At 39.5% G+C, this 72089-nt stretch overlaps 1 protein-coding gene across 1 annotated transcript; it reads right to left on the reverse strand.

Moving 5' to 3' along the window:
- Nucleotides 1–2849: 2849 nt before the first annotated feature.
- Nucleotides 2850–30091, reverse strand: LAYN (layilin). Its single transcript, XM_036742730.1, has 7 exons — nt 29925–30091; nt 22397–22697; nt 18446–18603; nt 15864–15914; nt 13885–13968; nt 6673–6775; nt 2850–4563 (listed from the first exon to the last, which is right to left on the reverse strand). Exons 1-7 carry the CDS (start codon nt 30019–30021, stop codon nt 4206–4208), a joined length of 1152 nt encoding a protein of 383 aa, XP_036598625.1. The 5' UTR covers nt 30022–30091; the 3' UTR covers nt 2850–4205.
- Between the last annotated feature and the right edge of the window lie 41998 nt (nt 30092–72089).

Here is a 72089-nt window from a genome sequence, read left to right on the forward strand (position 1 = left end):
ACTCCCATAAATAGTCATGCTGTGAAAGACTAACTATATTTCTCTCCCTCCTATCCTGTCCCCCTTTATTCAATTTTCTCCCTTGACCCTGCCCCTTTTCAAAAGTGTTTGCTTTTGATTACTTCTTCCCCCATCTGCCCTCCCTTCTATTGTCCCCCCTTTATACCCTTCCCCCTACTTTCATGTGGAATAAGACAGGCAGTTGAGGGTGTATGGTATTCCTTCCTCAAGTCAATTCCGATGAGAGCAAGATTTACTCATTCCCCCTCACCTGCCCCCTCTTCCCTTCCTACAGAACCACTTTTTCTTGCCACTTTTATGTGAGATAATTTACGCTGTTCTATCTCTCCCTTTCTCCCTCTCTCAATATATTCCTCTCTCATCCCTTAATTTGATTTTATTTTTTTAGATATCATCCCTTCATATTCAACTCACCCTGTGCCCTCTGTATATATATATATATGTATATATACATATACATACATATATATACACACACATATATAGATACATATATATATATACATATATACACACACACACATATATATACATATATTCCCTTCAGCTACCCTAATACTGACGTCTCATGAATTACACACATCATCTTTCCATGTAGGAATGTAAACAAAATAGTTCAACTTTAGTAAGTCCCTTATGATTTCTACTCAGCTCTGGTGTTTTCACTGAGAAAGTTTGAAAGTCCTCTATTTTATTGAAAATCCATATTTTGCCTTGGAGCATTATACTCAGTTTTGCTGGATAGGTGATTCTTTGTTTTAATCCTAGCTCCATCGACCTCCGGAATATCACATTCCAAGCCCTTCGATCCTTTAATGTGGAAGCTGCTAGATCTTGTGTTATCCTGATTGTGTTTTCACAATACTCAAATTATTTCTTTCTGGCTGCTTGCAATATTTTCTCCTTGATCTGGGAGCTCTGGAATTTGGCAACAATATTCCTAGGAGTTTTCTTTGTGGGATCTTTTTTAGGAGGTGATCGATGGATTCTTTCAGTTTCTATTTTACCTTCTGGCTCTAGAATATCAGGGCAATCTCCTTGATAATTTCTTGAAAGATGATATCTAAGCTCTTTTTTTGATCATGGCTTTCAGATAGTCCAATAATTTTTAAATTGTCTCTCCTGGATCTCTTCTCCAGGTCAGTGGTTTTTCAAATGAGATATTTCACATTGTCTTCCATTTTTTCATTCCTTTGGTTCTGTTTTATATCTTGATTTCTCATAAAGTCACTAGCTTCTACTTGCTCCAATCTAATTTTTAAGGTAGTATTTTCTTCAGTGGTCTTTTGGACCTCCTTTTCCATTTGGCTAATTCTGCCTTTCAAGGCATTCTTCTCCTCATTGGTTTTTTGGAGCTCTTTTGCTCTCATTTCTCTTCCCAATTTTTCCTCTACTTCTCTTACTTGCTTTTCCAAATCTTTTTTGAGCTCTTCCATGGCCTGAGACCAATTCATATTTTTCTTGGAGGCTTTTCATATAGGCTGTTTGACTTTGTTGACTTCTTCTGGCTGTATGTTTTGGTCTTCTTTGTCAACAAAAACAGATTCCAAAGTCTGATTGTGAATCTGGGTCCATTTTCCCTGACTGTTCATGTTCCCAGCCAACTACTTGACCCTTGAGCTTTTTGTAGAGGTATGACTGCTTGTAAAGAGTACTTTGTCCCAAGTGTTAGGGGCCTTGTGCTGCTGTTTTCAGAGCTACTTCTACACAACAAACTCTGCCACACCAGCGCTCCTCCTCCCCCAAGAACCGCCAACCCAGAGACTCAGGTCCAAGCAGGCTCTGCACTCCTGCTCTGATCTGCCAGTTAATTCCTCCCACCAGGTGGGCCTGGGGCCAGAAGCAACTGCAGCTGTAGTTCTGTCAGAGCTGCACCACCTCAACTGCCCCCGGGGAGGTGGCTAAACCGGGAACTCCTTTCACTCTGTCCCCTGCAGCTTTTCCCACTACCCTTCTCTGTTGTCTTTGGTGTTTGTGGGTTGAGAAGTCTGGTAACTGCCACAGCTCACTGATTCAGGGCATTAGGGCCTGTTCCGCCTGGCTCCCAGTCTGGTCATTCCTGGTGTGGCCCACGCTGGGCTCTGAGCTGCTCCACTCCCAGCTCCATGAGATAGACTCTTCCTTGTGACCATTCAGGCTTTCCTGGACTGGAGCCCTGCTTCCCTCTGTTATGTCCTGGGTTCTGCAGCTCTAGAATTTGTTCAGAGCCATTTTTATAGGTGTTTGGAGGAACCTGGGGGAGAGCTCACACAAGTCCCTGCTTTCCAGCCACCATCTTGGCTCCGCCCCCTCTCATTTGATTCTTACAATAACTCTGTGAGATGGGTGCTTTTATTATCCCCATTTTATAGGTAAAGAAACTGGTACAAACAGAGGTTAAGTGACTTGTCCAGGATCATGCAGCTACTAAAGGTCTCAAAATGTATTTGACCTCAGATCTTTCTATCTCTGTGTCCAGTGCTCTATCCACTGTACCACCTAGTTGCAACTTAATAATGCCTTTTAAGTTTATCAATTGGAGATGGTTAATAACAGACCAAGGATCTACCCTCTGGGTCTTAGGCCAGACCTATTTAAAACAATCATGATGCCAAAAGTTCTAGGATAAAAGTTCCTAACCTCTACATAAGTTGTAAACACATTGGAAAAGGAAGAACAGGGCTTAGAGGAAAAACCAAAAGGTCTTGAAGTTATCAAATGGATTTCTCTTAGTTTCTAGAATTTTGGAATGTTTTTAATATGGTAAGAGGAAGAAAGAAAGCCTTTGAGGCCAAAGGTTGAGGAAAATCTAGAGAGAGAGAGAATGACCAATTTGCTATCTCTTTCACCTTTTATTTCATTCTTGTTCTGTGGGACATACAGATAAGGGAATATTCTTTCATACAATCAGCTTCTGATACTCCCACATGTGCACTGGGAAAAATAAGAAAGACAGCAAGCTAATGTATTTTCATGATTGTATACGTGCAATTCATTTTTGTGCCATGGTCCAGAGCCACAAAAAATAACCCAGAAGGAAATTTCCCAACCTCTACTATCTATCACCACCATTGCTGCTCTCTGATTAACATGAGGTTAGAACCTACCCTGGTAGGGAACACTGGGATCAGAGGAGCTAACAAAATCTTGACAACCAGGAAGAAATCTGTCCACTGTTTCTGTATCTGAACTGGTTTTTCTCATGCCAGGCACCATGCATTTGTCAAATTCATACAAGACTCCTTGAAATTTGCAATATCAGAAATAACTTTGTTCAATGACTCTCTAATTTATATCAAACAAAGCATGAACCAGGAAGTTTATGCTTGCCAAATGTATTTACCACCAATATGGAGGTATGAATGGGTGCCATTCTGCTGATTTCATCAAGGTCTGGAATGTTAAGTCTTTGACTTAACCACTCATTCAGGAAAAACCTAGCAGATTAAAAAATGCCTTTTGTCTGAATTGTGATAATTTGTTGGATGGACAGTCCACAGACGTCATCCATAAGTAGATGTATCTTAGACAGACACTGCAACTGAAAAATAAGCTGGGCCCAAGAGGGGTGGTGACTGGGCTGGGTTGCCTTTGGAAAATTGCACTATTCTTTTAATGACCCTGAGCTTTTCCCTGAAACAAAGGCCCATTTTTTTTAACATCAATATTCTCTTGGTGGTATTGTACGGCTGTGAGTCGCGGAATACTATTGTTTCCAAAAAATGGAAATTGCAGATCACCCAAAAGGCCAGTGGAGAAGTACATGGTATGGGCATGAGCAGGTTGCAACACAGGATGAGTAAGCAATTGTGCAGAAGAAGCAGTGCAAAAGATGTTATCAGAAAAATGTATGATTGGAAAAAAAATGGGCTGGTCACGTAGAGCTATGTAACTGATGCACAGTTTGCATGCTCTGCTGCTATCCTTACAAAACCAAGAGAACCAGAGAAAGGTCCCTGTCATGTTGGGTGGACCCCCCGATGGCAGATTTAAGTGAGGACATAAGCAATACTTGCACAGGATGGGCAAGCACAGTGAAGTTGAGATTTTCAGGGGTGGAGGGATTCCGCATATCCATGAGACCGCAGGTCCATCCAAGTGTTCAGATGTCAGCCCTATTCCAGTTCTGCCAGTTTTATACAAAGTAGGAACATTTTTTCTCTTTCTTTTCTACTTTGTTGTAAGTTTAGACTTTCCCAGGTTATCTAATAACCATAGATTTCATTTTCCACCCAGCCAGACTCCTTGTTCCTCCCCATCCTCTCAGGGGATAGTTCATAGATGTCGTTGGCCACAAATCCACTTTCCATGCTCGCCAGAGTCACAAAGCCACTCTCAGAGGGATTCACTACTATGTTGTCATAGTCACAAGATAAGTCATTGGGAGTGGCTCCTCCAGACCTGGCCCGGAATGAAATGTTCTTCAGGTCTGGCCGAGGCTCGGTTAAATCTGCTTCGCTTTGCTTTCTTATGACATTATAAACTTCTAGGTCAGGACTATTCCTTCTGTGGGGGGCTGGCCAAATGTTTGGTTCCTTTGTGCTCTCTGTCTGCTCTCGTTTCCTGTAAATAAAATAAACCAGCTTATTATTTCCGGTCCAACAGGAGATGCTGCTATGTTCTTCTACCAAAGGCCACTCAGGCAATGGGTTGGCATGGGGTATATTTGAGGGGAATTGTGATTTTGAGGATTAACTCAAGATTTCAATTACATGAAAAAACTTCGTTGAAGGGGAAAGGTTGGGAATTATGGAGAGACAATTGCTGAAAGAGTCCCTTACCTACTGTGTATCATATTCTCAATCTCAGAGAATAGACAGCTCTTGTATGTGCCAGCCAGGTCAAACCACTATGACCACCTCAAATGCCACTTTCCCTCAGACCCTAGTGGAAAAGCCCAGGGCCTTGTGTCCAGGAGCCTGTACAGAGCACTGGCTCTCCTTATAGCCCAGTCCCTGAAGTAATTCTCCAGGGAGGTAACCTTTGTAAAGTTGTAACCTGGCAACTGTCTCTGTAGGTGCTGATATTCCAACCTATGAGGCAGCCACAGCTACTGAAAACTCAGAAAACAAAATCCTTGACACTAAAATTATTGGCACTATCAAATGGTTCAGCATCAGAAATGGATATGGTTTTATCAATGGAAATAACACTACAGAAGATGTATCCTGTTCTACTTCACCCCCGTACCCTAAGAATGACTGGACCTTTCCATCTGACTTGCAGTTGAAACCTCCCATGTGCATTATCTAACTCTATTAGCATGTGAGCTCCTTGAGAACAGGGACAATCTTGTTCTTCTATTTGTATCTCTAGAACTTAGCACAGTGCTTTGCCCACAATAAATCCTTACTAAATATTTATTTATATTATTAATTCATTCGCAGACAAGATTCGTATGGGATGGACGTATAGGATAGGCATCACGTTCCTTCAAATAAGAAGCACAAAGCCTGAATCCTGATAGAGTGGTGAATAGAGGAAATGATAGGAAATCAGAGTGGAATAATTAATTTGAAAACATTAAGTGCAATTTTTGATGTTGAACTCTATTTTTTGGAAATAAAGGTCTGATTTCAGTTGCTTTATTGACTTTTGAAGTAAAGACTTCCACTAGAACTTTGAAAAATCATTATATGAAGTCAATCTTATTAAGAAGCTAAATTAAAAAAAAACCCATAAAAAAGAAGCTCAAAAGTAAATCCCCTAACCCAAGTTTCCATTTTCTCTCTGCCAAATGGAATAAATAACCTTTTTTTCCCTCACTGAGTAGACTACTACACTAATATAGTCATTAGGGTAATCAAAATGTAATCATTAGAGTATTCTCTACAGATCAAGTTGGCTATTTTGTGACTGTTGCATACCCAATTAAAAAAGAAATCACTCCAAATGGACTTCAGGGATTCTTTCTGAAGTAAGTGTCTTAGCTTCAGAGTTTTGTGATCATGCTTTGGCACAACCAATTCATTCATTCATTTCTTTAGAATTCATCTACTGCCTGCCATGTTCCTAGCACCGGGCCAGGCACTGTGAAGGATAGGGAGAAGTACAAAACATGACTCCTGTAAAGAGCTTACATTTCAGCCAAGGAGACATACACTAGCGTAAGGGACAGCCTTTGTAGGTCTTAGGATCACAGAGATAGAATTGGAAGGAACCTTAAGGATTAAGTAGTCTAGTCCAAGTCTCATGTCAGTAGTAAGTAGTACAACCAGGATTTGAACCCTGGCCCACCAACTCTAAAACTAGTGTGCTGGTTACTATACCAATTCATTCATTATCTATACCAATTCATTCATTATCTATACATTGATTATTATGTATCAAGAATTTTACAAGGCACTGCGAGAATACCAAAGAAATTTATACCACTGTAATTGCTTTTAAGGAATGTATAATCACATTAAAGAGACAAAACTTAACACAAAGGGTCAAAAAGAGAGAACTGTCATGATCCCAGTTAATGAAAACAATTGTTAGCTCATTTGGCTTCTTGGAGTACACTTGGGGATTTGTTTTCAAATTTGGAATGCTGTCTTCTGGAGTGATGCTTCCTCAGCTTTTTCTTAAATAACCAGTGATACTTTTTAACTTCAAAGATAAGTAGGGAAAGGGTGCTTTTATGTAGTTAACACACACATTTCCATGAAGTATGATAATTTTACTTGCCTCCTGCCACAGATCCATAACCAACATATGACTGTGGTGACCACCAGAAGAAGGAAGAGGGGAATGCTGGGAATAAGGATGTAGGCAAGATTCATTTCAGCCCCTGGAGAGATGAATACACATTAACAATATTTGTAAATTTGGTATGTTCTTTAAGAAAAAGAAAGGCCTTTTACAAAATTTCAGAGTTGGAAGGGACCTTAGTAGTTACCTAGTTTAAGCCACATCTGAAAAAGAATCCTCTCTAAGACATACCTGACAAATGGTCATTTGGCCTGAAGACCTGAATAAGGGTGAGGTCCATGACCTCCCGAGGGATTCAATTCCATACACACACACACACACACACACGTGTGTGTAGGCATATATGTATACCACACATATACAATATTTACGTGTATGTATATGTATGGTATACATATACATGTATATATTAATTTCACATATACAAGATATATAGTATATTTGGAATTCCATATATATAAGTTAAACTATATACATATATAAACGTGTTTTTATATGTGTTTTTATTTATATGTGTGTGTGTATCTGTGTGTATGTATATATATGTATGTATGTATATATACATACACATACATAGTAATTAGGAAGTTTTTCTTTCCATCAAGCCTAAATTAGCCTCTTTGCAATTTTCACTTATTCCTCCTTGTTCTGCCCTCTGGGGTCAAACATAACAAACACACTGTTTAACCCTTTAATATGACAGTCATCCAAATACTTGAATCTTCTCTTCTTCAAGTGAAAACCCTTGGCTCCTTCATTCTATTCACATCTAACATGGGCTTCCCTTTAATTCACTAGTCCACTCACCAGGGGCTGTTCCAAACCTTTTCATCCCCTTTCAAAACTCCCATAGCACTCTGTCCCCACCAGACTCTCAATCGAGAACTTTGCCTTATACTTCACAGAGAAAATGAAGGCCATTCAACAAGAGCCCCCTCCTCAAATGGCATAGTATTAGTAAAGCATTTAGCACAGTGCTTGGCACATTGTTCCTTTTTCCTTCCCTCTTCATTTCACCTCCTTCATCCCTGTCTCATATGAGAGGCATCCCTTCTCTTTGCTAAGTTGAAACCCTCTACATGCCCAGGAAATCCCATTCTATCCCATCTGGTTCAGCAGATCTCCCCCTCTGTCATCCCTACTCTTTCACTAATTTTAATCTCTCTCTGCCTACTGGCTATTTCCCTGCTGATTACAAACGAGCTCATGTCTTCCTTATCCTTAAACAACTCTCACTTGATCCAACCATCCCCAGTAGCTACCATCCCATAGGTGTGTCCTCTCTTTTGTACTTAAGACTCCTTAGAAGGTTGTCCATAATTCGTGTCCCTGCTTCCTCTCCTTTTATTCTCTTCTAAGCTCTCTACATTCTGGCTTCCAACCTCATTATTCAGTCAGAACTGCTCTTTCTAAAGTTATCAATGATCTCTTAATTGCCAAGTCAAGCCTTTTCCTGGTGATGCTCATCCTTCTTTACCCTCTCTCTGTAACCTTTGATGCTGTTGATCATTCTCCTTTCCTGGATACTCTTTCCTCTATGGGTTTTAGTGAAACTGCTTTCTCCTAGTTCTCCTCTGACCTGCCTGACCAGTCTAATTTATTTATTTTTGGGAGGCAATCGGGGTTAAGTGACTTGCCCGGGGTCACACGGCTAGTTAGAGTTTGAGGCTGGATTTGAACTCAGGTCCTCCTGACTCCAGGGGCAGTGCTCTATCCACTGTGACACCTGGCTGCCCCCCTCAGTCTAATTTACTGGATTCTCATCCAGGCCACACCTGCTAACCATAAATGTTCTCTAAAGGTCTGACCTTGGCCTTCTTTTCTTCTTCCCCTAGACTAATCTTACTTGATGAACTCATCAGCTTTCATAGAGTCGATTATTATCTCTACACAGATGATTCTTAGGTATGTTTATCTAGCTCTAACCTCTTTCCTGATCCACAGTTTTCATCTCCAACTGTCTACTGGATGTCTTGAATTGGATTTCTGGAAGAAATCTTAAACTCTGGGGGGCAAAAAACTCATCATGTTTCTCCCAAACCTTATTTATTTATTTATTTATTTATTTGTTTGTTTGTTTGTTTACCCCTATCCTCCCAGTTGTCTAGAGTTGTGACCCCGATGTCATTCTCTATTCCTCACTCTCACTCACCCCCCAGATCCAATCTGTTGCCAAGTTCTGTCATTTTTACCTCGGCAACATCTGTCCTAATACATCATACAGACAATATCCTGCATCCCCTCACACCTAGACTACACCATAGCCTTCTGGTTGACCTGTCTCAAGTGTCTCCCTACTCTAGTCCATACTTTATTCACTTGTTAAAGTGATCTTCCTAAAGCATGTCTGATCATATTACTCACCTCTTCAATAAACTCCAGTGGCTCCCTATTGCTTCAAGGAGGAAATAAAGAATCCTTTGTTTGGCTATTAAAGACCTTCACAACTTCACCCCTTCTTATCTTTCCAATCTTCTTACATATCACTCCTCCCGGGGTCCATATACTCTATGATTCAGTGATTCTGGTTGCACTTGCTGCTCCTTACACATCATTCCTTCTCTCAACTCAGTGTTTTTTTGATTTCTGCCCCCCATCCCTAGGATGAATGGTCTCCCTCTTTGTCTCTGCTTCCTGACTTCCCCAGCTTCCTTCAAAACTCAGGTCTTAGGTCTTTACTGTACCCTCCTCTTCCACTCCCCCCCCCCACTTCTAGTACTTTTCCCCTGAGGTTAACTCTGATTTACCTTGCACATGTCCTGTCTATGCATAGCTGTTTACGTATTATCTCCTCTATCAGAACAGGAGTTTCTGGAAGGTAGGAAATATTTTTACTTTTCCCTGTGTCTTTGGTGCTTGGTGTAGTGCCTGGCATACAGTAAGCACTTAATAAAGCTTGTTGACTTGATTACCCTGGTTGTTCTCTGGAAAAACTTTTCCGGCTTATCAATGTCCTTCCTCAACTGGAGCACTGAAGGGTGTACACGAGAGCTGTCTTCAGGTTTTGGGGGTGCTGTTGTGTTTGGAAGAGGGATCAGACTTATTCTGCTTGGCCCCAGGGTACAACCAGAAACAAAGGGATAAATTTAGGCTTGATGGGAGGAAAAACTTACCCAGTGGATGGCAACCAGCATGGTGAATGGTCTAGAGCAGGGGTGGCAAACACAAGGTCCTGAACCAGATTAAAATGTAATTGGAAAATATTTAACAAAATAAGCAAAATACAATAAAACATAGATAACATCACATTTTAAAACTAAATCAATATGTGACCCACAGAGATTCTTATGTATGGATTAGTGGCCCCCATTTCTATTTGAGTTTGATATCTCATGTCACATAAAGACAGTTTAAAGGAATTGGGAACGTTTAACCTTAGAAAAGGGCAGCTAGGTGGCGCTATAGCACATAGAAGGCTGGGCCTGGAGTCAAGAAGACTCATCTTCCTGAGTTTGAATCTGGCCTCAGACACTTACTAGCTGTGTGACCCTGGGCAAGTCACTTAATTCTGTTTGCCTCAGTTTTCTCATCTTTAAGATGAGCTGGAGAAGGAAATGGCAAATCATTGCAGTATCTTTGCTAAGAAAACTCCAAAGGGGGTCCACAAAGAGTCGGAACAACAACAACCTTAGAAAGAGGAAAACTACATTTTTTTTCAGTCGTATCTATGACACCATTGATCTGGCAGGGGAGGGGTGGTCCTGGTGAGGAAACTTGATCTATTCATGCAGACAGACAGTTTTTAGAAAGCTGTCTGGGAAACAGAGGCTAAGTCACTTGCCTAAGGTTTATAGTTAATATGTGCCAGGGGCAGGATGCAAGCTCAGGTCTTCTGACTGTAGGGACATCTATCTGTCTGTTACTCTTTGCTGCCACATTCATCCTTGATAGTTTTCATCTTGTTAAATTCAGCCCAATATTCTATTCCATCAAGACCTGTCTGGATCTGGACTGTATTAATCCAGATTGTTGGCTGTCTTTTCTGACTTTGTGTTGTCTGCATGCCGTCATTGCTATGTGCGCTGTTCAAAATGGCAATGTTTCAATCTTCTTTCTGTTTTGCTAGTTTCATAGTAAACAGGTTTCTGGGAGGAGAGGGCCCATCTTTGAGTCTCCTCACTTTCCCTTCGAAAGCAGGGGACATTTGGTCAGCTGACACTCATAATACAGAGGGGAGCCATCTGCCAGGAAAGTTCAAATTTTAGAAAACTAGAAGTGTTGGTGTCATTACTGTGAAGGAAGAGAACCCATGATACATAAACCAAATTGTTGTACCTTCTAAATATTTCTAAGATAAAGAGCTTGGTGTTAGAGTTAGGGGTGGTGATTATGGAGGTTAATAACATTAAATGGTTCTTTCTGTCCTGGGTCCTCTTCCTTCTTCTGCATGAATTTTCTCCCTTGGTAATCTCATCTGTGTCTATGGCTTCAAGTCTCATTGCTATTCAGATGACTGCTAAATCTATATGTCCAGGCCTAATCTCTCTCCTGTATTCTAGTTCTGGATGGCCAAGTGCCTGCTCAAAAGTTCCACCTGGGTACCCAAATCCCAACATGCCTAAAATGGAATAGATGATTCCCTTAACCAAACATCTGTATTTCTATTAAGGGTACCACCATTATCCTAATCACTCATGTTAGTAACCTTAGAACTTCATTATCTCTTCTCTCCCAGTTCCTTATAGCTGCCAGATCTTTTGTTTGCTTGTTTTGTGGACCAGACCTGTTATTTCACTGGTACAAGGAATTCCCAATGAGAAAAATCTGGTGACCAATGCAAATCAGCACTTGTTATTATATTGTTATTATCATATTCTTTGGAAATATAATTATATATTATAACAGCCCTCCCTCACTCAAATCAAAGTCAACTGCAAGTCATGTCATCATTTTTCCTGATGTCATGATCCTCCTCAAAAATGAAGGACAAATGCAATATATTATAATATAGTATCACTTCTTATATTCTTTGGGAATTTCCAGGGGATCTTGAGAATTTAAGTGACTTACACAGGGTCATATATTCAAGATGAGACAGGGGTGAAATTCGAACAGTTGCTGAGGTCTTATTGAATCTAACCTCACAACGTCTCTCATCTCTAGCCATTTTTTTCCACCTCACCAGACAGCATTATCCCAGGTCAGGAGCTCATCCTCTCTTAGCTGGGCTACTACAATAGGTGCCTAATTGGTCTCCCTGCCTCCAGTCTTTCTCTTTTCACATCTCTCCACTCCACAGCTGCCGAAATCATCTTCCTAAGGCCCAGGTCTGATCATGTCATGGCCCTGGGTTAAAAATCTTCACTTGTTCCTTATTGATTCTAAGGTAAAATACAAATTCCTCAGCCAGACCTTTCAGATGATGTAGAGTCTGTTCCACAGTACTTTCCAGTCTTACTTCATATTACCTTCCTTCATACAATCTTTATGCCAGGCAGCATGGACTCCTTAAGATTTCATCATTTGCCTCGGTGCATGCACAGGCCATCCATGTGCCCAGAATGCATCCCTTCTTTCTTTCTACATCTCAGAATTGTCATCTTCAGCTCAAGGGCCACTTCCTTTGTGAAGCCTTCCCTGCTTTTTTTCCACTTGTTAATATATTCTCTCTCTCTATCTCGGTAACTCTGTCTGTCACTCTGTCTTAGTCTGTGTCTTTCTCTCTGTCTTTCTTTAAATTACAAGGTATATTATCTTTCACCACTTGAATGTTAAATTTCTTGAAGGCAGGCACTTTTTCATTGTTGTATTTATATCATCAGGGTCTACTTGTCATGGTGCCTTACAAATCAGAATACGGGCTCCCTCTTTGCCTTTTTTTTGTATCCCTATGGCTTAGGAAATGCCCTGGCATATAAGAAGCACTTAAGAAATGTTTGTTGATTGATAATAGCTAGTTAATAAACATTTGTGGAATTGAAAGTGTGGTAGAGGGATTGATAGTGGTAGTGGGATAAGATATTTACAGAAATAATCACCATACAATTTAGGGTATGTTAACTATGAAATTAAAGTTAAAGCTTCCAGAAACCAAAGGGGGATAAAAGGTTGGAGAGGGAGGGAATCAGGGAGGGTTTTGTAAAGGAAATGGCAATCAAACAGATTCTAAAAGGAAAAGAAAGACTTTAAGGATGGAAATGTGGAGGCATTTCCTCCTGGAGGCAGAGGAATGTGAGACAATTTGCACAAATGTAAGGAAGCAAGAGACAGAGGCAGATTGCGGAAGAGCTAATTATCTATCTTGGACAGGGAGAGTGAGTGAGCTGTGACCAAGTCCCAGTAACGTCCCAATGATGGGAACAGAAGAAATGAAACTATAGGAGAAGGGGGAGGATGTGAAGCTGTGGTCAGTGGAGGGGGGTTCCAGAATTTAGAATCTTGGAGGTGGAGGAGTTTTAAGTGACAGTGAGGTAGGAGGCATAACTACTCTCATAAGTTGCCAAAGTGAAACGAAGATGAGAGTGGAGGAAGCTGAGGTAGAGAGAAGCCAGAGAGAGAGATTAGAAGCAGGGAGACCAATTATGGGCTTAGTATTCCAGCTAAGAGGTGAAGCATGATCAATGCTAATATGGAGGATACCAAGGGCTACTAGTTGTCCCTTAGCATGTCATTTTCTTTAAAATATATTATTTATATTATATATTATAATTATTCACATATTATTTAGAATTATATTTATATATCATGCATAATAAAATTATATTTATATATTTATAATTATTTATCATAATTATTTATATATTATATTATTGCATATGTTATTTATGTTTTATTGTATTTTTACTTATTTTGTTAAATATTTCTCAGTTACATTTTAATCTGGTTGGGTATCACTTGGGAGTGTTATGGGCCACATACTCTAATCTAGACCAACTGCTTAATTTGACAGATAAAGAAACAGGCCCAGAGAAATCCTCATTCTCGGGCCCTCTAATTCTCATTTCTCTACATCTATATGTTTACCTACATATCCCTAGAAGATGCATTTGCCATCTTGGCTTCCCCTCTTCAGTCCAGCCCTTCTGATTTTTCTTAGGACATCTCTGCTTCAAGAGTTAGAGCTGAGAAAGCTACTGTACTATTTTTAAGCAAGTATGGAAAACGCAAAGTGGTAAATGCAGCTGTGACTGGTCTGTGACCAGAGGGAAGTCTGGTATTAGCTTTTCCCCAGGAAAGTCCTATGTGTACCTTTGGTTTCTTTAACTGTTCCATTGGCATCTTCTTTCAGGGATCTTTCTGGAGGCGTTGGAGTTACTGGTTCTCTTTTATCACCTAGATAAACATTTATAATTAAAAGCATGAAAAATGGCAGAGATCAATCATACTATTGTAAGATTAAAAGCAGACAAAACCTGGAAGCAATTGCCTAGTCCAAAAACTTCATTTAACAAATGAGGGACTTGGAAAGGAGCCCTGGCCTGGAACCTAGAAAAGTGAATTGACTTGTCCAAGATCACACAATATGGGATGCAGCCAGGGTTCAAACCCAGGTCTCTGACTCAAAGTCAACGTCCTTTTCCATCTTTATTGATCACCAGCATGGCAGCATGCTAAGAACTAAATAAAGGCAACACAAAGAAGCGGCAGCAACTTCACCTTTGCATTTCAAGAAAATGTTTTAGGAAAGTAGGAGGTTAAATTTGCCACTGCAGGGGCTCTGTGATGCCTAGGCTTTAATGGGCAGCTCCTGCATTTGTAGGTTTTCAGGGTCAGGTTTGAAACTCCATGAGTCAATAGGTATTTATCAAACACACACTAAGAGCCAGGCAGTGTTCTAAATGCTGGACATGACATATGAGGCAACTAGGTATGGCAAATCGAAAGGCCTATGTATTGGCTAGTGATGATTTCAAGAGTTTGGAGTTGGCATTTTGGGGAGCCATGTACAAAGTTTATGAATAAATTTCTGATAACAACCCTAATTATATTTTGAACAGCTGTTTAGCATTTTTAGATGCATTCAAAGAACACCAGAAGGAGATAATTTAATGTTTGCTTGGCTTTAACCATAGATTAACAGCTAGAAGGGACTTTGGAGATCATCTATACCGGTGGCATCCAATTCAGATAGAAATATGATTAACTATGATAGACTTAGCTTTTGTCAGCAAAGCAAAGATCCAAGACAACTCCTAAAGACTCATGATGGAAAATGCTACCCACATCCAGAGAAAGAACGATGGAGTCTGAATGCAGATTGAAGCATATTATTTTCACTTTTTTGTTGTTTCCTCTTTCTTGTGGTTTGTCCCTTTTGTTCTGATTCTTCTTTCACAACATGACTGATGTGGAAATATGTTTAACATGATTGGACATGTATAACCTATATCAGATTACATGCTGTCTTGGGGAGGGAGGAGGGAAAGGAAGGAGGGAGAAAAATTTGGAACTCAAAATTTTACAAAATGAATGTTGAAAACTATCTTTACATGTAATTAGAAAAATAAAATAAAATACTATTAAGGAAAAAAAAAGAAATAGGGACTTCCAAACCATACATAAGGATCCCTTTGGGCTGCATATTGACTTAGTTTTAAAACATAATACTATTTATGTTTTATTGTATTTTCTACTTATTTTATTAAATATTTCCCAGTTATATTTTAATCTGGTTGGGCCTCATTGGGGACTAATCTAGACCAACTGCTTGATTTGATTAATGGAGAAATAGGCCCAGAGAAATGACTTTCTCAAAGTCACACAACTAGTACGTAGAAGAGCCAGGACTTGAAACTAGGTCCCAGGATTCTAAAGCACCCGAAAAGGTGGCATGATTTCTTTTCAGGATGAAAAGATTAATAGCTGTTGTATTTCCTTCAAGTTGGCCTGGTGCAAGGAAGAGCTGGTTTTGAATCCTTTGAAGGAGGGCTTGTAGTTCCATAGTGAAATGACAGCAGCTAAATGGCACAGTGAATAGTGCTCTAATCCTGGAGTCGGGAGACCTGAGTTCAAATCCTGCCCCAGAAGCTTACTAGCTGTGTGACTCTGGGCAAATCATGTAACCTCATTTGGTGTCAGTTTTTTCATTTGTCAAAGGGGGATAATTATAGCACATCTTCTCATGGGGTTGTGAAAATCCTATAAGGTTTATATTTGTAGAAGTGTTCTGCAAAACCTAAAGGGCTTTATAAATGCTATCAGTCTTAAATATGAAGCAGCTAACTCACCTCCAGGTAGATGACTCCATATCACAGAAGTAGCTGCCAGGATTGGTTTCTCTGAAGAAAATAAAGCAGAACAAGATTGACTTTTCGTGTCATCTGGGTGAAATCAATTAGAACGAAACAAAAGAACTTCCTCCTGCTTATAACTTCTGGGACAGCAGAAAGAGTCCCAGTTCTGCTATCACAGGACCACAGTCTTAGAAGGATGCCGACTGAGTATAACCCTCTCATTTTACAGATGGGGAAGCTGAGATGTTCAAGTCACTTGGCTATGGCCACAGAGCTAGGAAGTCCCTGACTTAAGACTTGAGCTCAGCTCTTTGTGACCTGAAATCCAGTGTCTATCTATTGCACCAGGCTGCTTGTGTGTCCTTGGCCAAGTCGCCTCATCACTGTGAGACTCAGTTTCCCCACCTGTAAAGGGTTTGGACTGATGGTCCTTTTCAGCTCTAAATCCTATGATCTGATATCAGTGTAAATAGTAACAAATACTGAATTTAGGATATACCTTTGGCTAGACCATTAGGTTAGACTAATAATTATGCACAGACTCATGTACCATTGAGAAATGGCAGGAAATCGAGAATGACTTTTATATCTAACTATCTTAACATACACACAGACACACAGAGCTGACATATTTCTTGGGGCAGGGGGGGATAGAACCTATTAAATGCCATACTCTCTGCTACATACCAACTTTTCCTTGAAGATGAGGTGGCCAGGTTAACCAGGACAGTCCCAATAATAATAATAATGATGATGAAAACTCAAAATTATGTAACACTTTAAGGTTGATGGAAAACTTTCTTCAGGATAACCCCCTGAGATAGGTAGTAAACATATTATTAGCTCCAGTTTACAAAGAATGAATCACAGCTACTTCTGTGACATAGAGTCATTTACCTGGAGTTGCTTCATATGATTGACAGCATTTATAAAGCCCTTTAGGTTTTGCAGAGTTAAATGATTGGCCCAGCCTCACATACTGAAGAAGTGTAAGGGACCTAGGCCTCTATGCTTAACTCCAGCCCTGGTTCCACAACATTGCGATGCTTGCAAAGAACAGGAAGGATTTCTAATACTCATCATTTTAAGGCTGAAGGATACCCAGAAAGTTGGGGGTGGGGAGGAAAGGCTTCATTTGGGTGAGCTGGAAATTATGAAGTGGGTAGGAGAGAAGAGGAAAAAAAAAGGGCAGGTAGAGGTTTTGTGGAAAGGAAGTAACATTGAAAAGGCAGAAGTTAAAAAAGTAATCATACTTTTTAGAAAAGCTGGCAATGAAAGCATGCTCAGAGACTAAGGAAAAAGAGAAAATTTAGAAAAAAGGCAAATTCCAAAAAACCCTTATAAAACCCCAAATCTAAACAACGCAACCACCTCTCTCCCCAAAAAAGTTTAAAGCAGATAAAATTTTGAACAAACAAAGTCCATTTGGACTTATGAGCATTATCTAAAGGCACTTCTTTTCTCTGTGGCAGTGAGTGACAGGACAAAACTGGATGTGTAGGATGTGAGGGCAACTAGAGAGTCATCTCAGAAGGTGAATACAACTTGAAAAAAGAAAAACAACTTGAAAGCAAAATTAGAGTCGAAAAGGCAGATAAATTCAAATTCACTTCAAATTATTTTTGTCCCAGATTAGATCCAACCAGTAAAATCTACTCTAGCTTTGTCTGGAAATAACGTGAAATAGAGGCCAAGCAGTCAGCTTTGGAGGTGAGAAAAAGACTGATTGAAAATCATCCCCAGTCTGGAACTAAGCCAGCAATGATGGGAGTATTTGAGAAGTTCAAGCAGCTTAAGCCAATTCAAAAATAAAATTCTAAAAGAAAATCTGGAGCAATACACCCATCTAATTCAAAATACCTGTTAAGGAGTAGAATAGGATGTTTAGGTCCACTTTCCATAATGTCTATTATCTCTGTCCAGCAGAATTGAGATAAACCTATTTATTGTCTCAATTCTTTCCTTCTTGGTTTGCTTTTCCTTCTGAGAGGATCCAGAAACAGACATAGAAAACAATCTGTTCTTATTATATTTGATTTGAAGCTTTGCAGGAGAGAAGAATATACACCTCTTACAATTCTCCTTTTTATAAAACTCACATCTGAAACAAGCCGAGTTTGTGGCCATCTACCTTTCAGCTCAAAGTCTGGCATATAGGCCCTTAATAAATACTTGTTGACTTGCTGTGATGGTTGTTATAGTCCTTAGTATACTGTTCAATATCAGGCCACCGCTATATTTCCTGACCAGTTGGGGCCACTTTGTGCTCTCCCTCTCCCATTCCTTTTTTCCCCTCTCTCCCTTTTTCTTGGTTAACCGCTAGTATTTCTTGAATATACCTTTCAATTGATAAGTATAGCTACTTTCTCTCTCTCTTTCTCTGTCTTTCTGTCTCTCTGTCTCTCTCTCCCTCTGTCTCTTTCTCTCTCATATTCCAAAAAGCTGAAAATTCTAGCTTTTTGGAATAAATATTCTAAGAATCCACTTAACAAATGCAAATTCCCACTAATGCCCATTGCCTCTGAAATAAGAGAAGTTGGAAACTTTGATGCATGGCTTATGTAGTGAATCATTACCTTCAGAATATTTGCAGATGAAATTGTTCTTCATGTTACATCTGTCATCATTCCACTGAGACATGTAGGGGCCTCCAATGCCCACCGGGGCTGATGGCTGATGATACATAACAACACAGACCTCGCTCCCACAGGAAGGCTCATCCACATACCAATTCCTACAGGAAAGGAGATAAACTATAAAGACATACAGGAGATGATGCTGCAAAAGCTCCAGCCTGGGCTTTCTCATCAAGCTCCAGGGAACTGAAATTAAGACAATTCCAGACCATGCCATAGGATGAGGGTTAAGCTGAAATAAATGATATTCACAGACTTTAGACTTGATGTGTCACAATCAATCACTGGACATTTGCCACAACCTCTTTGCAAAGAAGGTTGACATCATCATAGACCATCTGCAAGGCTACTTATTTTGGAAGTAAGTAGGAGATTTTGAAAATTTCCTGTTTTTTTTCTAATTAGTTTTTTTCATTGAAAAGGCCTTTTAAAATTGTAAATTTAATAAATGTCAACAAAAATAAGCAATCAAATAGACAGGCCAAACAAGGGGCAGAATCTTACTCCCAAGCCCCCAGCCTTTACAAAGGGAGAATCAGAAGAATTAATAAACAACAAGAAGCAAGAAAATGCTTTTTTTTTTGTTCCCTTCCAGGCCTTCTCCATATTCTGCATCCCATCGTGGCCTTCTTTTTCTTCATTCTTTTTTTCACTTCATACTAGCCTTTTCAAATTCTTTGTATATTTCATATTTATCATTTTGTTGCATCATGAAAATCTATTAATTACATTAATATACAATACTATATATCCACTATTGTCCAAATGCTGGAACATGAGTTGTTTCCATTTTTTTTGCTATTATAGATGGAGAAGCTATGAATATTTTTTTTACAGATGGGTCCTTTGGTACTTTTATGATGTTCCTGTGATAAAGTCCTAGTAATGGAGCTGATGGGTCTAAACAAATTTGTTCTCCAAACTTTTCAACAGTATTCAGTCGTACCAGTAATATGTAAGTCCCTGTTTCTCCATAACCTGATAAACAATGGGTTTTATCTTCATGGGGGGAGGGTGTATTTTTTGCCATGTCAGAGTGTATAAGGTGACATCTTAAGGTTATTTTGATATGTATGTCTCTGATAATCAGAGAATCTGAGTACATATTCAGAGGATTATTAACAGTTTCTATTTCCTTCTTTCTGAGGTGTCTGGTTATGTCCTTTGATTATTTTCCCAATGGGGAGTATGTATAAAAAATAAGTACCAGTTTCCTATAGATTTTTGATGTCATTGACCATTTTATGTCTCGACCATCTTTTGATATATTTACTACAAATATTTTTCCCTAAACAACTTTTTCTTTTAGTTTGAGATATTATTTTTGTTGTGCAAAATCCATCTGTCTTGAATTTTTGTTTCTAATTCTTTTTCTGTTTGATTGTTGAAAGTATTTCACCACTACAAGTTGAGATAGTTATAATATTCTTTTTTTACTTTTATGTAATTTGTTATTTAATATTTAGATCACTGATCCAGCTTGGGTTCATTCTGGTATATGATGTGAAGTGTGGCTCCAGATCAACTTTTTTTTTATCATATAGTGTACTATTAAGTTTTCCCAGGAGTTTTTTTTAACCGAATAATGATTCTATTAACTCGTGTTTTTAAAGCATGAATCACTGACCTCTCTTTCTGCATCTGTCCTATTTCGTTGATTTTCTTTTTCTATTTTTTCTAGTACCAAATGGTTTTTTACAATTATTGCTGTATAATACATTTTGATATCAAGTAGTGTGCCTGCTAATTGAATTTGACCAGACTTGTAATTTCATTTCCTCAACTAAGGAAGATTGACATTTTCTCTGGAACTAATAGTTGCCTGGGACACTGAGAGATTAATCATCTTGCCCCAGGTCACATGGCCAGCATGTCAGAAGTAAGAGGTGAAACTCAGGTCTTTCTGACTCAGAGAGCAGCTCTTTACCCTCCATTATATGCTTTTGCCTCTTACAAGTCTGCTAAATAAGTTGGCAAAACAAACAAACAAATGGAAAAAATCCCCCAAAGATTATAGCTTTACAGTTGGAAGGGACCTAAAAGGCAAATTGTAGGTCCACATCCCTTTCTCTACAGATTCAGAAACAGAAGTCAGTGGTTAAAGTGACTTGCCTGACATCATTAAGGTAGGAAGTAATAAAACTAAGATTTTAACTCAGGTCCTCAGAGCCATGCTTCCTGATCACATAGGTGGCAAAAACAAATGGCTCATTTCAACAAGAATTTAATGACTTCCTATTTCACTAAGCTGGAAGAACTAGGGTGGTCCTCCCAGAACTGAATGGCCAAGGGAAAATTCTGTTTTCTTGAGGCAAGGCAAATAAGCAAATATAGAGGATGTGGGGGTGGGGAGCGGGGGTTGGGAGAGTCATATACAGAAATGTCTTTTCCAATTTCAGTTATTTCTAACTGAGCAGGTAAGAGCAAGCTGACTTCCTTCTCATTGCTATTTGATATGAGCAAAAAAGGTGGGGAAAGAGAAAAGTCTTGGCAAAGGTGAGAGCTAGGATGTATATCCTCGTAGTTCTGTGGGTCATTTGGATCTGGCAGGATAATACAATATCAAAATTGGAAGGAGTTTTAGAGGTCTTTTAATGTAAATGCTACCTGAAGCTTGAATCACAACTATAGTATCCCTGAAGTATCATCTAGGCTATGCGTGAACATTTCTAGTGACAAGGAATCCCCTACCTTACAAAGCAGCTCATTTAATTTTGGTTGTTGTTCAGACACTTTTCAGTCTTGTCCGGCACTTTGTGACCCCATTTGGAGTTTTCTTGGCAAAGATACTGGAGTGGTTTTGCCATTTCCTTCTCCAGCTCATTTCACAGATGAGGAAACTGAGGCAAACAGGGCTAAGCGACTTGCCCACACACTAGTTTATACACAACTTACACACAACTAGTAAGTGTCTGAGGCTGGATTTGAACTCAGGAAGAGGAGTCATTCTGACTCCAGACCTGCCACTCTATCCACTGTGCCACTTAGGTGCCTCATTACAAGGATTTTGCAAAATTGAGCTACAATGTACTTATCTATGATGACTTCCACTCCATTGGTTCTAGTTCTGCCACTGGGGCCAGAAGCCGACTCCAGACATCTTATGAGATCAGAGCTTACTTTCCCACTGAATTTTGTTGACAAAGTGAGAATGATACCTGACTCCCCATCCTCACAATATCCTAGTAGGTATGGAAGTCTTTTTACATACATATGTATATATATATATACATATATATATGTGTGTGTGTGTGTGTGTGTGTGTGTGTGTGTATAACATACATATATATATATATACACACATGTCTATATATATGTGTGTGTGTATGTGTCTGTATACACACATATGTATATGTTAAATTGAAGATAATCTCAGAGGGAAGACAGTAACATTAAGAGGGACTGGGAAAGGCTTCTTATAGAAGATGGGATTTTAGCTGGGACTTGAAGGAAGCCAGGGGGTGCAGGTAAGGAGGAAGAGATTGCCAGTGAAAATACGTGGAGTGAAAAGACGTAAAGCAATGTAAAAGGAACAGCAACGAGGCTGGAGTCACTGGTTCAGAGAGTAGGTCAGAGGGTATAAAGGGTAAGAAAACTGAGACTTTAAGGAAAGGGCTAGGTGTTATCTTATTTAAAACTCACAACAACCTTGGGAGGTAGGTGGTATTATTATCTATGTGCACACACATATAGATATATATCCACATATACACACGCTATATGCATATATATGTGTGTGTATGTGTGGATATATATCTACATCTATGTCCGTCCGTCTGTCTATCTATCTATCTACACAAGCACATTATTAATCCTAAGACAACCTATCCACTACTTTCAGGCATCATCATGTCTCATTCCTTTTCACTCCCTTGGATTCCATACTCTTACCGAAATGTCGATGTGCTGCCATCTGTCCACATGTACAGATCTGGGCAGGCTGTGCTGTTGTTGCCCTGGTTCTCCTCACGCCTTCGGAGTCCAATCCAGAAGTCTCCATCAGAAGCCAACAGGTTTTCAATGAATTTTTCTATCAACCTCTGTTCATCCTCAGACTCAACACTGACTAGCTGGCCTCCATCCCTGCGGCAGGCCATGCTGGCTTCATCAAAGCTGACCCTTCTGGAAGCATCATGGAAGTAAACAACTTTATAGCATGGCCTCTGAGTCCCTCCCTTGCAGATTGGCTGCCCTAGAGAAAAAGAACTGGTTTCAGAATTTTAAAGTATAAACCTGGGAAGAAAAGTTCAGAAACAACAGACTTCAGTAGCCTCAGGTAGGGGCAGGTGAGATAGTGCTCCGAGGGTTTACAAGGGATGTCCCTAGTTCAAAAGCAGATGGTAACAATGCTAGGTGGCCTTCTCAGAGTTAATGTCTACCCTTTTTCTCCCACTCCCCACCCCTTTACACCATGGATTCCTTTTCTCCCTTCCTGGAGTCCCCACCAAGTTCACTTCTGGGTTGAGTATTGCTCCTTTGATTGCAGGAATCTGTTGCTACTCCTGTCCTTTGCAACATCTCTTGTACAAGCCTTGCTCTCTTTTGACGTGGCTGCTATGCTGATACAGGCCTTTGTTGCCTCATGCCTGGGCTACTGGAATAGTCTTCTGGTTGAGTGCTCATCTTCAAGTCACACTACACTTGGGTCCATCCTCACTCAGGAAGTCATCTTCCTAAAGTGCAGCCACTCCAGTGGCTTTTAAAGCCCTTTGCAACCTGCCCCTTTTGACAATTCCTGTTTTTTTACCCCTTACGACCCTCCCACCTAGTGACTCCGGCTTCATTGTTCCTTTCTTATTACTTTACATCTTCTGACTTCATATATTTTTGCTGGCAATCTCTTGGAATTCTTTTCCTCCTCACCTCCACCCCCTGGCTTCCTTCAAGTCCCAGCTAACATCCTGTCTTCTATAAGAAGCCTTTCCCAATCTCTCTTAATGTTACTGTCTTTCCTCTGAGATTATCTTCAATTTACCATATATGTGCATGAGTGTATGTGTATATCTATATATCCGTGTGTATATATGCATATATGTATATGTGTACATATCTCTATCTATATATGAAGGAAATGGCAAACCACTCCAGTATTTTTGCCAAACAAACGCCAAAAGGGGTCATGAAGAGTTGGACCCAACTGAAACAACTCAACAACAATTGTGCGTGTGTTTATCTTGTTTGTACATAGCTGTCTGCGTGCTGCCTCCCCTCATTAGGTTGTAAGCTCCTTAAGGGCAGAGGCTGTTTTTGCCTTTCTTTGTTTCTCTAGCACATAGCAAAATGCCTCATTCAATTACCTGTATTGCTTAATAAATTCTTATTAATTTACTTGACTTGACTGTAATGGATAATAATAATAAAAGCTACATTTACATAGCACTTACTACTTTCTGGGAGCTTTACAGTTATTATTTCATTTGAAATTCAGAACAACCCTGGGAAGTAGGGGCTATTATCATTCCTATTTTACTGAGAAGGAGCCTGAGGCAGAATGAGATTAAATGACTTGCCCAAGGTCACACACATCTGGTGTCTGAGGCTGAATTTGAACTCAGGTCTTCCTAACTCCCGTCTCAGCACTTACTTCACTGAACCACCTGGCTGCTCCCTAGATAACCCAGCTTCGAATCCTTCCTCTGACACCAGCTGTGAAGCCAAAGGCAAGTCAATTAACCTCTTTGAACCTCAGTTTTCTCATCTGTAAAATGAGGGTATCATCTTGAATGTTTACTTCATAAGGTGGTTTTGAGGTTCAAACGAGATAATGTACATAAACTTTAAAGCCTTCTATAAATGCTGCCATTATTTCGTTTTTCAGTCAGTTAACGAGCATTTATTAAGTACCTACTATGTGTTAGGAATGGACTCATAGTAGAAGATACAAAGAAAGGCAAAAGACAATCCCTTCTCTTAAGGAGCTCTCACAGTTTAATGGGGGAGATAACACACAAACAAGTACATACGAGCAAGATGTGTGCAGGCCAAACTGTAGCTAATCGACAGAGGGAAGGCACTGATATTTCCAACCTGTGCTTAAAGACCTTAACAGACGGGAAACTCAGGACTACTTGAAACAGCCTATTCCATTGGCTGTGCTATAATTGGATGGCTATAATTGTTCAACAATTCTTTCTCATGTTGAGCTGAAATCTTCCTCCTTGTGAAGTTTACCTGTTGGTCCTAGGTCTGCCTTTTGGAGCTGGGCAGAAATAAAAGTCTGTTCTGTACGAGCACCCTTCAAATAAACATAGTTATTGTGTCTCCCCTAAGTCTTCTTTTCTTCAGGCTAAACATACTTAGTTCCTTTGGTAAATCCTCATCTGACATAGTTTCAGATCCCCCCAAATACCCTGGTTGAGTTCTTCTGGGCAGACTCCCGTGTACCTTCTAAAATGTGGTATACAGTATTAGGAGTAATCCTTCGGAAGTGCTCTGGTGAGAACAGGGTATAGAACTCTTATCTTTCCTTTCTGGGCATTTATGCTTCTCATCATGGTCTCTTTGAGTGCTCTGCTGTGCACACGTTACATTTCACCTTTATCCTAGTTGTTTGTATGTCCGTCTTATCTTCCAACTAGACCGTAAGGTGCTCCGTAGCAGTCAGGATCCACATCACTTTTCAGTCTTATGTCTCCAGCATTTGCACAGTGCTCAGCACATGGCAAGCACTGAGTAATTGTTTGCTGAGTTGGACTGAACTGAATACAACCTCAGATCTCATTAGCTTTTTTGGCAGCCCCATCACACTGCTGACTCATGGACTGAGCTTACACATCCAGGCTAAGGATGCAGTGATTGAAAGTCCTCTGCTTCCATTATGTAAGGACCCTACCTCTGGTTTCTGAAACATGACTTCATTCCATTAGAGATTCCTGAAAAGCAGAATGGCTATTCCTTGAAATAGGCACAGATGGAGGAGATTTCACAATCTCACCCAAAGGGAAGCAGTTCTCTCTTTGGTGACACGGTGGAGTCTCAGGAGATTCCAACAATCAAAATGAATGAATGTGATTAATGATCCCTTGAGTCAGGAGGCTCACTGAGAAGTCAAACATAATACCCTCCATCTTACAAAGTAGGATTGGAGGTTCATGTATACGTCGACTTTACATTTATATATGTTCTCATTGTTATCATTAGATTGTAAGTAGGGATTATTTCATTCATTACGCTTATAGCCCCCCTTCCCCACTCCCTCCCTGCACCTAGAACAGTGGCTTGCATGCAGTAAGTGCTCAATGAATACTTATTTATTGATAGTCGATTATTACCAGAGTCTTATCTCTAGAGGAGGAGTTAAAGGAAAGGAGCGATCAAAGTTCATTGCTGGGGGCAGCTAGGTGGCACACCAGCCCTGGAGTACCTGAGTTCAAATCCAGCCTCAGACACTTGACACTTTTACTAGCTGTGTGACTTTGGGCAAGTCACTTAACCCCAATTGCCCTGCCTACCACCCTGAAAAAAAAAAGTACATTGCTACATAAGGCTTATCCTTCAACATGGCCTAATGGAACTAGGCTTAGGTTGTCCCAGTGAGCTAATGTGATACATACCACCTGACTATATCCTGAGATGATTAAGACCATCTCTCTAAAAGAGGTAGTGGGTACAAGGCATACACCCTAAGGAGGTCAAAGACAGAAAGGTCCCACATGTATCAAAATATTCATATCAGCATAATTTGTGGTAGTGAAAATTGGAAACCAAGTAGATGCCCATTAACTAGGGAATGGCCACACAGATTGTGGTACATGAATGTAATGGAATATTACTGCACAGTAGAAAATAATGAATATGAAGTATCCAGAGAAGCATAGAAAGACTTACTTAGAAGAACTGAAACACATGAAGTAGGCAGAGCTAGAGAGGAATTATGGTTGTTTTGGCTTTCTTTGTATTCCCCAGTGCTTGCCTGGCACACAGTAAGTGCTGAATAAATCCTTGTTGATTGGTTTGTTGATTGAATATACACAATAATTATAGCAATGCAGTTGGAAAAAAACCAAAAAAATCTGAGAGGCAGCAAGATAAAGTATAGGACTACAAGTTAGGAAGATTCAGGCTTAAATCCTGCTTTGGACATTTATCAGACATATGATTCTAGAAAAGTCATTTAGCCTTTCTGGGCCTCAGTTTCCTCACCTGTAAATTGAAAGGGTTGGATTCAATACCTCTAAGGCCTCTCCCAACTCTAAATGTAAGATGAGGGTTAGTTTTCTGAACTGCTTCCCCCTTTCCTTTCCTCTTTATTTTTTGTTACAAAGGATGACTTGCTGGGTAAGGGAGTGAGAAGGGATGCATTTGACAATTAAGGTAATGTTAAAAACAAAAGATAGTGATAAAAAATTTAAAAATTAAGTGACAAAGATTCTTCTGAGGGCTGTCATTCATCTTTCACTGACATATTGCTCCTGTACAAATCTTTATCAAAGAACAGCATAATCGTTGATTTAGAATTAAAAAGGACCTTAGAGGCCATCTAGTCCAACCCTCTCATTTTATCGATGAGGAAATTGAGGCTTTAGAATTCAGATCATTTGACTCCAAATCCAGTATTCTTTCCAGCGCTTGTCTCGTGCTGCCTCACTGAAACATCATTATATTTGAAATGCTTCCACATCACAGAGCACAGAAGTATCTGATATTTTACTCCAAGAGCATGTAAAGAAGAAAAAAAGAGTCTTTTCAAGAGATTAAGGCCATGTAGTCTAAGAGCTAAGCCTTGAGGTATGAGTGTAAATTGTAGCCACTGAGAAAGAGAAAGAAATTGGGTTCCACAACCCAGTTCTTTCCATCTCTAGGAAATTCATAGTTTATTGACATGGCTGCCCTAATCTGCTTCAAAAGTGGGGCAGCACTACCCAATCATACAACCCACCTTACCAGAAAACAAGGACAAGGTGTTTGCATGCAGCCAAATCCTTTATCTGCACTAAGGATAGATAAATCTTCATAGGACTGAAAAATGAAATCCACAGGCAATCCAGCAGCCTCCTAATTTTCCTCTCTAGCTGTCCCCTCTCCTCTAATATCTCGCTAAATACTCTAAACAAGGAGTTGATTTGAGTTTCACATCAGATCAAAGATTGGAAAGGACCATAGAGACCATCTAGTCCAGGGATTCTTAGTTTGATTACAGGGAACTTATGAAGTTGGAGAAAAATCTCATCTTTAATATCACTAACCTTTAACTAAGTTTTAGTATTTCCTTCTATTAGAATAACCAGCATTTATATAACACTTCGAAGTTTGCAAAATGCTTTACAGATTTTATCTTATTTGATCCTCACAACATTCCTGGGAGGTTAGTACTATTATTGTCTTCATTTTACAGTTGAGGAAACTGAGGCAGGGGATGTTAAGTGACTTGCTTGAAAGTTCACACAGCTTAAAAAGTACCTGAGTCAGGATTTGAACTCAGATCTTCTTGACCTGGCCCTGGGGTCCAGCCCACTATCCACTGTGCCAGTAGCTGCCTATTATGAACATAGACAACAAAACATTATTCTGAGAAGGGGTCCGTAGGTTTTAACCAGAATGCCAAAGGAGTCACATGAACTAAAAGGTTAAGAACTCCTAATCTGGTCCAACTCCTTCATTTTACTGGAGAGGAAACTGAGGGTCAGAGAAATGGAGATGCTCCATCAAGATCCCATATGTGATAGACAGCAGAACCAAGTTTTAAAGTGTTTCTGAGTGCAGTGCTCTCCCCTTCCCCTCCTCCCTAGTTCCGATCCCTTTTGGTTCTGCCTTTCCCTAACTCCCTTCAGACACTACTACTCAGTAGGGATCTTTGTAACAATGAGTTAGGTCCAACAATTCATCAGATTGTTAGTTAGAAGGAAACTTAGAAGTTATCTAGCATAACACTTGTTTCTACAGATGAAAAGACACACTCAGGAATGTAAGTAACTTGTAAGGCAGAGAGAAGACTAGAATTCAGTTCTGTTGACTACCAGTTCAACGTTCTTTTCAGCCCAGCATGCTGCGTAAAGGAATGAGATGCTTCGCCAAGGAATGAGCTATCCACCCCTGGATGTGTTCAGCCAGAGGCTGAGTAATAACATCTTCCGATTGTTATGGAGTAGGTTTGTGTACGGGATTAGAGTTTGGACTGTGGCATTTCCCAAAAGTAGACAGGTGAATGGAGGAAAGAATTGTCAGAAACAGGCCGGGCTAATCCAGAAATTTAACAATCTGAGACTGAGCTGATTGTCGTCAGCTTTCAATTGTCTGTGAATTATCCATGGAAGTTCTAAATTCCCAATTCAGTTTTATCTCCCCAGTTTTGTTGGGACACACGTCTGGGCTGCCAGCTGGTGTGGGTTCAGGGAATAAAAACTATTCATCTGAATCAGAGCTGGATCAGACCTTGATCATCTGGGCCAGCTTCCTGACTTTAGTTTCCTTTCCATCCTAAGAAGTCAGAGTAATGTTGACCTCTACAAATCGATCTAAACCATCTAGCTATCCGCCGCCCACCCCCCGCCCCCGCAAGATATGAAAATATGAAGGCTATGCAATACAGATCCAAGCACATATAGAAAAGTCTTTCCCTACTTCAGATCCTATCACCCGACTCAAAATATGAATGATTTCGGATTACTTATGACATGTTTTGAATTTGGGTGGTTAAGTCAAGGTCTATTTGGCTGGGGATGACTGAAAAGGAGTTGCTATCTGTTTATTCTTTTCTTCTGGCTCTCTTTGTTAGTCTTATAGAGGAACCAGCTTCCACGGAAGAGTTCTGCATAAAGTGAATTATGTTCCTCCTCCTCCTCCTCCCCCTCCCCCCTCCCCCACCCCCCCCCCCGGGCATGCAAAATTATATTCGAAAAGGCAAGAAGCCAGAGCGCTATACCTCCTCTGAGGTCCAAGTCCGAAGCTGGAATGAAGCGACAGAAGGAAGGAAGCAAAGAGAGCGAGTCATCCCCGGGAATCAGGCGGGGTTGGTTCCCATAACTATAGCCCTTTTCCGATCTCTAAGCCTAAATATTTTAGTGGAAGGAATCTGCCTATCCCACCTCCAAGAGTTAAGACAAATCCTGGGGAACACAGGCAATGGAACTAAGAGATGCTACGGGAGGCACCCCGCCTTTCGGGGGTTGCTTGAGTAGGTTTGAGTAAGGTCAGGATTGGCCCCGGCAGCTCAAATCGCGGGCTGAAAGGAGCCCGTCGGGGCACAGGTTCGCTTTCTGTCCTACCTGGTTTATGCGCCCTCCAGATAGGGGTAAAGGGAATCTTGCTGAATTAAGAAAGATTGGACCCTCAGGGGAAACCCCAGTTTCTCTCTACTCGCCCCATCCTAGCACAGGGGACTTCCCGGACCCCAGGAAGTCTGGGCTGCTTGACCAGGGCGGGGAATTAGCGGGGACAGGCCGCTATGCACCCCAGGGACAAGGAGAAGCGGGGATCTCACCACTCAGGAGACGGCTCCCTCCTTCCCGCGGCCAAGTCAAGACTGCGGTGAGGAGCGCAGCGAGCGCCGCTCCGGGTTGCAGAGACCGGGGCTGCATGGCCCCAGGATCCCGGGCTCCCTTAACAACTGTGCGGAGTGCAGTAGGGCTGCAGCAGCAACAGCAGCATCTCCCGGGACCCACAGCCGACCACTGCGAGGGCGCCTTGGAAGAAGCAGAGCCCCTGCCGGGAACGTCACCGCAGGGGAGGACAGCCCCTCCGGCTGGCCCGCCCCCCACACAGCCCTCCTCCCGTGGGCACCGCGCCCGGGGCCGCCTCTTAGCGGATAGAGGCAAGATGCCGCCTTCCCCAGCCAGCGGGCCATGGCTTGGCCAGCGCAATCCCCTACACTGGCCGAGAGAGAACTGGTTTAGTCGGAATCCAGTTACTTTCTGGAAACTGCAGCAACTTCCCGGGCAGGCAATTCCTTTTCCTCTGAACTTCCTTGGCTCTCCACAACCTGGCCTGAAACAGCTGCAGCTAGTTTTCCCCAAAAAAGAACTAAATAAAGCAAGGCTCCCGATCACCTGTGAGATCTTCGACTCACTCTGCCTACAGGGCGATGCGTCGGCTGACAGCATTCAGAGGAGATAACTAACTCGTGGCAGGTTCAGACAAAGGGGGCATGAGCTGACCCAAGACATACCTTCGACGGGAAGGGGAAGGGTTAGGGGAAAGGAAGGAAACAAGTGTGAAACTTCTGCTATGTGCCAGGCACTGTGCTAAGTAAGCTCTTTATAAACATCTCCTTGCATGAACGGGGCCTCACGGGCAGCCAGCTAGCTGAGAAAAGGATGATCGATAAAGATTAAACAAACAAACAAACAAAAAAAGCCTGGAGAAGCCGAGCCCAGCAGGGTGGGCCCAGAAATTTTATGGAAAAAATAAGTTAAGGTTGATGTAGCTTCCAATGGAGCAGTTTTGCCCTGAAATGAAAAGGTTTGCTCAAGATCCATAAATTAGAATAATACATACATACATGTATATTGATTTAAAGCACTTTCAAGTTTATAAAGTGTTTTTTTAATCCCACCACAAAGTTGATGAAACTTGTCCTTCAATCAAAAGGTTTGCTCAAGATCTGTAAATTAGAATAACATATACATATCGATCTAAAGCACTTTCATGTTTATAAAGTGTTTTTTAATCCCACCACAAAGATGATGGAACTTGCTGTTAAATCAAAAAGTTTGCTTAAATTAGAGAAGATCACATAAATGTAAGTATATCTAAAAACACTTTTAAGTATATAAATCCTTCCCCCCCAAACCCTTGTGAGGAAGGTAGCCCAAGTAATAGTAACCCCATCTTACAGAGGAGGAAACTGAAGCTAATGAAGCTTGTGACCCAGGCTCACACATTTGCAGGTAAGTCTCAGAAACCTGACTCAAACCTGATTATTCCAAGCCACTTTTCCCAACACAGTGTTGTCTGGAAGGGTACTGCTTCTCTACTGGGGAGCTGAAAGAAACAGTTGACTCCTACTGTGCTTAGAAATGAGGATCGCCTAAAAATTCAGTTAAAAAACATTCATTAAAGTATTCCCTATGTGGAAGGCATTGTATCTCCAAACAGTCTTTGCCCTCAAGTAGTTTCATCCTGACAGTATCTACACAATAACAAAGGACAAAATATATACAAAGTTTAGAGGGAGTGGGATTAGAGTACTTCCTATGGTTCTGGGCATATGTGTTTTGGCTCCATGAGGGAGAATATATTATCTATACATATAATACTATATAGAATATATAATTTATCTTGTAGTTATTCTACATAATATTTTATATACACATTTATACATACATACACACACACACCACAGGCTCTTTATTAGAGGGCATGTGCTAGGCTCCTATTTGGTCCTTCGGGTCCTACGGAGAGAAATGCTGAAAGGTTGTAGGGGAGGAAGGTTGCTAAAGAGATTGGTGACTGAACTAAGAACTGTAAGGGCTGAAGAGAATTGGCTTTTGATTTCTTCCATTAGAGCAAGGCTCTTTGTTGGGACATAGCCAATGCTAGCTCTTTCTTGGATTTTCAGCAACAATTGCCATTTTCCTTTTTGCCTTGTCTTTGTCAATCTGGTGGATATGGGCTTCGGAGTTGTTTTAATTGACAATTCTCTTATAGTGATTTGGAACATTTTTCCATATGATTGTTAATACTGTTCATTTCTTCTTTTGAAAAATGGCCTGTTTGTATCCTTTGATTATTTATCTCCTGAGGGAGATGAATGAAAACTAAAACTCTGATGTTCCATTTCATACCTATCGGATTGGCAAAAGTTTGTTGGAGGACAGGGAAGTGATGGGCAGATAGGCACACCAATGTACTGTTGGAACTGTGAATTGATCTAATAATTCTGGAAAGCAATTTGGAACTATACCCCCAAAGTCACTAAATTATTCATATCTTTTGAACCATTGATAACACTACTAAGTATATATCCCCAATAGGTCAAAGACAAAGAGAAAGAAAGGATTCATATGTCTAAAATATTTATGGTAATACTTTTTGTTGAAGCAAAGAACTGGAAAAAAGCAGACTCCCGTCAACTGGGAAATGAACAATTTGTGATGTAAGAAATTATGACTACAAAAGATTCAGAGAAACTTAGGGAGCTTGTATGAACTGATGCAGTGAAAACATAACAATTCACATCATGACCAAGATAATGAAAAGGAAAACAACTTTGAAAGATTACAGAATTCTGATTAATAAAGCATTGGCCAATTATGACTTCAGAAAACTGATGATCTAATTTGCTGTCCACCTCTTGGCAGAAAGATGATGGATGATGGTGCAGAATGAGGCAAGTTTTCAGACACAATGTGTTACTGTGTTTTGCTTATCTATACTTTTTGATTATAAGAGAGGGCTTGTATGCTGGGTAGGAGATGTATTACTGGATATTTTCAGAAATGCAAAAAAAGCATCGATAAAATAATTTTTAAATTTGCAGAAGAAATAAAGCAGGTTAGAGGGGAACAAAAAGAAGATAGTTTTGTTACTTTTTAAATGTAATATATGTTTAAAAGCAATTTGTAATAAATTCATGATTTCATAATCCTTTTTGTTGAAATGTTTGTTCCTGTTCATGGTCATCAAGTACGTAATCAATAAGAAAAATTTTTAAAAAGTTATAAACCAAGTCTGAGTACAAAAAGGTCCAAACCCCAAGTTAGGGGTGAGGAAGTGTGTGGTCAGGAAATGTCCTTCAATGAACAGGATCTGGGGTCAGGGAAAAGAGAGGCACAAAGCATCTGAGAGTTTTTCTCATAGCAACAAGTTATCCTGAGGTAGGAACAATATCTACCAAGTTATCAGATTATAGGCCAAAATAGCTTTTTTCTCTAAAAGGTAGGGAAGCTGTCCTCAAGATTTGATTTGTAGGTAAGTAGGCTCTGAGCCACTGACGCAGCTTCCCAGGCACCCAAGGGCAGAACAAAGGTTAGACCATGTGTAAGCAATTAGTACTTGGCAGATGTCCCACAGCACATGAGTTGCCGTACCTTGTTGACCACCCCTTCCAGACCCAACTCCTTTCTATATAAAGATGAGGGGGTTGGGAGAGGGTAAAGAAGTAGCTACCTGGACCAGTGCTGTATCTTTGCTGATATCCTTTTCAATCGATCAATAAACATTAAGTGCCTACTATGTACCAGGCACTGTGGTTGTTAACCTTCTTTTGTTATTCAGGGGTGGGGAACCTGTGGCCTTGAGGCCACATGTGGCCCTCTAGGTCCTCAAGTGAGGTCCTTTGACCCCCCTGAATAAAAGGGTTTGTTCTGTAAAAGTGACTTGGTTAAAAGGCCCACAATCAAGGACCTAGAAGGCCACCTGTGGCCTTGAGGCCTCAGGTTCTCTGCCCGTTTAGATGGTCTATTGAATATCTCATTTTGTTATAATCTTGAACCTGAACTACCAGATCAACTTTAGTCAGGCTGGCCTAAATATGCCCAAGTCTAATTAGGATAGTGGCATACCTGTATTCCCTTCTCACTCAGCTATGAAACTCTTACCAACTCATCGTCTCCCACCCAAATCAGTTCATTTTTTACTACATTCTCTTATATCTGCCACTAGTAGTCATAGTTAGAACTGGATTCTCAGAGATCATTTCCCACTTGGCTGTGTTTCTTTGGATTTCATCCTCTCCATTAGATTCTAAGCTCCTTGATGGAAGGAACTCTATTTTTGTTTATGTATTCCTCAGGGCTCATCAAAGTTCTTGGCATATATTATGGTTGTTCAGTCATGTCTGACTCTTTGTGACCCAGGGGGCCATAATACTCCGATACTGTCCATGGGGTTTTCTTGGTAAAGATACTGGAGTGATTTGCCATTTCCTTCTTCAGTGGATTAAAGCAAACAGAGGTTAAGTGACTTGCCCAGGGTCACATAGCTAGTAAGTGTGTGAGGCTGAATTTGAATTCAGGTCTTCCTGACTGCAGGTCCAGAGGTTTATCCACCAAGCCACCTAGCTGCCTCCTCTTGGCACATAATAAATCTTTATTGACTGACTAATCTCTCATTGCAGAAGAGGAAACTGAGGCTCACTTAGGTAAAATGACTTGCCTAAGGTAGATATCATTACTCTCTCTAATCACTCAGGCTCCAAATCTTGGAATCACCTTTCTTTCCTTTCCCTTCTCTCCCACCCCTAAATCCAATTAATCAGAACATCCTGTTTAGTCTTCCTTTGTAGACTACATTATATGTTCTTTGAGGGCAGGAACTACATCTTTACTTATTTTTATTCCCCAGCACTTTTTATTTCTGAGTACTTGGCTCAGAAATATTTTTATTTAAAGTGAAAGGGGAAAGGCCACAGATCCCAAGAGTGATCTTTGGGGGAAAATCTCCTAATAGCAGGAAGTTACAGACATCAGTGACAGAACTTGGGCAAGTTCTTTCTCTCTCTTCTCCTACTTCCATTGACTTCTAGCTAATACAGCAGATAACTCAGCTGGTAGGGCACTCTTAACCACTCATTAAGAACACCAATAGATTATGCCCTATCTCCTTCTGCATCATAGACAAGTAACAGAAGTCCTTTTGTAAAGCATCTATCTCTTTTAATTCCCACTGCCATTATCCATCTTCAAACCTTATTGCCTCACCTGAAGGGAGATGCTCCCTCAGGACGTGCTCTAAAAGCTTGGGCCTAGGACTTTCCACTTTTTTCCACTGATAATGTATATAACTATGGAAGAAGGCACCCTAGATTTTGGGAGTGTTGCTACTTTCTTAATTATTTCATTACATGTCTGCGCTTTGAACTAGCTTTATTCTTTGACTAGTAAAATTTAACATATTGATGAGGGCCTGTGAACTATAGTTTTGAATGGATGTAGACCATACAATACCTTGAATCTGGGGTAGTTTTTCTGAGAGGCTCACATGTGTTACGGGGGTATCTCAGGGGTTATAATATATTTATTGCATTTATAATATATGTATAGGAAATTTAGAAATAAACATGCTGTTGTTCGGTCGTGTCCAACTCTTTGTGACTGCATTTGAGGTCTTCTTGGCAAAGATACTGGAATGGTTTGCTATTTCCTTCTCCAGCTCATTTTACCAACAGGGTTAAGTGACTTGCTCAGGTTCACACAGCTAGTAAGTGTCTGAGGCCTGACTCCAGGCCCAGAGCTCCATCCACTGAGCCACCTAGCTGCTGCCTCTAGAAACAGATATATCTTCCCTAGAATTCAGATTGACCTGTATTGGACATATGGCAGCTGAACCTTCACCACATCTGCTCTTTTTTGCAAATGTTTCTGAAATGACTGCTGCTGAGTAGAGATAAGTTTAGTTCCTGTTCAAAGCATCATCTGAGAATAAGGGAGAGATGTTGCCAACCCTTGATCTGCTCCAGCCTTCAAGGAACAGAGGATATCTTCATTAAGCAGTAAGCTACAGAAGGTTTGGCTGGCTGCTGGCTGCTGCTGAGATCAGGGATGACAGTTGGGTAAGAACTGACCAATATGTCAAGTTGACTTAAATATCTATTATTACAATTCTCTCCATTAGTTTCTAGAAATTCCTGGTGAACTTAGTTATTAAAGAATTTCAGAGACATTTCTGACACCACAGCATCTGTTAACTGGACCTGTTGCCTAACTGATTATAGGTTCCTGAGTTCCACCTGTAGCACCCATGACCTTAGAGTTGCAAAGTTTGGGTGGGGAGGTGGGAGAAGTGGGGTAAGAGTTTGTGGTGAAATCTCGACCCTTTAACCTGGACAACCAGGCTTGTGTATGGGAACTTAAAAGTTTCAATGATGAAAAAACATTTTAATTCTAATAGCAAACTAAAAAACAAAACAAAAGAAAAAATCCCAAAGCAACTCTTTTTTGTAAAGTTGGCTTCAATGAGAAATTTTCAGAAATATTATTTAGCATGTCTGGGGTTTATGTGTATGAATTTCAAGTTGCTGGCATGGTGATTTGGGTATTCCAGGACCTGGCAGTGCTCTGCTTTCTGAAAGAGAATCTAGATTTTCTCCAAGAAACCCCAAACTTGGGGAAAGGTAATACAAAATAAAGAGTAAAACTGGCTTCAAACCTTTAGTGCTGAGGCGGCATTTTGGAGATACCAGCATCCCTCCCCCGCCCCTCCCCACCCCCCATTTCCTTCTTGTCTGTTTTTCCTGATGGCTCCCGAGATGGCTACTCACAGCACCTGTTTCCGGTGCCTTTGACACACCTAATGTGGTCAAATCCTGCAATTCTGATAATAAACTTCAAAAAGAAATACAAAAAGGTAAACAAGAGGATAAGAAAGTGTGAAGTAAGAGAATTGGAACAGATATTATCAAGTGTAGCAGTGAACAAATGGCATAGGAAATACAATAAGTACACACATCTCATCAAGTTTTCTTGACAGTTTATTTGTCTGTAAATTTATTTCATTGACCTTTTAACCTAGAACAACAAAAAGGAACCTGATAAAGAGGTGCTATGGTGCGGTGGGGGGCAATTTCCAAAGCGAAGTTACTTTCCTTCACTGTCAATTAAGCTGACCCAAGGCCTTCACCTCTTCTCGGTCGTTTCTTTCTGATTCTGTGAGTACCTTCCTGTTGGAGGTAATAAGTCAATTCCAGTAAACAAAGCTGTAGTTTGGAATACACATTTTACATCATGAAATGATCTTTTGGAAATCTCCCCAGGAAACAAGTACAGATTTTGGGGTTCTGCATATTAAGTCTGACAACAAAGGGCAGCTTTATGCATATATGGAGCAAGCCTATGTGGTAGTATTTGTGGAACATGGGATGACTCCCCTATGCCCAAAATACCTTCCCCACCCAAGTGTCACAGTGCCTGAAATTCCACCATTAATTCCTTTATATTAAGCAAACTCTTCTATACTTTTAAAAGGCAAACATTCTTAGGAAGAATTAAATGTTAAGTTGCTGAAACTTTGGTGGAGAAGAGTTTTTCAGGTCTCTCTCCCTAGAATGAATGACCAGAACCAGGCAGAGACGTAGAAAAAGGCAGTTGACTAAGCCACAATTTTCTCAGGGATGACTCTGCTTAAAGACAGTTTCATAAGATGAATGTCAGAGTTGGAAGGAACCTCAGAGACTATCTAGTACAATGCCTGTCTGACCCAAAATTCCCTCTACTACATATCTAACAAGTGTTCATGTACCCTTTTCTTCAAGACCTCTAGAGAGTGAGGGGAGACCCACTTAATTATAATCATCTTTTATTTGGCAGTGGATAAAATGCTGGGCCTGGAGTCAAGGTCCCTCCTCAGACACTTCTAGCTGTAGGGCATTGGACAAGTCACTTCACCTCTGTCTCAGTTTCCTTTACTGTAAAGTAAGGATAATAATGGTATCTGTCTCATAGGGTTATTGTTAGGATCAAATGAGATAATATTTGTAAGAGCTTAGCACAGTGCCTGGCACCTAACAGGTACTATATAAATGCTAACTGTTGTTATTATTAGAAACGAATATAATTTTAGAAAAATAACTTCTGGAATAGCAAAGGCAGAATCTTGGATTCTATTCATATGTGGCCCTTATACTTTTATGGAGATGGTCTTAAAACTATAACAAATATATGCATGCTACACAGGGTATCCTCTGGTCCAATTTCTGCCATAATTAGTAAAAATTACTAGGGACAGTTAGGTGGCAGAGTGGATAGAGCACTGGGCTTGGAATCAGGAAGACTCATCTTCACGAGTGAAAAACCGGCCTCAGACACTTCCTAGTTGCGTGACCCTGAGTAATTCATTTAACTCTGTTGCCTCAGTTCCTCATCTGTAAAATTAAATGGAAAAGTAAATGGCAAACCACTCCAGTATCTTTGCCAGGAAAACCCCAAATGGGGTCACGAAGATTAGTATACAACTGAAAAATGACTGAACAACTAGCCAGTTAAATTATATAGTATTACTATAGTATTAAATTCCAACTAAATACATCTATTCTCTCCTGCTGGATCACTGCCTTGTCATGGCAGAGGGGCTTGCATAGCTATACCGTGCAGGGTTACCAAGATGGACAGCTCATAAGGGAGAGTTATGACAAAAGGCAATCCACTGGAGAGGGAAATGGCAAACCACTCCAGGATCTTTGCCATGGACAGTATTAAAATGATAAAAGATATGATATTAGAAGATGTACCGGCGGAGCCAAGATGGCAGCTAGAAAGCAGGGACTTGTGTGAGCTCCCCTCCAGGTCCCTCCAAAAACCTATAAAAATGGCTCTGAACAAATTCTAGAGCTGCAGAACCCACAAAATAGCAGAGGGAAGCAGGGCTCCAGCCCAGGATGGCCTGGATGGTTGCTGGGTAAGGTCTATCCCCTTGGAGCTGGGAGCAAAGTGGAGCAGAGCCCAGTGTGGGCTGCACCTAGACCAACCAGACTGGGAGTCAGGCGGAACAGTCCCTAGCGCCCTGAATCAGTGAGCTGTGGCAGTTACCAGACTTCTCAACCCACAAACACCAAAGACAACAGAAAAGGTTAGTGGGAAAAGCTGCAGGGGACAAAATGAAAGGAGTTCGTGGTTTGGCCACTACCCCGGGGGAGGTGGAGGTGGTGCTGCTCTGAGGACAGAACTACAGCTGCAGTTGCTTCCGGCCCCAGGCCCACCTGGTGGGAGGAATTAAGTGGTGGATCAGAGTGGGAGTGCAGAGCCTGCTTAAGATCTGAGTCACAGTCCTGGTGGTGGTTCTTGGGGGAGGAGGAGTGCTGGTGTGCCAGAGCTTGCTGTGTAGAAATAGCTCTGAAAACAACAGCAAAACCCATCAACCTTGGGACAAAGTACTCTCTACTCTACAAGCAGTCATACCCCAACAAAAAAACTCAAGAGTCAAGTAGTTGGCTGGGAACATGGCCAGGCAGCAAAAACGGACTCAGATTCAGACTCAGACTTTGGAATCTTTCTTTGGTGACAAAGAAGAACAAAGCATACAGCCAGAAGAAGTCAACAAAGTCAAAGAGCCTACATCAAAAGCCTCCAAGAAAAACATGAACTGGTCTTAGGCCATGGAAGAGCTCAAAAAGAATTTGGAAAAGCAAGTTAGAGAAGTAGAGGAAAAATTGGGAAGAGAAATGAGAGTGATGCAAGAAAATCATGAAAAACAAATTAATGACTTGCTAAAGGAGACCCAAAAAATACTGAAGAAAACAACACCTTAAAAAATAGACTAACTCAAATGGCAAAAGAGCTCCAAAAAGCCAACGAGGAGAAGAATGCCTTGAAAGGCAGAATTAGCAAAATGGAAAAGGAGGTCCAAAAGACCACTGAAGAAAATACTACCTTAAAAATTAGATTGGAGCAAGTGGAAGCTTGTGACTTTATGAGAAATCAAGATATTATAAAACAGAACCAAAGGAATGAAAAAATGGAAGACAATGTGAAATATCTCATTGGAAAAACCACTGACCTGGAGAATAGATCCAGGAAAGATATTGGACTACCTGAAAGTCATGATCAAAAAAGAGCCTAAATGTCATCTTTCAAGAAATTATCAAGGAGAACTGCCCTGATATTCTAGAGCCAGATGGTAAAATAGAAATTGAAAGAATCCGCTGATCGCTTCCTGTTAAAGATCCCAAAAAGAAAACTCCTAGGAATATTGTTGCCAAATTCCAGAGCTCCCAGATCAAGGAGAAAATACTGCAAGCAGCCAGAAAGAAACAATTTGAGTATTGTGGAAACATAATCAGAATAATCCAAGATCTAGCAGCTTTTACATTAAGGAAACGAAGGGCATGGAATACGATATTCCAGAGGTCAATGGAGCTAGGAACAAAACCAAGAATCACCTACCCATCACAACTGAGTATTTGCTCCAAGGCAAAATATGGACTTTCAATGACAGGGAGGACTTTCAGGGTTTCTTGGTGGAAAGACCAGAGCTGAATAGAAAATTTGACTTTTGAATCAAGGGAAGCATGAAAAGGTGATCAGGAAGGAAAAATCATAAGGGACTTTCTAGGGTTGAACTGTTTTGTTTGCATTCCTACGTGGAAAGATGATGTGTGTAATTCATGAGACCTCAGTGTTGGGGAATATACATATACATATATATATATATGTATATATATATATATATATATATATATATATATATATATATATATATATATGGGGAATATACATATATATATGGACAGAGGGTACAGGGTGAGTTGAATGTGAAGGGATGATACCTAAAAAAATCAAATCAAATTAAGTGATAAGAGAGGAATATATTGAGAGAGGGAGAAAGGGAGAGATAGAACAGGGTAAATTGTCTCATATAAAAGTGGCAAGAAAGAGCAGTTCTGTTGGGAGGGAAGAGGGAGCAGATGAGGGGGAGTGAGTGAGTCGTGTTCTCATTGGATTTGACTTGAGGAGGGAGTGGCGTGCACACTCAATTGGGTATCTTGCCCCATGGGAAAGAAGGAGGAAGGAGATAAAAAAGGGGGGATGATAGAAGGAAGGGCAGATAGAAGGAAGGGACAGGGTCAACGGAGAACATTGGATAAAGGGGGATAGGACAGGAAGGAGCAAAATATATTTAGTCTTTCACAACATGAGTACTGTGGAAGGGTTTTGCATAATGATACACATGTGGCCTATGTTGAATTGCTTGCCTTCTTAGGGAGGGTGGGTGGGGAGGAAGAGGGGAGAGAATTTGGAAGTCAAAGTTTTAAAAGCAGATTTTCAAAAAAAAGTTTTTGCATGCAGCTAGGAAATAAGATATACAGGCAATGGAGCATAAAAATCTATCTTGCCCTACAAGAAAGGGAAAAGGGGATGGGGGGGGAGTGGGGTGACAGAAGGGTGTGTTGACTGGGGAATGGGGCAATCAGAATATATGCCATCTTGGAGTGGGGGGGAGGATAGAAATGGGGAGAAAATTTGTAATTCAAACTCTTGTGAAAATTAAGGCTGAAAACTAAAATATTAAATAAACAAAAAAGTGCCGTAAAAAAAAGATGTACCCCTCAGGTCAGAAGGTATCCAACATACTACTGGGGAAGAGCAAAGGAAAACTACAAGTAGCTCCAAAAAAAGGAAGTAGCTGGGTCAAAGTTGAAGGAAATCTCAGCCTCAGATGTGTCTGGTGATGAAAGGAAAGTCTGATGCTGCATAGGAGCCTGCCATGAAAGATCCATGAACCAAGGTAAGCTGGACTTGATCAAACAGGAGGTGGAAAGATTGAACATCAATATCTCTGGTGTCAATGAATGTAAATAGATGGGAATGAGTGAATTTAATTCAGGTGATAATTACATATGCCAAAGAATTCACAAATTACTGAACAATTGCACTCGTTTCTCAGGTCAGCAAGTTTATTCTTAAGATTCTGCAAGCTAAACTTCAACAAATGTGAACCAAGAATTGTCAGAAGAGGAAGCTGGTTTTCAAAAGGCAGAGGGAATAGAGACCAAATCACCAACATTCACCGGATTATGGAGAAAGCAAGGGAATTCCAGAAAAAAAAACCAACTCCAAACCAAACATCTACTTTTGCTTCATTGACTGTACTAAAGCCCTTGATCGTGTGGATCATGACAAATTGTAGGAAGTCCTCAAAGAGATGGGAGTACCAGATCATCTTTGCCTCCTGAGGAGACTTGTGTGCAAGGCCAAGCAGCAACAGTTAGAACCAAACATGGAACAACTGGTTAATTTAAGATTAGAAAAGGAGTACTAACTTATATGCAGAGCATATCATGTGAAATGCCAGGCTGGATGAATCAAAAGCCAGAGTTAGGGTTGCCAGGAGAAACATTAATAATCTCAGATATGCAGATGATATCACTCTGATGGCAGAAAGTGAAGATGAATTAAGAAGCCTCTTGATGAGGGTGAAAGAGGAGAGTGTAAAAGCTGGCTTGAAGTTTAACATCAAAAAAAAAAAAAACTAAGATCTTGGCATTGGTCACATCACTTCTGGCAAATAGAGGGAGAAGAAATGGAAGCAGTGTTTGATTTTATATTCTTTTTATATTCTGAACTCAAAGATCATTGCATATGGTGACTGCAGCTATGAAATTAAAATACTCTTACTCCTTGGAAGGAAATCTATGGCAAATCTGGACAGCACACTAAAAAGCAGAGACATTGCCTTGCCCACAAAGGCCTCTATAGTCAAAGCTATGGTTTTTCCATTAGCAATGTATGGCTGTGAGAGTTGGACTATAAGGAAAGCCAAGAGCCACAGAATCAGCATTTTCTAATTGTGGTGCTGGAGAAGACTTTTGAGAGTCCCTTGGACAGCAAGGAGATCAAATCAGTCAATACTTAAAGAAATTAATTCAGACTATTCACTGGAAGGTCAAACACTGAAGCCGAAACTTAAATACTTTGGCCACATAATGAGAAGACAAAACTCATTGGAAAAGACCCTGATGGTGGCAAAGATTGAAGGCAAAAGGAAAAGAGGATGGCAGAGGATGAGATGGATAGATAGTGTCACGCAAGTGAAAAACACGAGCTTGGACAGACTTCAGGACACTGGAGGATAGAAGGGTCTGGTGTGTTATGGGCCATGGGGTCATGAAGAGTAGGACACACCTGAATGACTGAACAATAACAACAAAACAACATCTATTCTAGGCGCTGTGAAGAATAGAAATTAGTACTAGACATAGTCCTGCCCCAAAGGAGCTTACAATCCAGTTGGGAGAGACAAATATAAACATGTGAAAAGCTAAAGTAACAATTCAAAACATAAATGATAGCTCAAGATAATGATATAAAAATGTCATAAGATCATAGCTAATATTTAATGATAGAGTGGAAAAAAGCACCAGACAAGGAAATATTAAAATCATCTATTTATTTGGGGGGATGTTGATCATACTTTCATATATAACTAAAAAGTACATCTAAACTAGCAAACAAACCAATCCTATATAATGAAGAAAACTCAAACTTCTTTGCCTTTCGGAGGCAATATCTATACTTGTCTCCAAAATGGAGAACTCAAGGACCAACTTTCATGTTTAGGACTATCTTGATGCTGGTTTCTCTATCCAGTCTGTACTGGATCTAATTTACTGATAAAACAACCTCAATTACCAGAACAATTATTTTTTCAGTTGTATGTTTCTTTTATTTTTCATTCCATTCTCATTTTGAGGTCTCATCATTTTATGAACCTGAAAATGCTTTGAGTCTAAGATTGGTGGAATAAGCATTTATTAAGCACCTACTATATGCCAGGCACTGTGCTAAGAAGGTGCTATTATGATATCTGTTTTACAGTTGAGGAAACTGAGACAGACAGAGGTTAAATGATTTGACCAGGATCGCATGGCTAGGAAATGTCCTATGCTGGATTTGAATTCAGGTTTTCTTGATTCTAGGTTCAGCATTCTGTCATCTAGCTGTGTTACCTTTGACAAATTCTTTATCTTGGGGCCTAATTTTTCCTATCCATAAAATGAGATAATCTTAATAGATTAGATAATTTACAAAGTGATATCCTTTCCAGTTTTATCATTCTAGAATTCTAGAATTGATTGCTAAATGAATGCTCTGGACAAGAGGAACTTTAGGAATACAGAGAAAGGAGAGATCACTCATTATGGGTTGAAGTGGCTTTACTCAACAGGAGGGAAAGAATATATGTCCATATTCAAAAAGAGTTAAATTTAAGCACTCAAATGGCTAAGAAAATGTCCAAGCTAGGAAAGAATGTGGTTTATTTTTAGGTGACCATACTTAGAGCAACACAACTGGTCCAAAGGAAAGATCTGATTTAGCCCTGCATGATTTAAGGAACCCAGTTGCTGCTATTCCAGCAGGAGTTTTTACACATCAGATACAAAGAACTGTTTAGCTGGGCTAGTTTTAGCCACAGGAATATAGTGCATAGAATCACAGAATTTTAGAATTAGAAGGGATTTTAGAGACCAAGTCCAAACCCTTTATTTTACAAATGGGGAAACTGAGGCCACTTGCCTAAAGTTACTTAGCAATCTGCTCCATTCTCTCTGTAGGGATTCTACTGGAGCTTCTTGAAAAATAACCATATCCCCTAAGTGGGGGAAGAAAGACACAGTCCTTTTAGATAAGAGACTATCCCCAGGCTATGTCATGCCATCTGGGTGAAAAATAAAATTAAATTTTGTCCATGAAATATTTGGATGATTAACTGAATTTTTCATTTTCTATTCTGACATAGATACAATCACCGTTATCTCATTCATTCTTCTGCCAAGGTTAGAGATGTGTGACATTATGACAAATGTCAAAAAAACGATCCACTCAATGATTACTTGTACACAACAGTAAGGGCCAGCCCTAGGGAAGAATATGGGCATAGAGTTTTAGAATAACAGGACACAAAGGGAGCTTAGAGACTGCCTAGTCCGACCCCTTCACTTTATAGATGAGGAGGTGAAGGCCAACCGAGATGAAGTAATTAGCTTGCTCAAGATCACAGGTCCCCTGTCTCTGCAGGTATAATGGAAAGAATGTCAGATAACTAATAATAATAGCTAACATCTATTTGGCACTCACTATGGATCAGGCATTATGCTAAGCACTTTACAATTATTTGATTCTCACAACAACTTTGGCAGGTAGATCCCCATTATACAAATGAGGAAACTGAAGCAAGCAGAGGAGGCTAAGTGACTTGGCCAGAGTCACATAGCCAACGTGTCTGAGGCCAGATTTGAACTCAAGTCTTCCTGACTCTAAGCCCTGTACTCTATTAATTCTGCCACCCAGTTGCAGTGCTAGACAAGGAATTAAAAGACCTGAGGCCCAACCCTAGCTCTAATACATCCTGTTGGATCTACAGACATACCTGCTGAGCCTTAATTTACCTGTAATGTGGAATGATACCTGGGGTCCACCTGTGTCAGAGGACTGTGCTAAGGAAGTAGTGTAAATAAGAAGACACTATAAAAAATATAGGGTATCCCCATGCCTAATATCCTTTTCTTTGTCATTGAAGTCCTTTTCTCCAGCTCAATTTCTTCTCCCTTCTCTACCTATCCCCCTTTTCAGGCTTCTAGTGCTTTTGTACTTTCTAAAACATAAAACCCTGCTTCCAGGAAAGGATTTGATGTGAATTGCAAGTGTGAATTTAAGTGATGAATATTACCTAAAGAATCACACTAGCTCCAAGAGGATGTACATTTTAAGCTTCATCTCTAATTACGAAATGGACTCTTTACTTTTAAAGGAAATCTAGGCATTAGAGCGTGTATGCAGAAAGTTTGGAAGGGTTTAGAATAATTTTCTTTCTGTGATACATAAGGCTGGATTTACCTTCCCCCTTACTTCCCTCTCCCCTTCTGCTTCACTCTTTCTGGGTCATCTCTGGGTTTCTTCTGGCATCTCTATCCCCATCAACCCCATTAGAGTGCTCCTGGTGACTAGAAGGCATCGTGCTTAACTGTGGATGCTTGAATAAGATTTTATTGTTTGTTTTTGGTTAGGGAAAGTCCTCAAAAGATGTCAAACAGGTGAGGACTACACCTTGGGTAAGACCAGCCAAAGAGAAACCATTGTAAATTTGGCATCGATGAATTTTATTGTAATAAAAATGATAGGCTAAGACTGTCTTTAAGGGCTCAGGCTCAGTAATGTGCAATTTAAAACACATTGACAGGATAACAGTAATTACAACCCCCCCCCCAAATATTTACATTTTTTGTCCCCTGATGGGAACAAAAGCTCAGTGGTTAGTTAATGAGACAGCCTCTTTTGTAGGAGATGTGTTATGAATGGAGATCAGTGATTACTGTTAGTTCTATAGTCTGCTCTCTATAAACCAATATATGACCTTAGTCCTTACTTTCTCAAAGTTTACAAAGCCATCTCAAATGCTCAGACTTTCTAATCGATGAAATGATAGAATTTCGATTAACACTGTAAATCAAACTATCCTTCCTCTCCACCCTCTGAGATGTTTGCAAGGTTCCTGTTTATTTTATTTTAATTTTTAACAAATATTTCCTTACAATGGAGAAAAGCACTTACATCAATTATGAAGTCACCTTCTTTGGATTAAGGAAATTGTTTCATGAAATCTTCTTAGAGCCCAAGTAATGACATTTCTTGCTTTCATTTCTTCTCTTCCCTAGGGTTCCCTATGGAATCATAGGGTTCCATAGACCATTTGTAATGCATTTGTAAATGGGGATAATAATACTCACCTATCTCAAGGGTTTTTATGAGGAAAATGCTTTAAAAAACTAGTGCTAAATAAATCTGGGTTGTTGTTAGAGCTGCTATGATACTCTAGGAAATTACATTCAGTTGGCTCACCAATTAGTCAGTCTGCTAGTAGTTGGTAGAGCATTAGACCTGGAGTCTGGGAAGACCTGGATTCAAATCCTTCTTACTATTTATTAGCTTTGTGACCCTGGGCAAGTCATTTAACCTCTCAGCCTCAGTTTCTTCATCTGTAAAATGGGGATAATAAATGTTTGTAGCACTTATAGATTTGTTACGAGGACCAAATGAGACAGTGTATTTTGTAAAAGACTTTGCAAACCTTAAAACACTATATAAAGGTTAGTCATTATTATTCCCACCTTCTTTCTAAATGCTTAAAAAGCAAGTTCTGACTGGGACTTATGCTTATTACTAATTTCCTATGAAATTCCAATATTGTTTACTTGAATTTACCACCAATGCAGAACATTACTTTAAGGGCAAATTGAGGGTTTTGAGCAACTTCAGGGTATTTTAGCCCTTTAAAGCGTTATTTTCCTAAATAAGTAAGAGATAGAAACACATTCTGCACAATTCTTGAAGGTATAAGAACACAGGATAGGTCTGGTTTGATAACTTTACACAGGGTAAAATTGTTAAGTCTGTGAATGCTTTTTCAGGGTATCCTGGAGAATACTGGAAACTTGTCCAACTCACTGTACAGGAAGGTTCTTTGTGCCTTGTATAGAGAGCTGAAAGGGGGGGCAAGCAATATTAGAAACTTGTGGGGCTGGATTTTAATATTCTTTCTTTCAATTCCACATGTCTTGCATTTTTGTTAGAGGAACTAGGCCCGTGACACAAAAAGAGTCTTCAGGAGAATGAAGCAATGATAGAAGACTTTCTTCAAATTACTCACATTTGTTTAGTCTCTTTCTTAAACTGATCTCAGTGATCGGTATATTGATGCTTATTGAATATGAAGTAAGTAAGATACTTGCTTTAGAAGGTATTAAAGACCAAGAGCTAGAAGGGACCTCAGAGGCCATTTAGTCTAACCCTATTATAGATAAAAAAATTGAGGTCTAGGGAGGTTAAGGGACTTGCCCCAGGATCACATAGGTAGAAAGTATCTGAAGCAGGATTTGAACCCTAGGTCCTTCAGCTACAAGAGATCTCTTTTTCCCTGCACTTCTTAGTCACATTTTGGAGGTGTAACCTGCTGCTAGTTCGGGTGTGGACACTGCTCTAATCTGGCAGGTGGTGTCAATTGTTACCCCTGCTTTAGGCGTAGATATTGCTCTAATGTCCTTTCCTTGTTGCCCCTGCCTCCCTTTGGTGCTCTGTTTGATATGTCTAGTTAAGCTATGTGATCTCTTTAGTGCACACCAAATTAAATAGTCTATCTATTCTATAGTCACCCTTGAAGCCAAGAAGGCCACTGTATGACCCTGGACAAGTCCCATAACTTCTTAGTGCTCCCGGCCAAAGGCGTCAAACATGTGGCTTGTGAGGTCAGAACCAGATGAAAACGTAGCTAGGAAATAATTTAACAAAATAAAAAATAATGGACCATGGATAATGTTAGTAATAGTGGTTTTCTAAGTCAATATACAGCAAGCAGGGATTCTGATATACAGTTTCATGGCCCTGTTTCTTTCTGAGTTTGATATCATTGTACTAGGCAGCTCTCTAAGACTACGAAAAGAAAGTGCCAAATGTGCACTGGCGGAGCAAGTTTCTTCATATGGGAGTTCCCTTTACCAACGAAATTACAGGTCCATTCCCTATTCTTATCCTGTTGTTTCAAATGACCATTGACTAGATTATCTAATCTTCTGCAAAACCTTCCTTTTAAGTCCCAGCAATGGAATCACCATAGGACAGAATATAAAAAAAATACCACTTCTGACTATGTAATTACTATTAGACACATTTACATAGTACTTTATTTAAAGCACATTCCCTATAATTCTAAAAGGCAGGCAGTACAGATATTATTCCCATTTTATAGATGAGGAAACTGAAGCACAGAAAGGTTAGATGGTTCAAATACTTCAGGGCACATAAATAATAAGTGCCAGAGCTGATGCTTGAATATTGGTCTTCTGATTCAAAGTCAAGTATTCTCTTTCCATTCCTCTACAATAAAATACATCCTTAACTAGGGAACCAAAGATGGGAGAAATTATCTTGAAAGTTTAAACTTACTTTGTTTGGGGTACCTTGACCTTTGGTTTATGAAGAAGAGAAACCAGTTCTTTCTAAAAAAAAAAAGATTTTACTTAAGACATAAATGAAGTCGATTTTTCTTCTAGTCATTGCTCATGACATACTGACTGAATTTTGCCTATTTAAAAAAATGTGGACTGAATAACCATAGTATCTACGCTATTATAAAACATTTACTACACTCTGTTCCTCCAGGCACATTCATGTACATTTTTCAGTATCAGCCTCACCTCTATTCTCTCTTCTCTTTGTTTCCTTAACAGATCAATAATCTCTTTTCTTTTCTTGGCCTGTTTGAAGAAAAAACAAAACAAAACAAAACAATGAATGTATTTACAAGTCATTCTTTTGACTTATGATTATGACACCCCACAGCCTTATTCAAGTTCCTGGAAGCAGTTTGGGTTCACCAAAGGCTCTATTTTTTTCCCCTGACTCTTCCCAATTAGCCAGAATTAATGCTATGATGTCATAGTAATACAAGAGCACATTTACTTAAACAGGATGTAAGAGGTATTAACAAGTGACAAGAATCAAGCAGTGATCATTTTTACTGCCCATTTCCCAAACTACAACCTCTCAGACTTCTAGAGAAGATAAAGTTTTAGTCTTCTTGGCTCTGCTCTCACAACACTGACTTATTTCCTACTGGGAATGTTAGAAAAGCAGGTTTGTAACTCCACTCTTTCCCACCAGTGTCCATGCTGGGTAGCATTTTCACTTGCAGTGCATTACCCCAGGCTTCTAAGAGATCTGGTTTCCAGGGAGAGAGCATGTCCCCCCTACAGAACTGACAGCAGTTTGAGGGACTTTATGTTCCACAAGCTGGAGTTCAGTAGGTGACAGTATTACCCTGGCATAGACTCTGGGTGGAGGGAAGTGTTTGCACTGTGCAGTGAAAGGCTGATTCCAAACCTCATAAGATTAATGAGATGCAGGAAGATATAAGCAAGATACCCAAATGAAAAGTAAGGAAAATGGATGTGGAGTCAGAAAACTCTGATGCAGTTACATCTGAATTCTGCTACTTCAAAGAGGTGGCGTATTCCCTCTTATATTCTGAGAAACAATAGATGCAAATATCTTCCCATTTACAATTCCCAATGTGAGAAGTAGTTGTTGCAAATTGTCAATATATTACAGATCTAGTACTAAGATAAAGTGCCTTTCAGACCTCAAGGTTACTGGGTTTTGTTGCTGGGAAAATTGCTAATGATGCCTTACTGTCCCCTATGTTTCTATGGCATCATGATATAGTAGCATAAGGAACAGTGAGAGAATGGACTCACAAATATAATTTCCTATTCTACTAGCTAGTGATGTTGAGCTGATAAAATGGCATGGGAAGGAGAACTAAGAGGACTCACAAACTACATTCTCTGGAATTTGGGGGGGCTGTAATTTGGGAATAGGTGGTAAGAACATTTGCTTAATTCTTCTCTGGTTCTATATCTGACGTTCTATTTTAGGTAACTTCATTGCTCTGATACCACATGACAATCCAATTCTAGCTGGCCTAGGGGAAGGGTCAGTGGAGAAAATGGGGCTCATGAGCAGTAACTGAATAGATAGTGAAACTGATGTCTTGAAACTGTAATGAGGTACTATACTATTAAATTATTTCTATCTGGTTTTCCACTATTTTCCAAAGAATTTTAGTTTCCTTTAACCTAGAAGAGTGAAGAATCTCTCTTATCTCATTCTCACATTGTATGGGTGAAATTTATTAGTAATTTATTATTTTTCATGATAATTCGCACTTGTTAGCCAAAATACAAGCAATTTGCAAAAAATTTAGAGTATACTTTTCACCATCAAGGACAGTAAAGCCACAATACTTGACTCTAACATTATAGTTACAGAGACATTAATAGAAGAGAAAAAATGGCATAAAGAGAACAGAGATGGGAAAAGCGTTGCATTAGATATGGTGCAGATAGAAGAGATCTACACTGGAGGTGGCACGATTGTAAAAAGTTATTCTATAATAGATCACATCATTACCATCATTCAATTAACTGAAATTTATAAATATATATATATTGATTCATTCAGTTAACAAGTATTTATTAAGTGCTTACTGTGCCAGACAGTGTTCTAAGGACTAGGATTAAAAGACAAAAATATGGCTCATATCCTCAAGGAGCTCACATTATAACTGTGGTGGTGGAGGAGAATAACATGAAAATAGGTAGTACATACAAAGTATATACAGTGTGAATGGAAGGTGATGTCAAAGGATTGAGGTTGAGTTTTTAAAGAAGTCAAAGAAGCCAGATGTCAAACATGAGGAGGCAGAGCATTTCAGGCATGGGAGACAGCCAGTTGGAAAGGCATGGAATTGGGGGATAGGGTATTATGTGTAAAGAACAGCAAATAGACTAGTATAGCTGGAGCATAGAGTGTGTGGAGGGGAGTAAAATATAAGACAACTGGGTGGGAAGGAGTCAGGTTGTGAAGAGCTTTACATGCCAAACAGAGGATTTTATATTTTATTCTGAAGGTAACAGGGAGCCACTGGAAATCATCAAGAAGGGAAGGGTGACAAGGTCAGACTTTTAGTTTAGGGTAATCATTTTGACAGCTTAATGGAGGATGACTAGAATGAGTAGAAAATTGAGGCAGGGAGACCAATTAGAAGGTTACTATAATAGTCCAGGAATGAAGGGTGATGAGGGCTTGCAAAAGAATGACAGCTGTGTATGTGGACAGAAAGGGATATACATGGGAGATGTTGTGAAGGTAGAAACAATAAGACTCGGAAACAGATTAGATGTGTGGAATGAGAAGGGAGTTGAGGATGACATCAAAGTTGCAAGTCTGGGTGATTGTGAGGATGATGGTGCCTTTGACAGTAATAAGACAGGTATGAAGCAGGGAGGGTTTTGTGGAGAGTTAATGAGTCCTGTTTTAGACATCTTGAATGTGAGATGTCTATGGCACATCTAATTTGATGTGTAAAAGACAGGTGATGATGTAAGACTAGCACTCAGAGATTAGGGCTGGATATGTAATAGATCTGGGAATCATTTGATAGAGATAATTGAATGCATGGGAGCTTAGGAGATCACTAAAGAGGGAAAAGAGAAGAGGGAACAGGACATGCTTTTGGGGGAACACTTACAGTAGGCATGACCTACTTGAAGATATAAGAAAAAAGACTGAAAAAGAGCAGTACGAAAGAGCAGAGAACTAGGAGGGAAGACAGAATCTCTCGGATGAGGGAGAGGAACCTGCTGCACCATAAGGCCACATGTGACCTTCTAAGTCCTTAAGAGTGGCCTTTTGACTGAATCCAAATTTTACAGGACAAATCCTTTTATTTTTATTAATATATTTTTGTTCATCTTTTATATTTTTATTTTATTTTTAAAATGAACATACTTAAAATACCAAAGAATAAAATAAGTTGCAACTAAATAATCCTCCCAGATTGACTGGAATAATTAGAACATTAGTAAGCCATAAGGGCTAAATTGACGGTTGCTACGCTCATTATTTAGTTCTAATTTCCCCCTGACTGGTGCCACTGCTGCGTGAGGTTGGTTGGCAAGAGTTTACAGGGGTCAAGTATGCTAGTCTGTTATCAGCTTTTGACAGTGATGCACTGTGTTTCTGATTGAAGTGGTATTTTTGAATAGTTGTACGGCTCAACAGTATTTTTTAAATTAGAGAGGTGTGAAAGGGTGTATTGCAGAAATTAAAAAGATGAAAAGCCAAAGGAAAGACAATTCCTTTTTAATTTTTAGTTTACAACACTCAGTTCCACAAGTTTTTGAGTTTCAAATTTTCTTCCCCTCCCTCCCCTCTCACCCCCAAGACGGCATGGAATCCGATATATGTTCTATTTATACCTTTTCATTAAACATATTTACACAATAGTCAAGTCATAAAGAAGAACCATGATCAATGGAGTGAATCATGAGGAAGAAGAAACAAAACAAAACAAAAAAAAAGATATAGAAAAAAAAGAGAGTAGATAGTTTCCTTCAATCTGCATTCAGACTCCATAGTTCTTTATCTGGACGTTGATAGCTCTTTCCACCATGAGACCTTTGGGGCTGTCTTTGAACCTTGTATTGCTGAGAAGGGCCAAGTCTATCAAAGTTAGTCATCACAGAATCAATATTTCTGTGGTTGTGTACAATGTTCTCCTGGTTCTGCTCCTCTCATTCAGTACCATATCACATAGTTCTTTCCGGGTTTTTATGAAGTCTGTCTGCTCCTCATTTCTTATAGTACAATAGTATTCCATTACATTCATATACTACAACTTGTTCAGCTATTCCCCAGTTGATGGGCATCCCCTTGATTTCCAGTTCTTTGCTACCACAAAAAGGGCTGCTATAAATATTTTTGTACATATGGATCCCTTTCTCTCTTGTGTGATCTCTTAAGGATACAGCCCTGGAAGTGGTATTGCTGGGTCAAAGGGTAGACACATTTTTATAGCCCTTTGGACATAGTTCCAAATTGCTCACCAGAATGGCTGGATCTGTTCACAACTCCACCAACAATGTAACAATGTTTCAATTTTCCCAATCCTCTCCAGCATTTATCATTTTCCTGTTTTATCATGTTAGCCAATCTGACAGGAGAGATGTGGTACCTAAGAGTTGTCTTGATTTGCATTTCTCTGATCAATAGTGATTTACAGCATTTCTTCATATGTCTATAGATATCTTTAATTTCTTCCTCTGAAAACTGCCTGTTCATATCCTTTGACCATTTCTCAATTGGGGAATGACTTGTATTCCTGTAAATTTGGCTCAGTTCCCTGTATATTTTAGATATGAGGCCTTTATCAGAGACACTAGTTGTAAAGATTTTCTCCCAATTTTCTGCTTCCCTCCTAATCTTTGTTGCATTGGCTTTGTTCATACAAAAACATTTCAATTTAACATAATCAAAAATGATCTATTTTGTATTTTGTAATGCTCTCTATCTCTTGTTGGGTCTTGAATTCTTCCCTTTCCCATAAATCTGACAGGTAAACTATTCCTTGCTCTCTCAAACTGCTTATAGTATCAGCCTCTATTCCTAAATCATGAATCCATTTTGATTTTATTTTGGTATACAGTGTAAGAAATTGGTCTATGTCTAGTTTCTGCCATACCATATTCCATTTTTCCCAGTAGTTTTTGTGAAATAGTGAATTCTTAGCCCAGAAGCTGGATTCTTTGGACTTATCAAAGATTAGATTGCTACAGTCATCGACTACTGCAACTTGTGTACCTAACTAATTCCATTGATCTTCTCCTCTAAGAATCTGAATGCTACACCACTTGGTGCATCTTATTTCCCCCCATTTATGCTTTTGTTTCTCCCCTCTCCCTTCCACTCCTCACAAGAGTTTTGCTTTTGACCGCCGCCTTCTTCAGTTTACCCTCTCTATTGATTCCCCTCCCTTATCTTACCCTTTTCCCCTTGCTACTTCTTCCCTCCCTTTTGACCCCCCCCCCCACGCCTTCTTTCCCCTTTCTCTTCCTACTGCCTGTAGGACAAGTTTGATTTCTATACTTCTCAAAGTATGTTATTCCCTTCTTGAACCAAATCCAATAAGAGTAAAGCTCAAATATAGGTCTTCTCCCTCCCTTCTTTCCCTCTACTATACTATGTTTTTATGCCTCTTTGTGTGATGTAATTTACCCTTTTCTACTACCTCCTTACCTCTTCTCCCAGATCCATCCCTTTACATCCTTTAATTAGGTTTTTATCATATCAGTTATTTTATACTGACATCCACAATCTATGTATATCCCTTTCAAATGTCATAATAACTGTATTATTCTCAAGATTGACATATATATATATATAATATATGAAACAATATAATCCTATAGATGGATATAAACAGTTAGCCCTTATTGATTAACAAGGTTTCCCCTGCCCCCACAACCTTTTTTATGTCTCTCTTGAGTTTTGTATTTGAAGATCAAATTTTCCATTGAGCTCTAGCCTTTTCATCAGGAAGATCTGGAATTCTCTTATTTCATTGAATGTCCATCTCCTTGCCTGGAAAATTATGCTCAGTTTTGCTGGGTAGTTGATCCTCGGTTGTAGTCCAAGTTCCTTTGCCTTTTGGAATATCATATTCTAATTTCTCCTGTCATTAATGTAGAAACTGAAAGGTCCTGCATGATCCTGACTGTAGTTCTGTGATATCTGAATTGTTTCTTTCTGGCTGCTTGCAGTATTTTCCCCTTGACCTGATAATCCTAGAATTTGTCTATAATATTTCTTGGAGTTTTCAATTTGGGATCTTTTTCAGGGGGTGATCGGTGGATTCTTTCGATGACTATTTTACCCTCTGGTTCTAGGACATCAGAGAAGTTATCCTTGATGATCTCTTGGAAGATACTGTGCAGGCTCTTTTTTCATCATGTCTTTCTGGTGGACCAATAATTCTTAGATTTTCTCTCCTGGATTTATTTTCCAGGTCAGTTGTTTTTCTAATTAGATATTTCACGTTTTCTTCTATTTTTTCATTCTTTAGATTTTGTTTGACTGACTCTTGATGCCTCATAGAGTCATTAGCTTCTACTTGCTCAATTCTAATTTTTAATGAATTGTTGTCTTCATTTTGCTTCTGGGCCTCCTTTTCCATTTGGTTTATTTTACTTTTCAGGGCATCATTTTCTCTAACTAGATTCTGAATTTCCTTAGCCATTTCACCAATTTTACTCTTTAAAGATTTGTTTTCATCAGTGATTTTTTTTTTCCATTTTTTCTTTTACCTCTCTAATTTGGTTTTTAAAATCCTCCTTGAACTCTTCCAGGAATGCTTTTTGGGCTGGAGACCAGTTCACATTCCCTTTTGAGGTTTCAGATGTGGGTACAGTGCCCATGCTGTCCTCTTCCAAATTGGTATTTTGATTTTCCCTGTCTCCACAGAAAGAATCAATAGTCCTCAGTTTTCTACAGTTCTTCATGTTGGTTAACTTTTTTCTGGATTTAAAGGGGATTTCTGCTTCTGGGCTTCAGGGGGCTCTGTCCTAGGCTTCTTGTTCTGGAAATTGTAGGCATTGTTATTGGCTTTGTGTGTTGTAGCCTTTGGCTTCGTGAGGTGTGGTGGAGGGGTGGTCTGGCTGCCGGAAGTCTCCTTTTCCCTTAGTGCTTTGGTGCAGCCTTTTTCTGCACTGATGTCTGATGTCTGCCATTTCCTCTGGCTGTGCGAAGGCACATCTAGGGTCCTGGTGTTGACGATTGCTGGCTCCACCCTACTGAGGCTCGAGAACCCCCACTCTTCTGCTGAGGTGGGGCCTGCTGGGACACCTCTCTTCCTGCACTAGTCTCTTTCCACCATCATGATAAGGGCCCTCTCCCCAACTTCTCAAGCTAAAAGGCTACTGAAGCCCCTCTTCTGGCTCTTCTATTTCAAAGTCTCTCCTGAAAGAGTATTATCTGGGTTAGGGAGGGAGGGATGAGAGCTGTTTTAGCTGACCATTATGGCTCCCAGAAGTTCAAGAAGGTGTGTTTCAAACCTTTAGACTGCTGGTTGCAAGCCTCTGGAGTAGTTGTTCTCGCAGCCTCAGGTGCTGTGCTGCTTCCTCCTGTAGCTCTGACAGACTTCTGTCCTGGGCTGGGAGGCCTGGGGATCACCACCAGTTTCGTGTGCCCAGTGTTCTCCCAGCCTGGATTGCTGGCTGATTTCCGCAGCTGCTTCAGCTTTGGTGTGGTCTGGTGCAGCTCTGCTTGTTGGGCACTCTCCCAGCCTACAGGTCCATCCTGTTGACCCTGAGAACTCTCCTGGCGTGGAAATTTGCCACACTAGTCTACTAGTGGCTTCTAACTCTCTCAAATCTGCTCAGAGTCACTTTTTTAGAGATACTTGACAGAATTTGTGTGAGAGCTCCTGTAAGATGCTGTTTTCACACAGCCATCTTGGCTCCACCCCCACAAAGACTATTCTTTGAAGCAGTAATAAGACCTGGAAATAATGCCACTGAAGCAACTTATAAAGTAGCCTACATACTCGGGGGTGGGGGTGGAGGGCTGGGGAGTGAAGGGGAGCCATTCAGTGATACAGAAATTGTGAAAGTTTGCATTGTTGAAGTAGTAGGATGCTTAGACTCTAATACATTTCAAAGTACAAACAACTGCCTTTTTCAAGGAGAACCATAACTGACTGGTAGAATGAATTAGCCTTCAACTTAACAGAACAACTTCATGCAATACTTCAGAAGGAAAATATATATATTATTCAATCACTTCAGATGAATCAACTGATACTACTGACTCAGCACAGGTTTTATACTTCATTTGAGTCATAACAGAAGATTTTCTTTGCTACGAAGAATTACTTGTTTTGGGCAGTCTTGCAAACAGAACTTTCAAGAGAAATGTTGTGAAGTTGGACTGAATTTGGTAAATTTAGTGAGGGTATGTACAGACAGCATACCTTTCATGACAGGAAAACATGAAGGGCTTATAGCACAGATTAAAAAAAGCATTAACAAATCCAGATACTCTTATTTCTTTTCATTGTATCTTGCATCAGCAAAATCTCTGTGCTAAAGCTAATATTTTAAGTGACACTTTGCAACAAATGATAAGTATTGTTAACTATACTTGTGCAAATGCAATACAGAATCGTCAGTTTTGTAACATGCTAAAGTCGAATGATGAAGTATTCAGTGTAGATTTGCTGTGTCATCCTAATGTGTCTTGGCTATTGCAGGGATAGGTGTTAGCCAAAATTTTATCTCTGTGAGAACAGATAAATGCTGCATTTATATGTGATATGTTAAATAAAAATGACTTGGATATTTCTTTGCAAGGTAAAACTAAGTCTATATATGATATGTGGCAAAAAAATCCAAGGATTTTGAAAAAAGCTATCTTTTTTCCAAAACACTTCTTCAAAAGGAAATTTTGGATTAACAATTTGGCCAATTTGCAAAGGTCATTGACAAGCAGGATGATATATGTGAATAATCTGAAGAGCATGCAGCTGTTATAGTCCTATTAATTGGACAATACAAGTTCAGTGACTTTGAGAATCATGACATCACACTCAAATTAGCATTTCAGTCTCACCTAGTTGAAAGCACCAAGGCACCTAAAGAGCCACAGATGGAATTGACTGAACTCTCAGCAGATAACATGTTAAAGTCATTGTTTGATGCTAAGAAAGATCAAATTGAAATATGGGAAAATGCAGTAGAACACCAACGCCTTTGGCAATATGCCTGAAAAATGCCTTCTTGCTTTTCAACCACTTATTGTTGCGAATCTACATTCTCCTGTCTAACCCAAATCAAGATGCCCTTAAGGTCACAAATGACTGATATCCATCTAGAGGATCAACTGAAATTGCAGACATTCATGCTACAACCAAATATTCAAATGCTTTCCAACAGAAAGCAGACACAACAAAGTCCTTAAAAAGTTAATTAACTTTAAAATTAACAAATAGTTTTTATTTTTTGAAATTATTAAGCATATAGTAGTTAGATTTTTACAAAACAATGAACATTTTAAAGTATATCTAATTGAAGTTTCTTGAATGTGGCTTTATTTGATTACAGCTAAATATTAATGCAGCCTTCCAAAATGAAAAACTTCCTACATCCCTGGTCTTAGGAGAACAGGGTCATCAACAGTGTCAAAGTAACAAGGAAATGAAGAAGGATGAGGATTGAGAAAAGGCTTTTGGACTTGGCAATTAAAAGATTATTAAATTTGGAGAAACTCGTTTCAGTCAAATGATGTGAACAGAACTCAGATTTCTGAGGGTTTAGAAGCCAAAGGAGAGAAAATGGAGGCAGTGAGTATATATGGCTTTCTCAAAGAGTTTGGCTGAAAAGATGAGAACTTGTAATGGTAATTTAAGGTGGGACTTTTTTACTGTTTTCTCTTTGAGAATGCTAAAGTAAACCAGTGCCTTTGGTTAAGTCTTACTGGGTGCAAAGTCCCAGGCCCACACCCTTTTGCTAACTAGGTATGAAGCCTTCAGGCCCTAAGAAGGGTATATAAATTCAGAGGATAGCATTTTGTTTGGGGCTCTCACTCACTGGAAGAGTGTTAGTATATTCCCGACTTTGGAAAACCCAGATGTTGGTGCTTCTCTGGTAACTATGTATACTGTGATTTGGTTAGACAGAAATATTGATCTGTTTATATTGTCTCTGTAATTTCTATATGTATTTGCTCTGAAGTTCAGGGTGCTGGCTTTTTCCCCTGAACTAAGTGAATGATATATGTATGTTTGATTGAAGTGAGAATGTTAACCCCTTAAAGTTGCTTTCCTTAGTAAAGCAGATCAAAGAACCTGTGCTAGCAGCTCCTGTTGCTAGTCTTGTTGGGTCTTACACCCCTATAGCAGCTGCTAGCAACCTTGTTGTTACAGAGTTATAGGATAAAAGCTAGTGGAGATGGTCAGATCAAATGAGAGATTTTTCTAAAAATGTGTTTATTTATTTATTTTTAGTTTTCAACATTCACTTTTATAAGATTTTGAGTTCTAAATTTTCCTCCCTCCCCAAGATGGCATGCAATGTGATATAAGCTATACATGCATAATCATATTAAATATATTTCCACATTAGTCATGTTCTGAAAGAAGAATCAGAGGAAAAGGGAAAAACCACAAGAAAGAAAAAACAACAGAAAAAAGAGAAAATAGCATGTTTTGATCTGCATTCAGACTCGATAGTTCTTTCTTGGGATGTGCATAGCATTTTCCATCATGAGTCTTTTGGAATTGTCTATCATTGCATTGCTGAGAAGAGCTAAGTCTAACCAAGTTGGTCATTGAGCAATGTTGCTGTTACTCTGTACAATGTTCTCCTAGTTCTGCTCACTTCACTCAGTATCAGATCATATAAGTCTTTCCAGGTTTTTCTGAAATCTGCCTGCTCATCATTTCTTATGGAACAATAGTATTTCAGTACATTCACATACCACAACTTATTCAGCCATTCTCCAATTGATGAGCATCCCCTCAATGTCCAATTCTTGGCCAATTATATGTAAAAACAATTTTAAATACTTGTTTTTAAAATTTTTTTGAGTTCCAAATTCTTTCCCTCCTCCCTTCCTTTCCCTTCCTCCCTCCATTGAGAAGGCAAACAATTTGATATAGATATACATGTGCAATCATGCAAAACATATTTCCATATTAGTCATGTTGTGAAAGAAAACACAGACAAAAAAACCCCAAGAAAAATAAAGAAAAAGTATGCTTCCATCTGCATTCAGACTCCATCAGTTCTTTCTCTTGAGATGGATAGAATTTTTCATCATAAGTCCTTCAAAACTGTTTTGGATCATTGTCTTGCTGAGAATAGTTAAGTCATTCATAGATGATCATCACAAATATTGCTATTACTATGTGCAATGTTCTCCTGGTTCTGCTCATTTCATTTTGCATCGGTTCATGTAAGTCTAGGTTTTTCTAAAAGCATTCTGCTCATCATTTCTTATAGCACAACAGTATTCCATCACAATCATATACCACAATTTATTCAGCATTCTTGAATTGATAGACATACCCTCAATTTCCAATTCTTTGCCACCACTAAAAGAGCTGCTATAAATAACTTTGTACACATAGGTTCTTTTCCTTTTGTTTTTTATCTCTTTGAGATACACACCTAGTAGTACAATTGCCTGGTCAAAAGCGTGGTTGTATGGCTCTTTGGGCATAGTTTCAAACTGCGCTACAGAATGGCTGAGTCAGTATACCATTTCACCAACAATGCATTAGTGTCTCAATTTTCCCACGCTCCCTCCAATATTTGTTATTTTCCTTTTCTGTCATATTAGCCAATCTGGAAGGTGGGGTGATAGCTCAGAGCTGTTTTAATTTGTATTTCTCTAATTAATTGTGATTCGAAGCATTTTTTCATATGACTATAGCTAGCTTTGATTACTTCATTTGAAAACTGCCTGTTCATATCCTTTGACCATTTATCAATTGAGAAATGGCTCTTATTTTTATAAATTTGATTCTGCTCTCTCCATATTTGAGAAATGAGGTCTTTATCAGAGAAACTTGAGGTAAATTTTTTTTTGCAGTTATGATATGTATTTCCCTCTATCCTGTTTAGCCCATTTATCTTATTCTCTCTCTCCTTTCACCCTGTCCATTCTCAAAAGTGTTTTGCTTCTGACTTTTACCTCCCCCAATCTGCCCTCCCTTTTATCAGCCCCAGTCCCTTCTCTTATCCCCTTTTTCCTCCTACTTTCCTGTATGTTGATAGATTTTTATGCCCAAGTGAGTGTATGTGTTATTCCTTCTTTAGGCCAATTCCAATGAGAATTATATTCATGTGCTCCCCCCAATTCTCCCATCTTCCCCTCTACTGTAAAAGCTCTTTTCATGCCTCTTTTATGTCAGATAATTCACCCCATTCTACCTCTCCTTTCCCCCTTCTCTCAGGGCATTTCTCCTCACCCCATAATTTTATTTTTTTAAAGATAATTATATCATCATATTCAATTCACACCCGTGCCCTCTATGTTATACTCCTAACTGCCTAAATAATGAAAAGCTTTTAGGAGTTTACCACGTAGGAATGTAAACAGTTTAACATTATTGAATCCCTTAAGATTTCTCTTTTCTAGTTACCTTTTTATGCTTCTCTTGAGTCTTGTATTTGAAAGTCAAACTTTCTATTCAGCTCTGGTCTTTACATCACGAATGCTTGAAAGTCCTCAATTTTACCTAATATCTCTCCCCGCCCCCCACCCTGAAGGCTTATACACAGTTTTGCTGGGTAGATAATTCTTGGTTGTAATCCTAGCTCTTTTGCCCTCTGGAATACCAAAATTGCAAGACCTCTGAGTCTTTAATGTAGAAACTGCTAAATCTTGTGTTATTCTGACTGTGGCTCCACAGTAGTTTAATTGTTTCTCTTTGGCTGTTTGCAATATTTTCTCCTTGCCCTGGGAGCTTTGGAATTTGGCTATAATATTACTAAGAGTTTTCATTTTGGGACCTTTTCCAGGAAGTGATCAGTGGATTCTTTCAGTTTCTATTTTGCCCTCTAGTTCTAGAACACCAGGGCATTTTTCTTGGATAAATTCTTGAAAGATGATGTCTAGGCTCTTTTCTTTATCATGGCTTTCAAGTAATCCAAAAATTCTTAAATTATTTCTCCTAGATCTATTTTCCCGGTCAGTTGTTTTTCCAATGAGATATTTCATATTTTCTTTTGTTTTTTTCATTCTTTTGATTTTTTTATTGTTTCTTGATGTTTCATAAACTCATTAGCTTCCACTTGCCCAATTTTAATTTTTAAGGTATTATTTTCTTCAGTGAGTTTTTGTACCTCCTTTTCCATTTGGCCAATTCCATTTTTTAAGAAGCTCTTCAATGCTCTAAATCACTATTGATTAGAGAAATGCACATCAAAACAACTCTGAGGTACCACATCATACCTATCAGATTGGCTAACATGACAAAACAGGAAAATTATAAATGTTGGAGAAGATGTGGGAGAATTGGAACACTAATGCACTGTTGGTGGAGCTGTGACCTAATCCAAACATTCTGGAGAGGAATTTGGAACTATGCCCACAGGGCTATAAAACTGTGCATATCCTTAAACTCAGCAATACCACTTCTAGGTCTGTATCCCAAAGAGATCATAAAAATGGCAAAAGGACCCACACATACACAAATATTTATAGCAGCTCTTTTTGTAGTGGCCAAGAACTCTAAATTGAGAGCCTACCTATGAATTGGGGAAAGGCTGAACAAGTTGTGGTATATGAATATAATGGAATACTATGTTCCATAAGAAATGATGAGCAGGTGGATTGCAGAAAAACCTGGAAAGACTTAACATAAGCTGATGCTGAGTGAAGTGAGCAGAAGCAAGAGAACATTGTACACAGTAACAGCAACACAGTGTGATAACTAACTTTGATAGACCTAGCTCTTCTCAGCAATGCAAGGATCTAAGACAACTTACAGAGACTCATGATGGAAAATGCTATCCATATCCAGAAAAAGAACTGTGGAGTAGGAATGCACAGTGAAGCATACTATTTGCTCTCTCTCTCTCTCTTTTTCTTTGTTTCTTCTTTCTCCTATTCGTTCTAATTCTTTACAACATGAGTAATGTGTTTGATGTGAATGTATATATAGAGCCTATATCAGATTGCATACTGTTTTGGGGAGGGAGTAGACAACGGAGGGGGAGAAAATTTAGAACTCAAAATCTTATAGAAGTAATGTTCAAAATGAAAAATAAATAAAATTTTTTTAAAAGTTCTTCTCTTCAGTGAATTTTTATATATCTTTTTCCATTTGGCCAATTATGCTTTTCAAGGCATCCTTCACTTCACTGGATTTTTGCGCCTCTTTTTACCATTTAACCTATTTTGTTTTTAAGGTGTTATTTTCTTCAGTATTTTTTGTGCCTCCTTTTGTGCTTCCTGTTAACTCTTTTTTTCATGATTCCCTTGTATCACTCTCATTTCTCTTCCCATTTTTTCCTCTTGATTTTTAAAATCCTTTTTGAGCTCTTCCATAGGCTGATACCAATTATATTTTCCTTTGAGGCTTTGGATGTAGTAGTTTTGACTTTGTTGTCTTCTGAGTTTGTGTTTTGATCTTCTTTGTCACCACAGTAACTTTCCATAGTCAGGGTCTTTTTCTGCTGCGGTTTGCTCATTTTTCCTGCCTATTTCTTGACTTTTAGCTCTATGCTAAAGTGGGACTCTCCTTTCAGGGTGGAAGCCATGATGTCCCAAGCTTCAGGTTTTTTTGTGCAGTTGTTCTCAGAGATAATTCTGGAGACCTGTAAGTTTTTGGTTTTTCTAAGGTGTTATGATCTAGGGCAGAGGTAGGGAACCTGAGGCCTTGAGGTCACAGGTTCCCCACCCCTGAAGGCAGAGATGGATTTATTCCTCTCCTGGCCTGTCCTCTGGTCTGTGAGTGACCACAAGCACTCTTTTCCACCCTGGAACTGTGACCAAGTTCCCAGCTCCCCTGCAGCCACACGCTCCAGCAGGTTAGTGCTTCTCTTTGCCCTGGGACTGAGACACAGGACTTTGACCCAGATCAAAGTATGGGTAATGGAACAGAGCAAAGAGATCCCTGTAATCTCCTTCTGACCAGTTGTCTGACCCCCTTACTGTCTGTAGGCTGAGAGGTCTGAAAACCACCACTGCTGCCACTGATTCCACTCTCACCTAGGTGCAACAGACCTTTCCTACCAACCTTCTAAGTTGTCTGAGGCTGGAAAATTGTCTCACCCTGTCCTTTTGTTCCAGAACTTGTTTGGAGGCCTTGTTTATTTTATTTTTAAAATTTATTTAATATATTTAGTTTTCAGCATTGATTTTCACAAGAGTTTGAATTACGAATTTTCTCCCCATTTCTACCCTCCCCACCCCCATTTCAAGATGGCGTATATTCTGGTTGCCCTGTTCCCCAGTCAGCCCTCCCTTCTGTCACCCCACTCCCCTCCCATCCCCTTTTCCCTTCCCCTCTTGTAGGGCAAGCTAAATTTCTACTCCCCATTGCCTGTGTATCTTATTTTCTAGTTGCATGCAAAAAACTTTTTTTTTGTTTTTGAATGTCTGTTTTTAAAAACTTTGGGTTCCAAACTCTCCCCCCTCCTCCCTTCCCACCCACCCTCCCCAAGAAGTCAAGCAATTCAACATAGACCACATGTGTATCATTATATATAACCCTTCCACAATACTCATGTTGAGAAAGACTGACTATATTTTGCTCCTTCCCAACCCATCCCCCTTTATTGAATTTTCTTCCTTGACCCTATCCCCTTTTGAAAGTGTTTTTGATTACTTCCACCCCCATCTGCCCTCCCCTCCATCATCCCCCCCCTTTTTTATCTTATTCCCTCTTCTTTCCTGTGGGGTAAGATACCCAATTGGGTATGTATGGTATTCTCTCCTCAGGCCAAATCTGATGAGAGCAAGATTCACTCATTCCCCCCTCACCTGCCCTCTCCCCTCCTCCCACAGAACTGCTTCCTCTTGCCACCTCTATGCGAGATAATCCACCCCATTCTGTCTCTCCCTATCTCCCTCTCTCAATATGTTCCTCTCTCATCCCTTAATTTGATTTTATTTCTTTTAAATATCTTCCCTTCATCTTCAACTCACCCTGTGTCCGCTCTCTCTCTCTCTCTGTGTATATATATATCTATATCTCTATATATCTATATATATACACACATAGATATATACATACATACACATTCACATATATATATATATACACATAAACATATATACATATATGCATATTCCCTTCAGCTACCCTAATACTGAGGTCTCATGAATCATACACATCATCTTTCCATGTAGGAATGTAAACAAAACAGTTCAACTTTAGTAAGTCCCTTGCAATTTCTTTTTCTTGTTCTTTTTCTTGATTACCTTTTCATGCTTCTCTTGATTCTTGTGTTTGAAAGTCAAATTTTCTATTCAGTTCTGGTCTTTTCACTGAGAAAGCTTGAAAGTCCTCTATTTTATTAAAAATCCATATTTTGCCTTGGAGCATGATACTCAGTTTTGCTGGGTAGGTGATTCTTGGTTTTAATCCTAGCTCCATTGACCTCCAGAATATTGTATTCCAAGCCAAAGGAATTGGATATGTACGGGTAGGTTAGGAGGGGTAGTGGTTGTATTGAGAAAGGATATGGGAAATTATAAATGACTTCAAGGATCTGTGATTTCATCTATGTGGGTACTCCCTCTATTGATACAGATACAAACTTTCTAGGTCTTAGTAGGTTCAATGGCAGCTAAAGTAAAACAAACAGATAAAAATCACCATTTATTCCTGGTGATGAATCTCTCTGAACTGACATAGGTATGTCTTCAGAAAAAAAAAGACCTATAGTCCATTTCTGGGCTGTACTTGACATCTGGACCTACCAAAGCTTGCTTTCCACTCTCATGTCCCCTGAGAACCTAGGATATTACAGTATACTATCATGTAATGGAGGATTGTATATAACAAAAAATAAACATTAAAAATGGGAAAATGTATATATTGCATATATATACATATATATACATATAAACATGTGTATACATATATAAATGCATGTATTATATGTATATACATATACATATATATGTGTATACATACATACATAAAACAAAGATTGAATGTAAGAACAACTATTAAAAAATTGGAAAATGTGTGCATTATATACATACACACACACACACACACACACACATATATATATATACATATGTAATCCATTTTTCTTTTACTTCAACTTAAGAATCTGTCATTTAAATGTCTGCATGTTTTAATTTTTTAGATATATTATAGAAAAAAAGCCAAAACCTTATAACCCCAAAGAGGAAATAACAAACTCTGATAGTTTTCATTTGGGACATTTTATTTATTTAATATATTTAGTTTTCAGCATTGATTTTCACGGGAGTTTGAATTACAAATTTTCTACCCTCCCCCCCACTCCAAGAGGGAGTATAATCTGGTTGCCCTGTTCCCCAGTCAGCCCTCCCTTCTGTCACCCCACTCCCCTCCCATCCCCTTTTCCCTTCCTTTCTTGTAGGGCAAGATAAATTTCTACGCATTTGGGGCATTTTAACAATTAATTTATTCCAATGTTAATTTTACCCTCTACTCAAACTGGTTTCCATGAACCAATGACAGTAATTTTTTTTAATTGAACTAATAACTGAGAACTGATGGCTCAATAGTTTTGCTGTAATTTCTATTTAGTGTGTGTCAAATAACTGAGTTATGGTTTACACAGATTGACTCATAGCCCACAATTGCAACTTGTCCTTTCTTACAACTCTCTTAATTTTTCTTTCTTGATAGCTGTAGCTACATGGTGCCAAACATCCGTACATTTTTTTTTCCAACTTCAGATCCTTTTACCATCATGGTTACTTCAAGAAGCTAGCCAATTCAATAATGTAATAAAATTCTCTAGAAATACTCAAGTCAGATGCTATTTGACTTCTTCCTGGATATGCTTCCTGAAAATGAATAACAGGTTTTTAAATCATGGTCAACAATGGTGTCGTCTGGAAAAAAGTGTTCCAGACCATTAGACTGTTCTGAGAAATCTCTGCAATTTATTACAGACACACTTAAGCCTTTATTCTGAGAAGAGGTCCACAACTAGTAGAACAAAAATTATTTTAATTATACAAGCCAATGAATTGCCATTTCTCCAGGTATGATATTAATTATTTACATAGTCACTTAGCATTATTTAATTTATTAGCTCTCACAACAATCCTGTAAACAAAGTTGCATTTTTGCACTTTCAGGAATGCCAAAAACTAAGCTAATATATTTCTAAATGACTACCTAGGGAAATGTAGCATAAAGCAATGGAGGAACTGGAAAACAGTGAAATTTAAGTTGAATATTTCAGGAAAGTTTAATGAGGGAGACAGAGATGTCTGGTGCCAAATTAGGGATAACTCAATTCCTCTTTTCTATTCTTCGAGGCAGATAAACTGGGAAAGGAGAAAACTCCTTTTTTTAATGATTTGATAACATGCGGCAGGGGGGGGGGAGGGGGGGGGGAGGGGGGGCAGGTAGAGAAGTTGAGTTTTTGGGCCCTTTATAAACCTATAAAAAGATTTCCTTCTCTGGCTTGGGGGAGTCTAACCTCTGACCTAAGAATCAGAGAAACAAGGACAATAGGTTCCACATTCAGAAACCTAGATTTTAGAAGTATCTGCTACCAAATATTTGAATTTGAGCAGTTCAAACAGATAAATTGGTGAAAAGTCCTCTGACCACAAATCCTCCAGAATATCATAAAAAATTTCTTTACCCAGATTGTTACTTGTAAAAAGCAAGTGTGAAACTGCTGACTTGAACTTCAAACACATAGCCCTGCATGTTCCTTCCTGTGGCCAGAACGGCCTTTGTTTTCCTTGAGTGACTCAGCTTACCTCATTGAGCCTTGCTGGTTGCTGCTGCTTCTCTTCCAGGAAGCGGAGAACTTACTGTGTGATGAGTCATGGGGCTGGCTGAGGGGAGGTGTTAACTCCAGAGTCATGCCCTATTGGGTGTTAACCTGGTCTACGCTAGGGGGAGGGGCCAACTCAAGAAAACCAATCGGCCCTGGTCATTCAGGCGGTGCTTGAGGATATCGAAAACTCTATAAGAGGGGAGAGGACAGCTTGAAGACCCCTTCTCTTTTTCTGGTTGGAGCCAGAAACGCCTACAACCAAAGCTGAGCTGCCGGTAGCAGAGCTGACCCATGTGGAGCGAGGAGTGCTGAGCAAGGACTGGAGGCCAGTGGGTAATCTTCTTACCGTAGAGGGGAAGCATGTATATGATTTTGCCTTATACCATCTCGCTTCTCTGTGGCCTCCTGGTTACTCTTGTGAGGCGGACTTATTGGGCCTGGAAGCTTTTGATCAAAATATCAAAATGGGGATGCTGGTTTGTGGGCCTGTTACTGTGGAGTGTAAATACATGCTTTAGTTCTCCTGCCTTCTGCCTAGAGAATTCCTTATATCCTGCAGTTCTGAACCTTTCAGGCACATATGAGATTCTCTTTGAAATCATAAATTCTACCTTCCTAATATACTTCCACTCTAATTCTCATAAAAGGGCCACACCTTTCTTCCTTTGGTTTATGATACAATTATAATGCTGACTAAAATACTCTCTAAAAACTGAGTGAGGTAGTGTCTCCACCACTTGAGTTATCTCTCTATAGCTTTTCTTCTGGCTGAAGTTGTTGCTACAGCAACCTGGGAGTGGAAGGGCCCAGTCACAAGGGTGGATTGAGCTAGTTCTGGAGAAGCTGGCTGCCTTCCCAAATGAATGAGAATTCATTGAGCATAGGGAAACACCTCAGTATCAAGACCTGAAATATGGAAGGGGGGGGATCTATAAATATAGTCAAATGTATGTGATGGAAAAGGAGATGATGGTAAAATATACTTGAAATTTCTAGTGAACATTGTAAAGAATTTCAGGGGCCCTTATAAGAGGTTCCAAAAATCGTCAAGAGATTGTTTTAAAAAGTATAAATTCAAGGGAGAAAGCTGGAGAGAGAATTCAGGGATCATTCACTGAACATGGGACAAAAAGACTCAGGTATGACAAGTAGGCAGCAGATGGATTGAATGAATTTTCTGAATCAGTTTTTACCAAGCAACCTTAATTAACAAGTACCAACAATTCAATGGTAATTAATTAAGGGATGAAAAAAGTATTTAGGAGTAGAATAGAAAAACTTTTATTCCCTTGATGGTATTTACATGTGTTATTTTGAATTTATGTTTAAAGGAATTTTAGCATTATAAAACTATAATGATATGGTTTTGAAGGCGCACTCCCCATGGGCCTCCCAAGTCATTAACAAGAACCCAGGGATATGGGCATACCTGGTAAATCAAGGGGAAGCAGTTTGGATCATTCACTGTACTAAAGATAATGTCCATCAACTTTGCTCTGCATATGAGGTGAGAGGTGGAAATATTTCTAAGATGAGATCTTAGAGGTAAGAGTTGGAGATATTCCTAAGACAAGACCTTAGAGCAGTGGCGTCAAACTCAAATAGAAAAGGAGGAAAGTGAGTAAAACTTACATAAGCATACCTGCTGGCCATATATGGACTTAGAAATCACATACTAACATTACATTTTAATTTGACAACCTACCTTAGAGGGTAGCCCAAAAGAGGGTGAAGATTTTGAAACAGAAATGAATAAACAAGCATTTATCAAATACCTACTATGTGCCAGGCACTGTGCTAGTTTCTAGAGAGAAAAGGACAAAAATAAAACAGTCTTCACTTTCAAAGAATTTCTAACTGAATGAGGGATGCTACATGTCATTCTCAACTCCTTGCTCTGACTCACTTCATATATACAATGTGTTGCCAAGTTCTATCATTTTTACCTTTGCAATATCTCTCCTCTGACATAACTCTCACCCTGTATTTGTGTGTATGTGTATACATATACATATACATATACATATACATATACATATACGTATACATATACACATACATACACACACACACAAAATAAATATAAGGCATTTTGAGTGGGGAGAACAATAGAAAATGAGGGGATGGGAATCAAGAAAAGCTTAATGTAGAAAGAAAATGGTACCTGAACTTACATCTTTAAGTAAGCAAGGGATTCTAAGAGTAGAGGAAAGGACAGAATATATTCCAGACACAGAACCAGCCAGTGCAAAGGCATAGAGAAAGGAGCTGGAGTCATGTGAGTGGAAAACATCAAGATGGCCAGTGTGGTGGAATCATAGAAGGCAGGAAGGGGAGCAATGTGAGAGCTGAGGATGATGCTGATGTTGGAAATCTTGGTGAAAGAAAAGAGTGGAGAAGTGAGTTTTGGGGAAAAGGCAATGCTGTCTTGGATATGTTGAGTTTAAGACAGCCACTTTGAAGTAACCAAAAATCAAAAATGATACATGGCATGGAGCAGAGCCAGGAAAGTAGAGTGTACTGTATAGTATTCAGATAGTATCTACTGTGGTGGTTGCATGACCAATAGAAATAGTTAAGTCTAGTTGTAGCTTGGAGACAGCATGATATAGTAAAGAGTTCTGAGTTTGGAGTCAAGGGAACTTTATTCCAATTCCAATTTGGCTGCTTACGGCCTTGTATGACTTTAGGCAAATCATTTAAGCTCTCTGGGCCTCTGTTTCCTCAACTGTACATGAAAGGATTTGGATTAGATGATGTCTGAGGTCTCTTACAGTTCTGAAAGTATGATACTAGGAAAATGCTAGGTTAGAACAAAAGATGAGGAAGCTGCCCTTTGCTGAAAAGAGGAACACTAGTCTTAAGTAGCTTCTGAATATGCTTCCAGGTAAACTGGTTGAGAGAGAGGAGACAGAAAGGGTTGAGGCAAGGGAAAAGAGTCAGGGAATGGTATGCTTTTTAAACTATGGCAACCAATTTAATCTGTGGTTAGGCTTAAGTGAGGATCAGAAAACTTCACTTCCTAAACTTGTCTGTATGCTTTTGTATTTTTCTTCCCCTTGGTTTCTGAGTAAAAGTTACTCTGAAAAAAATTCTAGTCTTAGCTGAACTACGAGGAAAAATATAGAGGGTGGATATCAAAGGATAGAATGGTCCTGTAAAAGAGTCAGAAAAACTAAAATGCAGAACGAGTTGAAGCCAGTGTGGAAAGTTAAGGGTAATGACAACAAAAACTTTTTTTTTTTGCGGGGGGGAGTGGTTATACTAAAGAACTTCCACAAAATTTTACTTTGATATGATCACTGTAGTGTCTAGATAATCTTGGGTTTCGGGGACTATGCCAACATGGTGGAAGCTCTGGCAGATTCTGACATACTAGAAAAGCTTTGAGCACAATAGCAGCAACACACTATGTGTGCTTTCTGAGGACCAGTCTAGTGGAGAGGGCTGGGAGACTTATGGCCACTAGCTTGACCAGTTGTGACAAATGCTTTGATGAGCCAAAGAAGATTACAAAGTGGTCCTTAAGCCTATGTAGGCCATTTCAGCTTCTGCAGTGATAATGGCAGAGAGGCAGCAAAAGGTAAGTGGGCTAAGGATCCCACATTTTTAGACCATCTGTAATTATTACCTTAGTTGTTGGTCTGCTAAGTGGGAGACCTCCTGTAAAGAATGGACATAATGATGCTGGAAGAACTGAACCATATCAATCTTAATAGTCTTGATAGAACTGAAACCAGAAGACAAAAGGGAGTTGCAAACCACACAAATGGATGCTTCAGAGGTTTTCCTTCGAAGGGCAAATAAAGAAGTTGGTGGAATTGGTTTTATCATATGTCCAAAGGTAACAAGAAACATAATTTCATGGGAGATGAAGTTATCTTGTATTGAATATTCAATAAGCAATTTTAAGACTGGCAGCAAAAATAATTGCAATGTATGTATCAATATCTATTGCAAAGGTTGAGGAGGTAGAAACATTCTATGAAGAACTTGATAAGAGCTTCCAAATTAAATCAACGCACACTTTGAGCTGGGTAACTTCAATGCCAAGGTGGGCAAAGGAGAAGATAGCAAAAGATTTCTTTAAAAAATACAATCCAAGAGAAAGCCCAAAAGCTTGTAGACTACACAGAAATCTCATAACCAAGAATCATGAATTTTCAGTTGTTTTTCAGTTGTGTCTGACTCTTTATGACCCCATTTGGGGTTTTATTGGGAAAGATCTTGAAGTGGTTTGCCATTTTCTTCTCCAGCTCATTTTACAGATGAGGAAGCTGAGGCAAACAGGGTTAAGCAACTTATCCAGGGTCACACAGTTAGTAAGTGTCTGAGGCTGGATTTGAACTCAGG

This window comes from Trichosurus vulpecula, chromosome 2, assembly GCF_011100635.1.
Source record: "Trichosurus vulpecula isolate mTriVul1 chromosome 2, mTriVul1.pri, whole genome shotgun sequence".
Taxonomy (NCBI): Eukaryota; Metazoa; Chordata; class Mammalia; order Diprotodontia; family Phalangeridae; genus Trichosurus; species Trichosurus vulpecula.

Bases quoted from the DNA above. Each gene is read 5' to 3' on its own strand.
- LAYN (XM_036742730.1), bottom strand. From the start codon at position 30,021: ATGCAGCCCCGGTCTCTGCAACCCGGAGCGGCGCTCGCTGCGCTCCTC. The intron at 15,915-18,445 runs GTAATGATTCAC...TATTTTCTTCAG, and splicing joins CATCTGCAAATATTCTGAAG to AGAAACCAATCCTGGCAGCT. The intron at 13,969-15,863 runs GTGAGTTAGCTG...ATGTTTATCTAG, and splicing joins ATGGAGTCATCTACCTGGAG to GTGATAAAAGAGAACCAGTA.